Raw genomic sequence first — 71862 nt, 5'->3', positions numbered from 1 at the left:
TGCTGAGAAGAAAAGCACAGAGTAAAAGACCTTAATTAATAAGGCCTAGAGAGATGGCTTAGTGGCTAAGGCACTTGCCTGGGGAGCCTGAGGACCCAGGTTCGATTCCCCAGTACTCACGTAAGCCAGATGCACAAGGTGGTGCGTGCGCCTGGAGTTCGTTTGCAGTGGCTAGAGGCCCTGGGGTGCCCATTCTCTCTCTTATCTTTCAAATAAGTAAGCATATAAATAAATACATATTTTAAAAAGCAGAAATAAATAAGCCACATGAAAAAGTCTGTGGAAATGGAAGGTAGTTGGTGGCAAAGGGTTTAAGAAGGGCTTCCTGAATATTTGAGTATTTGAGCACCAGGTAGAAAGTAAGGTGCTAATGAACTTAAGGCCTTAAGGGAGCCTGAGCACAGCATTGGTGGGTGGAAAATAACCTGCGATCAGCGATCAGCGTGGGTAGTCACTGCCGCAGGGACTTCACAAGAATGCGCAGAAAAGTGACCAGGAGAAAAATCCGAGAGCGAGTCTCATGGAGGCAAGCTCTGGGAGGGCCATAAATGCTGCATGACTAAACAAGCTACTTGAATACTGAGTCACTGGGGAGCAGTCGAAAAACTTTGGTCGTAGCCCAGCCTGGTGTTGGGGGAGCGTAACCTGGACAGTGAAATGAGCAGAGATGAGAAGTAGCGTTAGGGCTGTTGAGAGAGACCAGGGGAGGGTGTGAGACAGGCCCAGATTTTGAACAAGGATGCCTTTGGGCTTGGGAAAAGCTAGACAGAGCCGGGAAGGAAGGTTGGGGAGCTGTGCGGGCCTTATGGGATTGCCTGGGTCGCGGAGTGTGTCAGCTGGCTTTCTGTAGCTTAAAGGGAGGAGAGCCCTTGGCGTATAAGGCCCACAGGGTCAGTCCATGGTCGCTTGGCCCCGTGCGCATGGGCAGAGAACATCGCGGTGGCAGAGGAGGCTGTTCACCTCCTGGCAGAGAGAAGCGGAGAAAAGGGCATACGGGAGTATGATGAGGGTCCTTAGGGACCAGCAGAGCTTGGCTTAGAGAGGCGCAGCCCTTCTTCAACCGAGCTCAGCGGCTGGAAAAGAACCCTGGGTTCCATGGGTCTCGCCGATCGGCTCTACGAACGACTGGCTGGCAGGTGTTCGACCCTGCTTTCCTCCGGGGTCACAATCTTGAGGTCATACTCAACAGTCGTTCCAGATGAGGAATGCCAGGTTGGTAAAAGTAAGCAGAAGGTGTGTATTTCATGCAGGAGGGAGACTATGCCAAGGCACAGAGGCAAGGAGAGGGTTCCCCAAAGAAGGAAGACTTAGCGAGGGAGCAGGATGTAGGGGACATGTGTACAGATAACAGCCAAGGAGGTCGGGCCCTTGGAAGTTTAATTATGGAAACTCTCTTTCTTCAGGACGTACGAATTTTAAGAACTGGGGGGACAGCAGCCGGGGATCCCGTGGGAGAATGAGACTGAGAGTGTAGAATGCTGGAGCTGGTGATACCCATGCTGGGATCAGAGAGCCAGGCTCCGAGGTAGGTGGTGAGGAGGTCGAGGAGCTAGAGGAAGTCAGAGAGGACGGCTGGCTGTAACTTATTAGTGACGCAGCTCAGGTGATAAAAAGCACAAGGTCACTTGGCAGGTAGGTACGGGGAGGGGAGTTAGGTGCTCGGAGGCTGACGTGGCTGTGCTGGCCCCCCCCCAACGTGGTTGGCAGGGCTGGAGTCAACAGAGGAGCAGCGTGGGGTCAGGCACTCACAGGTGAAGGGTGTGGAGGCTGGATGCCAAGGCATGCCCTGCAAGGGTGCTTTCCAAGGACAGTGTGCATGACCAGAGAGGAACCAGGAGTGGGAGAGCCAGGGAAAGGGTGTGCAGGACGGAGGGGCAGACCTCTGAGAAGGGTTAAGAACAGCAGAGAGCCCGAAAGGAGCTGTCAAAGAAAGGACAGCGAGAGTCCAGATCCGAGAAGGCCGCAGCGGGCCGGGGTCAAGTCTGGCTCTTCTGCCTCGCCCCGAGCAGATCTTTGGAGAAGTAAAGGTAGAAGGGCCATGAGAATCTGGTGACTGGAAATTGCTAAGTGGAGGCAGCAAGTCCAACCTATCCTGCAAGAGATGGGTGGGGTGGGGACTGAACGGAAAAGGCGCTTACAGAATGTGACAGCATCGAATAATGAGTTGAGGTTTCCTGTATCTTTGACGATCCTAGCCTTCTCTGCTCTGTGCCCTTGGACTAATTATTTACTTTGTGTCCTTCATGTGAAACCCGTCATAGGGATGTTATGAGGAATAGATGAGCACCCGTCATAGTAAATGCTGTATCAGTAGTAATAAACTTAGATAAGAATATATACGTACATATCTTGTATGTGTTGACAATCAATCATCACGTTTTAGGTACCCTCCCCTTGCTGTTTGGGATAAATTCCGAAGCGTGCACAGTGACGGCCTCAAACAGAGGGGAGTCCTGGGGTGCTGTCACTGACTGACTCCGCATCATGCAGCTAGACATCAATAGCACTGGGAGACAGGCCCCCTTAACCTGATCTGAGGTCAGGTTCTCCCGCGGGACCTCACCACATCTTCGGGCTATGGCAAGAGGAAGCAGGGTGCCGGGATAACCCTTGTCCTTCTGGGATCTACTTGGTGCTCATGGGAACTGCGTTTGAGCCCTGATTCTTTGGGCTTGTCCCCATTGGGGATCAGATGTAGTCTCTTGACCCATCTATGCCCAGGTGCCTGGCCTTGTAGATGTGCTTTGAAGCTTTCCCGGAGACTCAGCATTTGCCTCCAAGGAAAAGCACGCCACACCACATCCCTAGACTCCCCTGTGCTCTGTGACAGAAAGTGAAGTTACTGTGTGACCCAAAGGCTTTGCCCTCCACAGATAGCTGTCAGAGCCACCCCTCTTTTGAAAGGACGTTGTGACAGCTAATTTGGTCACACCATGCTTCCTGGATATTTGGTCAAACACCAGGCTACATGTCCCAAGCAGGTATTTTAAAAATGAGATTAGGGCCGGAGAGCTCAGTGGTTAAGGCACTTGCCGGCAAAGCCTGAGGACCCAGGTTTGACTCCCCAGAATCCACGTAGGCCAGACACACATGGTGACACGTGCATGTAAGGTCACACATGCCCGCAAGATGGTGCACGTGTCTAGAGTTCGATTGCAGTGGCCGGAGGCTCTGGCACACAGATTCTCTCTCTCCCTTCCTTCTTCCCTCTCTCTCTCTCTCAATATAAATAATAAAATTTTTAAAAATTAAAAATGATATTATTATTATTTTTTTTTTTTTTTTTTGGTTTTTCGAGGTAGGGTCTCACTCTGGGCCAGGCTGTCCTGGAATTAACTTTGTCATCTCAGGGTGGCCTTGAACTCATGGCAATCCTCCTACCTCTGCCTCCCGAGTGCTGGGATTAAAGGCGTGCGCCACCACGCCCAGCTAAAAATGATATTATTATGATGAGTGAAAGTGAACTTTTGAGTAAAGCTTTTTTTGCTTGTTTCTGTTTTTCAAGGTAAGGTCTCACTCTAGCTCAGGCTGACCTGGAATTCACTGTGTAGTCTCAGAGTGGCTTTGAACTCAGGCAGTCCTCCTACCTCTGCTTCCCCAGTGCTGAGATTAAAGGTGTGTGCCACCATGCCTGGCACTTAAAGCTTCTCATTCTCCTTGCTGTATGTGGGCAAGTCAGTTGAAGGCTTTAGGAGCAAAAGATTGGCATTCTTTTTTTATAGTTTTATTCTTATTTATTTATTTGAGAGAAAGAGGCAGAGGGAGAGAGAGGAAATCAAACTGAGGTCCTTTGGTCTTTGCAGGCAAACGCCTTAACCGCTAAGCCAACTCTCCAGCCCTTTTTTTTTAAAAAAAAAAATATTTTTATTTTTATTTATTTATTTGAAAGACAGAGGGAAAAGGTTGGCATTCTTAGAGGAAGGAGAGGTATCCTACCTCCATACTCAAGACTGTAACACCACCTCTTGCCCAGGGTCACCATGCTGCCTTGCACTTTTCAGACTCACTGGCCCCCATCATCCCATGAGCTAATTCCTTAATATAAACCTGTGTTCTCCTATACTTCTCCTTCCCTCTTTCTCTGTTGGCTCTGATCTAGAGAGCCTGTCTGATACCGATAACGATAAAGAGCTTGAAATTGTTCAGCAACTGCTAGTACGGGTTGAACATCACTTCTCAGAAAAGCTCGGGACCAGGGTTATTCCAGTTTGGGAATACTTGCACAGACTTCACCCCAGCTGAACATCCCTCACCTGAAACTTGAGTGTGATGGATTTTCCGATGCGGGACGTTCACTTTTACATTACTTTCTCAGGAAGTGACCATCGTGACTGTCCCTCACAAGTCTTATGGGCCAGCTAGTTTTAGACACTTCATAAACATCACCTCATGGGGTCTTCTGGCAGCCCAGAGAGGAAGATCCTATCCCATTTTGCATAAGAAGGCAAAAAGTGGTGAATTAAGAATTTCCAAAGGTAAGTGGCAGATTCCAGCCTCATCAACGTGACTTCCAGTCCAGTCTTCTTAGCCACTCTGCTCTTCCTGTAGTAAGCACCTCTCTGGTGCCCAGGATTGTTCCCCGCTAGACTGTAGGCTCCCTGCAGGCAGAGACTTACTTCACGGAGTTCACATATTGTAAGTGCTTAGTGCTCATAGACTTGAGTGCCTGGCATGCTTGTTACGTTGTTTGTGGCCACCTCCAAGTGGCTGTGCAGTGGGACACCGTGTCCCTTCGATACCGCACTGTGGGGCAGGGAAAGAGGTATTGCAGACTCCAAGTGAGGAAGCACTCAAGCCACGGCGCTAGGGATCTTATCTTCTCCGTCCATGCTCTGGGATAAGCCCACCTGCGTGGACTGATGTCGGCTAACTCATGGCCGTGGGTAGCTCTCTTTCCCGGAGAACACCTGCCCGTACTTCGTGATTTCTACTCCTTCCGCCTAAGTGGTGCTGGTGGCCTCCAAATTCCGTTTTAAGACACTCCCTGTGGCCACCATCATTCCAGAACCTTCTCGTGGCATCTCTTCACACACCTGCACAAGTTTGTCAACCTGTAATTTTACATGCCCTTGCTTTTTAAGTGAAGTGCAGAGAAAATGGTGCAAACCGATGCTGTATGTATGTTTTCTGTACCATTTTCACTCTCAGAATCGATTTCCTTTGCTTCCCATAAATGGGACGCTTGTTTCCCCTTGGAAATAGTAAATTATGATTAAAGATTAACATGTAAGTCCAAGTCAGATAGAAGTCAGTGCTTGGCTTCCATCTGCCTTTTGTTCTTGCCTGGAATTGTGCACGTAGTCAGTGAAGAGCTAAAGAAACTACTGTGATGGTTTTCCCGTGTAAAAAAGCGATGGCAAAAGCCGGTATCACACGCATTTAATCCCAGCGCTCAAGAGGGTGAGGTAGGAGACTTCAGGGCCACCCTGGGGCTGGAGTGGGTTCCAGGTGAGTCTGAGCTAGACTAAGACCTATCTCAAGGGGGAAGATGTCACAGTTAAGCAACTCCTGGACTTCTGTGTTGCATCAAATGCATGGCTCCATGAGTCTGTATATTTATTTATGCACGCTGATACTCCTGCTGCCTTTCGTAATTTCTTTTTCTCCTAAAAAAAAAAACAAAAAAAAAAAAACACAACAAACCTTGGTTAGCTAGAAACTCCCATTATTGGTGTAAGATGCCTTGGATTTCTATCCAAACCAAGGCCTTGCAAAAACTTGCAGTAAATTTCTCATTAACAGCCTGCTCTGCACTTGACGGATCCCTTTGTGTGATTTTAAGAAGCTTCAGAGAAAAGCCAATGTTTGGGGATGGGCCAGTCAAAGTAGTGAGATAGGTAGCAGACAAAACCCAACTTTTACTTTGTTTTTGTTTTTCTTTTGGAGATAGGGAAGTAGTGTTGCACACAGCCAAACAGAAGACGGTCTTATCTTGGAGCCATAGAATTAAAAGATTGAAACAGGAACATTCCTAACCTCAGATGCAGCATTTTGCCTGGTACCCCCTTTTCTCTTGAACCTTTGAATTCATTCTTAGGAGAAAGACAAAGCTCTCCTTCTATCTCCACAAGACGTGAACGTGAGCATTCTGTCTTTCGGAGCATGGCACGCTCACTCGCGTCGGAAGCTGGTCCTCCAGTGGGTCTCCTGGCACACCTCCGCCATGATGGGGAAACCGTGCACGCCACTCTAATTGCAGCTCTTCCGCTCCCTGCCTTGCCAAGCCCAGTGGCTTCTGTTATAACATGTGGCAACTTCTCCCTTGGAGACTAACTCCGTCCAAGTTACCATAATATTTAGGACCAGCTACAAAGACATTTCTTGCCCTAAACCAAATGCCAAGTCTAAATCAATTTCTCCTCCCTGGCCATTCAAATAGGTCCAACTCTTAAAAAAAAAAAATAGACAAGAAACGAACAGGCCTCTTTTTGTTTTAGCCTGTTCAAACAGATAAATAAACAAGGTACATCGTGCCTCGTGTTGCTCCGGGAGCAATCAATCACTTCCTTTAAAAATCACCTCCACTTCTGTGCTCATTGTGAGAATTGCAACTGAGGTGTTTTGAAAGGACAAAAACACATTGCATCTGGCTTCAACCACAGTCTGCTATCTGTAGTTTTGGGGGGAAGAGACGAGATGAAAGTCACTGCCTCACAGCAGGACCCTGGGGGGTCAGATCTGTTTGTTGAGTAGCGTCAGCCTCTGGGGGCGCACGAGTCCAGCAGGCAGGGAATGAATGGCTCTCACCCCAAGCGCCTAGAGGTCATCCACCTGCTAGGCAGTCAACACAAAAGAAGTAGGGTCCCTTTAAGAAGGTGGAAACCTGGCAAACGGAAAGATTCTCGCTAAATACACCGGTTCCGATCTATGGACTTGCCCGTTTGATCCATGCATAGATCCATTTATAACTATGCTGTATTCATCTTTGCTCAAGTAATCCTATTCTATTCAGCGTAAATCTATCTTAGCAGGGCCTATGTTCCTTCATTGCTTCTTGATTATTTTAAAACAAGTTTTTATGGGTGACGTTTCTATTTGAGGTATATGGAAGTTTTGATGTATGTGACACGGTACACTAAAGTTTAAAAGTGGTCATCAGTGAACTTCTATCCAGTTTTAAGAATTTAACAGATTACAGACATGTGGGGAGCCTCTCCATGCCCTCATTTCAGGTCATTTTCCTGCTTCTCTACTGTGCTAACATAATGTAATCACTATTCCTGTTTTGATTATAATGGTCTTCATGGTTTTAAACAGATGTATTTGTAATTTTTTTTAAATTTTATTTATTTATTTGAGAGAGAGAGAGAGGTGCAGATACAGAGAATGGGCACACCAGGGCCTCTAGCCACTGAAACTTCAGACACATGTGCCATATTGTGCATCTGGCTTTTCATCGTCTATGTGGCTGCTTGGTTTGTTCGCAGATCTGTGTGGTCGCCTTGCCTTGTTGGCGTGCATGCAAGGGAAGGAATGGGTAGGAAATGAGCTCCTAGGAGGGAGGAGGAAAGTGCTTCTTGAGCTCTAAAGAACGGTGTGGTGGTGCACGCCTTTAATCCCAGCACTGGGGAGGCAGAGGTAGGAGGATCGACGTGAGTTCGATGCCACCCTGAGACTACATAGTGAATTGCAGGTCAGCCTGGGCTAGAGTGAGACTCTATCTAAAACCCCCCTACCTCTCCTCAAAAAAAATAAAAAAGAAAAAGAAAAAGAATGGTGTGTAAGTTAGGCACTGGAATTAGTATCTCTGAGTTCTGTGAGATGCAGATGAAACCTACTTTACATGGAGTTACTATATTTTATTATAGTACCTTGTTATAACTCTTCCAGTGCTTAATCAGTCTGTGAGAAGTGGGTTCTGTTTACTTGTCCTTTACAGGTGAGGAAACCTTAGCGCATGAGGGACAGACCAGTATTTAAATACATGGGGTCTGCCTCCCAAAGTTGTGGTCCTGGCCTCCTGTGCGGCATCATCCTTAAGATTGACAAGCCTTCCCTACCTTGTGTAGCTTCAAGAGTTTAGACATTTAAAAAAAATTATTTATTTGAGAAAGCGAGAGAGAGAAAGAGGCAGAGAGAGAGAGAGAGAGAGAATGGGTGCGCTAGGGCCTCCAGCCAATGCACATGAATTCCAGACGCATGTGCCACCTTGTGCATCTGGCTTATGTCGGTCCTGGGGAATCGAACCAAGGTCCTTTGGCTTTGCAGGCAAATACCTTCATGGCTAAGCCATCCGTCCAGCCCTAGCCTCTTTTTTTTAAAGCAAGGTGTCACTGTAGCCGAGGTGGACCTGGAGCTTACACTGTAGCCCAAGCTGGCCTTAAATTCACAGGACCCTTCTACCTCAGCCTCCTGGGTGAGTGTTGGGATTAAAGGTATGAGCCACCACACCTGGTTTAATGGTTCAGACATTCTAAAAAAAAAAAATACTTTATTTATTTATTTGAGAGAAAGAAAGACACAGGGAGAGAGAGAGACAATGGGCATGCCAAGGTCTCCAGCCACTGCAAATGAACTCCGGATGCATGTGCCACTTTGGGCGTTTCATGGGTCCTGGGGACTCGAACCAAGGTCCTTTGGCTTTGCAGGCAAACACCTTAACCACTAAGCCATTTTTCTCCAGCCCTTCAAACATTTTAAGGTTACCATTTTAGTGTGTCTACCTTGAACTCAGCTAAGAAAAGTATCCCCCCCAAGGTCAAGGTCCCCAGCAAAGGGGCTCTGTCTCCATGGACGTGGTACTAACTTTACCTCTGAACCTGACCTCTGTTCTGAGTGCATGGTCCGCCTCCAAGTGCCCTCCACGCTCAGTGACAGTGATGGCTGCTGGATTTAAGCTCTTTGCCGCCAGCCACCCAGTGAGTGAGCAGTGGCCAGGGACTGGAATGCTGCCTTTCAAGTGTCACATTTGTTTTGTATTAATAAACTATATATCTCCAGGGGATCTGGCAGAAATTTGAAAGCCCTTCATTTCGCTGCAATAAATACTAAAGGATCGTTTTTATATCAAGGGCGAAGGCAAACACCGGCCAGAGCAAACATGTTTTCCTCTGAGGGCCTCGACACATTCCTGGGTGCTGGGATCAGATCGCGAACCTCAAATTCTGTCTCACACTGGCAATATCCTGAGGGAGGTCAGGACTTCAGCTTGGTCATAAGGCTGCAAGTAGGCCTGGAAATCCTTCACGAATGAGACTGGAATGCGTGAGGAACCATACAGAGTCTGCCCGTAACAGCTTAAGTGTCATCAGGAGGGCGACATTTGGGTTGACATTGTGGTGATTCAGGTATGGACCAGGCAAGGTAGCCCCAGCCTTTTGACTTAGTTTCCCTGTCTCCCTTGCAGTTAACAGTTAACACTTTATGCTGAGTGATGTGCAGCCAGCTCCGTGGGTTTATGGAAGTGGCTCGTTGCCTGAAGGGAATGAACCCGGGGGTGGGGGAAGCGGGGGGAAGGAGGTGATCTGAGTGACCAGCCCCACGAGAACAGAGCAAGAAGCAATGTATTAACCTTGTCATCAGAAGATGGCTGGACAGATTAGACCCTCAGCTAATCACACTGTGATGTGCCAGTGGAGGAACATGATGGAGAGAGGGGTTTCGGCAAAACGGGAGCTGAATTTCCAAGGTTGGCATTTGTGGGCAAATGGGGCAAATGGGGCTGGGCTGCTTTCGAAGGAGAAAGAGAATCCAGAACATAAAAGCATGTCTTAAGCCGCAGTGGTGCCCACAATTCCCAGGGAGAAGTTCATGTCTGACCCTGCATTGGGCAGTCACGGCCAAAACGGACCAGCTTAGGACTGACTGCGCACAGCCCAGTGGGGTCCAACGTTCCTGCTGCTAACCATGCCCCAGTGAGATGCTTTGACGCCAGAGCTAGAACATTCTTCGCTTTAGAGAAATTCTTTGCCCACACTCCTTCTGCAGTTTCACACAAGGCCACAGCCTGACCAAGTGGCCGTCGTAGCGCCCACAACCTTGAGCGCCGACTCAGGCCATAATGAGCTGTTGTGTGGCTCTGCCTCAGGGTGGTGGCTCTCAGTCATGCAGAAACAGCGAAGGATGGTGTCCTCGTGTTTTTTAGGGGACTTGCACTGCGGCAAGAAGCCGGGAGACACGCACGGGAGCCTTGGCTTGTGGACCGGGCCCATCAGTGAATAGGGACAACAGGGAACTTGACCATCTCTGGGATCGTTCCCGTCTCGGGTGACCTTATCTCTGATGCTGAGGGAGATGTCCTGTGACAAGGCATCTGGCTGGTCATTTTGAACCCTGGGGGCTCGTGAGCATCCTTGACTGGTCCTGATTGTCGTATCTGAGGTTGCCCTCCATTGCGCGTGACCCTCCTTATCGCTGACAAATGACTTCGTAGATTTGGAAGTTGTCTTACTGGAAGCTTCTCGTGGGTGGTGAAAATGCAGAGACTTGCTGGAGAACTGCTGCTTTTACGAAAACATACCCAAAGTGAAAGTCTAGGCATGTTCATGAGGCACACTGTGTGACTGAAAATAGAACGACACTGGCTGTTTGTCACAGTGAGCGCAGCACAGACCCGTGCTCATGTGCCGACGTGTGCACAAAATAGAGGCCTGGGCCGGGGGCTCCCCAGTGTCTCTGCCACAAATAGGATTGTTCAGGGGCCCTGGGGTCCCCAGAACAGTTCCAAAAGGCATTTCAAACTGTGCACACAAAAAAAAAATATATATGATGGACTACCAAAGTACTCTCATTTGTAACAAACCCATAAGGCTGTTCCAGTGTTCCTTCCGCTCTCTCCCACCTTCCTTCCTCTCTTGGTTCTTCTCGGCTCTATTTCGCCACCTTCATATTTTGCCTTGGTTGGTCATTTCCTCCTTCTCTCCTTTCATTTCCTCCTCTTGGCATCTACAGTGTTCAGACAAGAAGTCCATTTTTTTTTGTTTTGTTTTGTTTTTTGGTTTTTCGAGGTAGGGTCTCACTGTAGCCCAGGCTGACCTGAAATTCACTATGGAGTAGTCTCAGGGTGGCCTCGAACTCACGGCAATCCTCCCACCTCTGCCTCCTAAGTGCTGGGATTAAAGGCATGCGCCACCACGCCCGGCAGAAGTCCATTTTCCTATGTGAAGCCTGCCTTCATGAAGTTTCCAGATGAGTGGGGAAGCTGGCGCATTTTGGCCCATAGGCAGTTGCAGGTTACAGGATACCAAGAAGGAAAGGCGCATCAGCCAGGGTGCCTAACCAAAACCTGGTGCTGTGTGCCAGGCCTGAGCGGGGGCGGATGTGTGGGCACGGACACTTGGTTTTACAGAGCCATGGAACTCCGAGGCCCTTCTAGAGACTGTTATTACAGATTTGCATGGAGGCAGAAGCAGGTGGATGTGAAGAGAATATATTTTTTTTCCTAGAGCATTTAACAGTCTCTGAAAACCAGGTTCTCACATGTGCATTAAAAGACTCAACCATGCCGTTGGATTTAGGAGAAAGCTTTTTTTAAAAATGTTATTTTATTTTATTTATTTATTTGCAAGCAGAGAGAGAGAGAGAGAGGTAGCAAGGAGACAGAGAGAGAATGGGTGCACAAAGGCCTCTAGCCACTGCACACAAACTCTAGATGCATGTGCCCCCTTGTGCATCTGGCTTATGTGGGTCCTGGGGAATCAAACCTGGGTCCTTTGGCTTCACAGGCAAGCGCCTTAACCGCTAAGCCATCTCTCCAGCCCTTTTTTTTTTTTAATTGACTTTTTTCACAAATCAGTTAGAGCTAGGATATATTTATTCTTCACCATTTTCAGAAGAGGAGTCGCAACAGGGGAAGAGCTCATTTCTGTGGTGTTGACAATAGCTGCTCGCTCCTGAAGAAAACTCATGGAAAAATACCAACTGTGGGCTCACGCTGAATGTGTTCCCCAAACCCCTGAAGAGTGCTGTGAAGGTTAGGTATTGAAATTAGTGACTACCTTTCCCTCTCTCTCTCTCTCTCTCTCTCTCTCTCTCTCTGTTTTTGAGATCCAGATAAGGTAAATTTGCTTTGTCAATTGAAACATAATACACAAATCACTATATTTTATTATAGTACCTTGTTAGCGTTTAGCTAATAACTACAGTTTACTGAATGCCCACTTCACCTGTGTTCCTCTTCAGTGTTTCCTCAGTCTGTGGGAAAAGGTTGTTCTTTACAGATGAGAAAACCTTAGCCCATGATGGCTCATGTGTGCTGTCATCCTTAAAGTGACAGGCCAGACTCATGGCTTCAAGAGTTCACACTCTTGTTTTTTAATTTTTTTTTAAATTTTTTTATTTATTTATTTGAGAGCGATAGACACAGAGAGAAAGACAGATAGAGGGAGAGAGAGAGAATGGGCACGCCAGGGCCTCCAGCCTCTGCAAACGAACTCCATACGCGTGTGCCCCCTTGTGCATCTGGCTAACGTGGGACCTGGGGAACCGAGCCTCGAACCGGGGTCCTTAGGCTTCACAGGCAAGCGTTTAACCGCTAAGCCATCTCTCCAGCCCTTGTTTTTTAATTTTTGTTTTGTTTTGTTTTTTGAGGTAGGGTCTCACGCTAGTCCAGGCTGACCTGGAATTCACTATGTAGTCTCAAGGTGGCTTGGAACTCACAGAATGATCCTCATTCCTCTGCCTCCCAAGTGCTGGGATTAACAGCATGCGCCACCACACCCAGCTTAATTTTAATTTAAAAAAATGGGGGGGGGCAGGGTCTCACTGTAGTTAGTCCAAGCTGACCTGGAACTTAACTCTGTAGCCTGGTATGGCCTTGAACTCAACAGATCTCTTACCTCAGCCTCCTGAGTGAGTGCTTGGATTTGGGCATGAGCTACCACACCCAGCTTAAGAGTTCCGGCATTTAAAGGTCAGAGGGGTTTGGCCCCACTTGGAAGCCCTGTGTGGCAGGCGAGCTAGCCGGGCCTTAGCGCCTGCCCATGCACATTGACGGAGGCTTACAGGAAGCTTTGTGCCATGGCATGTGTAGTTTCCTCTTGTTGAAGGGCTGTGGAGCTTAGATTCTTCCCAGTGCCCCCAGGAAAGCAAGGACAGTGTCTCGGTTAGGTTGAGTGTCCAGGGTCTGAGTTCTCAGAATTTATGTCCGGTGTCCTCACAATAAATCAGCTCCTCATCTTTAGCCCTTCTGGCTAAATGTAGACATTTTTAAGAAAATTACAACAGAAAAAATTTTTTTTAATCTTATTTTGTTTTTATTTATTTATTAGAGAGAATGGTCATGGCAGGGCCTCTAGCCACTGCAAATGAACTCCAGTTGCGTCTGCCACCATGTGTATCTGGCATACGTGGGACCTGGGGAATAGAATCTGGGTCCTTAGGCTTCAAAGGCAAGTGCCTTAACTGCTAAGCCATTTCTCCAGCCCTAAAACAGAAACTTATGAAAGCTGGGCTGGGGAGATGGCTTAGTGGTTGAGGCACTTGTAAAGATGGAGGCCCTGGTGTGCCCATTCTCTCTCTCTCTCTCTCTCTCTCTCTCTCTCTCTCTCTCTCTCTGGAATAAGTAAATAAATAAAATATTTTTTAAAAAAGTAAATTATGACAGCTGAAAAGTGACCTTTATACCTTTTCTCACTAAAGGCAGAACATTAGAGTGCTGTTCATTCAGGTTTGTAAGTGGTTGTGTATTTAAGTCATTTTAAAATCTTTTATTTTAATATTAATAGTGGACTTCACCACCATCATTTAATGAGGCTCTAGGTCTTTGGGAGCAAATGAAATAGTATTTACCTTGTGGCATGAATTAAATGTAGATTTCAGTGATGGTTGACACCTTCTAGGTGCCCAGATGGCATGGGTTTTTGCCTTAGATAAAGAAGTGTATGGGGTTTTAATCACATCTTGTTCTGTTTTTTTTTTTTTTCTACCCTTTAAAATATCGCCTTTCCAGCAGTTGCTTCTTAATGAATGACTGATTGTTTTCTGAAGTTTACACCAGGGATTTGAACATTAAGCAATTCTAAATCGGGAGCGGCGGGGGGTGGGGGGGAACCTGCTGCTCATTTTCTTACCTCTTCCACTTATTTTCATCGTATAAATAAGACATCCTTCCTCTGGACATGTAATGATTTGAGAAATCCCATCATTCTCTTCTTGAAAACTTAAGAGTAATAAATGAGTTCAGAGCACATTTAATTACAGTTCTTAAAAACTATAAAAAGCTCTTAGAATATGGAAATGGGTAGGGCCGCAGTAACTTTTGCTTCTTGACATATAACAGCTATACACAGAATAAATTTTACCTCTTGAGTATGTGAGCTGACCGTTCGAAGAAAACCTGCAATTACAAAGTCATTTTGCTTTCACATTTCCATGTTTTTTTTTTTTCAACGATTGAATACACTTGGACTGTTAACTCAACATTTGTTACTGACCTAGATGAGATCATGGGGAGTCCTGTGGACAGAAACCACCTCGTGGCTAGAGCGCTGTGCGCTGTTTGGGCCTGTAAGTGAGAATCTTGGACCAGAATCTCAACATCTTTACTTCTGAAAAGGTGTCACTGTGCATAGCAGATCGTTCTTGTGGAATAAGAGCGACCTCACTAGAGCGCTTTGGCAGTGCCCAAATGGAAAAGAGCCTGAGACAAAAGGGCCGAGCATATCAGAAGCTTCACTCCTTTTGCAAGAACGGGCGCCTGCATTGCCTCTGGGTAGGTTGCATTCTGTCCATACGCCTCTGACACACGTGCTCTCGTGCGCATGTGCGTTTGCACACATAGTGACTTCCCCTCGAGCCTCTGGTTTTCAGCGTGAGTTGTCCTATGGGACCCGGAGTGCTGTTGATTCAGTCTGCTGCTTGGGTTTGGCGAAACTCCCCAACACAGTCTTCATTATCTTTGAAATAAAGTGGAAACAGGAAAGATCCTCTTCTCAGGCTGCCGATGGCTTAGACGGGCGACTCGCTGTGCATAGTGTCAAGCTCAGCCTGTCAGCATCTTGACTCGTTTGCTCAGACACCTACGGTGGGGTGCTGACATGCGTGTTTACTTGCTCAAACTTTAATTCCAAGATCTCTGAAAGGCTGCTTCTCTCCTCATCCTGAAAAGACCGCCTGCTTTCATGAGCTCCGTGTATCATCCCCACATTGCTCATGTGGCCCCCCCCCCCGTACCTGGGGTCTGCTTTTACATATGGGAGTGCAGCCCTTCAGGGAAAGTGCCCAGTGCCCGGACCATCGACAGAATCTCTGCGGGCATCCCCTGGGAAGTCTGCTCTGTCAGAAATCTGCCTGGAGGCTGTCTTTCTTTTTAGGCTATTCAGCCTGTTCCAGCAGCCCCCAGAAGGTATCCAAATGAGACTAAAATAGTCCTGCCACCCTGACAGAGTGAAGCCCTTTGGTTTGTGCCTTGCCCATTTGTCCCTCCAGTGGTTCCTAGCTTGTTGTGATGTCAAGGCTGCCATTCAAAGTAGGAAAGGAAACCGTGGCCTCTCTTTGCCTCGGTGGCCTGGACAAACTGTTGTTTCTAAGGCATCCAAAAACGCGCTCCACCTGCGAGAGCTGTGTACTCCATGCCTGGGTGACCTGGTTAAATGGAGGTAACCAAACGCTGGCCGCTGAATGGTCCCCAAAACAAGCACCCCACCCTGAGCCCTTAAGCACAGGCTCTACCGCCCCTGAGCACCAGATGGCGGCTGCTTGTGCACCCAACTTCTGTGCAGTCTTCCTTCATTTTCGGTGGGCGTGATTAAGTCACTTCAGCATCGTTTTCCTGCCTTCGGTCAGTGCTGCGATAGCCTTTTTGGAAAACCAGTGCTGTGTTCAACAGTCTTTTGGGATCATCGTCAAAAGCGCCTAACTGGCAACCACATTTTCCTGTCATCACACCTCTCTCCCCTCAGCCCCCAACCTCAGATTTCCGAATTCTACAAAGGCCTTTGTGGATGTTGGCGTGTTCATTCTTTATTGCAAAGAATATTGCAAAGAATATTGCAAAGAATATCTGAAAAGGTATGAGAGCTACAATATGTAGGTGGCAGCTCTGGGTGTTTCTTAGGAAGAGCGGCACCTGTGCTTTTGGGAGAGAGAGTCATCTCAGAGGGTCACAGGACTGCGTGTTTAGGAGCAAGTACCATCTCTGTGGCGAATCGCACTCCTTTGCAAGGCTAAAAGCTCACCAGCAGTGTTGTGTTGCCTCACTTACGGCATGCTTCCCAGAGTTTCTTCCTGTCATGGGAGAGACACACAACTTTATGTTCTTAGAATTTTGGAAGTGAAAATTATAGTCCCTAGAAAAAGCGAGCGTATAACAAAAACACTTTATATTCCAGAGTCATCTGAATCAAGGCAGCATGCATTTGAGGTTTTGGCATTACAAATCCCATTAAATCTTCCGTAGAATAGCCCTGTTCTAAACCTTAGGTGGAAGGACCTTTGTAGGAAATAAAACCACTTTATCTGGTATGTATACACACACATGCATTTTACGTTAGAAAGAAACTTGATACAATGGTACTTTCTTTTTCTTTTTTGAAACAAAGTCTGGATATGTATATAAAAACCATTCTGCCTTCAAATTCACATTAATCCTCTTGCTTCCACCTTCTAAATGCTGAGATTATAGGTGTGAGCTAATACACTTGGCTTAGTGGGGACATTGTTAAATTTTGTTTTGTTTTGAGATAGAGTCTTCTTATGTTTCTGGTGCTGGCCTGGAATTCACTCTGTAGCCCAGGCTAGCCTCATACTCATGGTGGTCCTCCTGCCTCAGCCTTCCAAGTGTTGGGATTATAGATAGGCCTGCACCACCATGCCTGGGTGGTGAGGCCATAAAATGGACTCTTCCAAACGAAAATTCTGGCTAATCCCTGACTCTTCTACTAGGAAATGGAGATCTCTCAATGACTGAATAAAGACAGAAGGGACACAGTGAACTGAATAAAATCATGATGTGGACTGAGGGTTTACTAGGTGAGGTCCAGTTTGACTCCATAGGCAGGCTTCCCAAGAGGCCTACCACCTTACAGGTGCCCTGTAAGCATGGTGTTGGGCATAGTGAGCCTGGCTTCACCCAGGGGCCTGTGGCACAGGTGAGCCTAGGGATGTGGAAATGACAAGGAAACCAGGACATGAACCCACTTACACACTAGAGTTGGCTGTGATTCACCTATAAGTTCTTTTTTTATTTATTTAAATTATTTATTTATTTATTTGAGAGCGACAGACACAGAGAGAAAGACAGATAGGGGGAGAGAGAGAGAATGGGCGCGCCAGGGCTTCCAGCCTCTGCAAACGAACTCCAGACGCATGCGCCCCCTTGTGCATCTGGCTAACGTGGGACCTGGGGAACCGAGCCTCAAACCGGGGTCCTTAGGCTTCACAGGCAAGCGCTTAACCGCTAAGCCATCTCTCCAGCCCACACCTATAAGTTCTTTTCTCCTTCCTTTTTCTGTTACTACCATTTTAGGAGGACCTTGCTACCTGAGGGTTTCTGATAGTACAAAACTACCACTGTGTTTTTAGAGAACTGGCTTAACATTGAACCAAGTTCTAGAAAGTAAAAAGTTAAAGCTTTGTTGGTTTTATATCATATAAGAGTTGTGATATGAGGCAATATTTCTTTCTTTTAAAAATACTTTAGTGGGCTGGAGAGATGGCTTAGCGGTTAAGCGCTTGCCTGTGAAGCCTAAGGACCCTGGTTCGAGGCTCAGTTCCCCAGGTCCCACGTTAGCCAGATGCACAAGGGGGCGCAAGCGTCTGGAGTTCATTTGCAGAGGCTGGAAGCCCTGGCGCGCCCATTCTCTCTCTCTTCCTCTATCTGTCTTTCTGTGTCTGTCGCTCTCAAATAAATTAATTAATTAATTAAAAAATACTTTAGTATCAAAATTAAAGAGACTATGTTTATTGCTGCTCAATTTATAATAGCTGGGAAATGGAACCAGCCTAGATGTCCCTCAACTGATGAATGGATAATGAAGATGTGGCACATTTATACAATGGAGTTCTACTCTGCGGTAAAGAAAAAGGAAGTTATGAAATTTGCAGAAAAATGGATGGATCTGGAAAGGATTATACTAAGTGAGGTAACACAGGCCCAGAAAGCCAAGCGCCACATGTTCTCCCTCATATGTGGATCCTAGCTACAGATGATTGGGCTTCTGCGTGAGAATGAAAATACTTGGTAGCAGAGGCCAGTAAGTTAAAAAGGAGATACAACGGGAAGAGAAAGGAAGGGAGGAGGGTACTTAATAGGTTGGTATTGTATATATGTAAGTACAATGATTGAGATGGGGAGGTAATATGATGGAGAATGGAATTTCAAAGGGGAAAGTAGGGGGGAGAGAGAGGGTTTTACCAGGGGATACTTTTTATAATTATGGAAAATGTTAATAAAAATTGAGAAAAAAAGAAATAAAATAAAAATACTTTATTTATTTGAGAGACAGAGAGAGAGAGGAGACAGTGGGTGCACCAGGGTCTTCAGTCACTGCAAATGGACTCCATATGTGTGTGCCACTTTGTGCGTCTGGCTTACATGGGTCCTGGGGGATCCAACCTTGGTCCTTAGGCTTGCAGGCAAGTTAATCACTAAGCAATCTCTCCAGCCTATGATGCAGTATTTCTTAGAACAGAGACTAACATTAACTTTTGAGGCAGAATCCTGGAAAGGGTGATTTTTGTAGAAGTGCTTGAATTTTCTCAAGGCACTTTCAGTTCTTTAAGGCACAAAGCATCTTTTTGAAAAGTTCCAGGGGCTGGAGAGATGATTCAGTAAGTAAATAATTTCTTGCTATGCAAGCACAAGGACCTGACTTGAGCACCCTAGCACGCATGAAAAAGCCAGATGTGGAGGTTTGTGCCTGTGACCTCAGGGCTGGGAAGGTAGGAACAAGGAATCCCTGGGGTCTGTTGGCTAGCCGGTCTAGTGAACGGGCTGAGCTCTAGGTTTAGTGAGAGAGCGTGTCTCAAAAAAAAAAAAAAAAAAGGCAGCGAGCATTTGAGAAAGACACCCAACATTGACGTTTAGCTTCCACACATGTGCTCAAGTATGTGTCCATTCATACACATGCAAGCAACACTCTAAATGTGTGCACATCTACATGCACACATACATTCACACACACACATGTACACACACCAAGTTCTCATGTAATCATCTTCGTTGACTTTCTTTCTCGTCCTTCGACTTCACTGTTCGAATTCTCTTGATCCTGTTTGATGATGACTGTGTGACTCGAGCAGATCGTGGTGGTTCGGATGTACAGTGTTCCCCAGAGCCTCGTATGTTTGTGATTAAACCTCATCTGGGGAGGCCTTTGGGACATGGAGCCTTGCCAGAGGCGGTGTGTGGCTGGGCACAGGCCTTCGGGGTATTAGAAACCAGTTCCACTTGCCAGTCAGCTCACTCTCCTTCCTGCTGCTGTGGAGATGTGATGTCCAGCTATCTGCTCCTTCCATGCTTTCCCCACCACGATGGAACTGCCTCTCAGAAATGTAAGCCCGGGGCTGGAGAGATGGCTCAGCAGTTAAGGCGCTTGCCTGAAAAGCTTGAGGACCCAAGTTCAATTCCCTAGGACCCACGTTAGCCAGATGCACAAGGGGGTGCACGCGTCTGGAGTTTGTTGGCAGTGGCTGGAGGCCCTGGTGCACCCATTCTCTCTCTCTCTCTCTCTCCCTCTTTCTGTCAAATAAATAGATAAATAAAATGTGGGTTTTTTTTTTTTTTTTGATTTTTCGAGGTAGGGTCTCACTCTGGTCCAGGCTGACCTGGAATTAACTCTGTAGTCTCAGGGTGGCCTTGAACTCACGGCAATCCTCCTACCTCTGCCTCCCGAGTGCTGGGATTAAAGGCGTGCGCCACCACGCCCGGTGAGTTTTTTTTTTTTAATGTAAGACAGAAATAAATCCTTTCCTCCCATAAGCTGCTTCTGGTCAGGCGTTTTGTCCCAGCAATGAGAAGGTAGCTGCTATATAGGTCTTAATGTCGTTTTTTTTTTTTTTTTTTTTTTTTTTTTAGGCAAGCCCAACAGAGTAGCCTTTTATATGAGAGAGAGAGAGAGGGAGAGAATTGGTGCACCGTGGCCTCCAGCCACTGTGATTGAACCCTAGTCACCTGCACCACATTAGGCGCATGTGCAATCTTGCATATGCATCACCTTGTGTGTCTAGCTTACATGGGATCTGGGGAGTCGAACATGGGTCCATAGGCTTCACAGGCAAGTGCCCTAACCGCTAAGCCACGTCTCCAGCCCATCGTTCTTTGTCAACTGTCTGAAGGTTTCTGGTTTCATGTTACGAGTAAACTACATTATGTTGGTGCTGCATTCTGCCATCTCAACCAAGCAAGACGTAAGCGGGAACAGATGCTGATGGTTGAGGACTACATATGAAGAGCCTACCATGCTTTTCAGCATTGTTCCGTCGTGGTGACCTTTGCTTCCTAATTCAAACTGACAGCTCCAGGAGTTGATAACCATGACTGCAATCATGAGGGTTTCCTGCCCCCAAATCTGTGTTGCCTTTAAGAGGCTCAGTGGCCTGCACACTCAGTCACATATAGATTTGCGTGTCATTTCTGACATTTCAAAGCTACTATAACCCTCAGCATGTTACTTGCAGAACCTCAGATTGTAGATCAGTGTTGTCGTGGCAGCAACCTTGCATCATGGTCCTAAGGATTGGTGGCTACACAGGGAAGACAGCTCAGAACATCATCTTCACTAGGGCTGTGTGCTTTCGAGTGGTACCTTACATTTTAGATGAAGCTTTCACCGTTACTTTAAAAAAAATTCATTTTTCTTTACTTATTAGAGACAGAGAAAGGGAGAGAAAGGGATACAGAGAGTAAGAATAGGCGTGCCAGGGCCTCTAGCCACTGCAAACGAACTCCAGATGTGTGCGCCACCATGTGCATCTGACTTACGTGGGACCTGGAGAATCGAACCTGGGCCCTTCGGCTTTGCAGGCATGCACCATAACCGCTAAGCCATCTCTCCAGCCCTCGCCATTGCCTTTTAAAAATGATTTTCAAGTAGTGTAGTGACCCACAGAGGCTAAATTTCAGGAGATCATCTTTGGTGACTACATTGTGGATTAGCTAATGTGCTTTGGCAGACATCTTCCTCGTGCAGTAGATGCCAATGGAAACTCAGTAACTTTTTGGGGGCCATATGGTTTGTTTCCAGGGGTACCACGCCTTTGCTCCCATCTTCTTACTGCCCCCCGTGCCTTCTACCCCATCATTGTGAGGCCACTGTGTCTGTCTGGGAACAAACTTGACAAAAATCAGAGGTGGATTTTGGAAGTGGGAGCGGACTTGTTAATGACTGGCCCAGCGCGTTGGACGTGAAGGTGGGCACAGAGGTCCAGCTCTCTCACGCTTGGCTGGACGGCTGTGCAGTTAAGTTAGAATTGTGATGATGGCGTTTGGCACCTTCACTGTCGCTGGACCCCTCCGTCTTTGCCCACCCATACATAGTCAAGATTAGGGTGAACTTTGAAATTTATTTCGTAGAAAGAAAAGTAGGACATTATTGCCATATGATATGTCTTAACATTTAACTTATTCTGAGATATATTCACACCGCTGTACGTGTTTGCCATTGTAGAAAATTTAATCAACCCTGTGGAATGAGACCATCTCCTGAAATTCAGCATTTACAATATCATAAAAACCCATATAGCTTAAAAAGAAATTGATTTTGTATTCAGAGTTCACGTTAACTATCTTTTAAATTCATGTTGATTTAATTTTTGAAAATACTTAAGGAAAATTGAGGATTGTAAAAGGTATTATTCCTGTGGTTTAAAGGTTTAAAATGCCAACAACCCATTACCAATTATTTAAACTTTTTTTTTAATGGCCACTTAACAGCTTTTCTCTGCTTAAGCCGAGATATACCTTTAAATGCTTTTGTTACCCGGATGTTTAATATTTTAGTTTTTTCCCAAAAGGAAAATTTGTATACAAATATTTTCTATGATTTAATAAAAACATATGGCATTCAAAAAAAAAAAGAATTATGATGGTTTTGTTGTTTCCTGATGAGCTCATAGGCATGGATTGCTCTAGCCTGATAGAAATAGGCCAGTGATGAGGAATGAATGGTAGAAAAGGCCAGTGCTGGGCTGGAGAGATGGCTTAGCGGTTAAGCGCTTGCCTGTGAAGCTTAAGGACCCCGGTTCGAGGCTCGGTTCCCCAGGTCCCACGTTAGCCAGATGCACAAGGGGGCGCACGCGTCTGGAGTTCGTTTGCAGAGGCTGGAAGCCCTGGCACGCCCATTCTCTCTCTCTCCCTCTATCTGTCTTTCTCTCTGTGTCTGTCGCTCTCAAATAAATAAATTTTTAAAAATCTAAAAAAAAAAAAAAAAAGAAAAGGCCAGTGCTGAAGAAATAACTTTGAGAGACTTAGGCCAAAGAAGGAGAATTGAAGTGTAGTTGTTCTATAAGTAAAAGGAGTGTGTGGTTTTAAACATATTTTATTTACTTATTTATTTGAGAGAGAGAAAGAAGGAGAAAGAGAGAGAGGGAGAGCGAATTGCCCCTCCCCCCCAGGACCTCCAGCCACTACAGATGGAACTCCAGATGCATGCGCCCCCTTGTGCATCTGGCTTTATGTGGGTACTATAGAATCAAACTGTGATCCTTTGGCTTTGCAGGCAAATGCCTTAGCCACTAAGCCATCTCTCCAGCCCGAGTGTGTGTGTTTTAAAGTGGAGTTGGTGGCATCTTATCAATTCATACCTGAGCCACGGGATGACATTCTGCCCACTTGACTCCCAAGCTCTTACGCCTTCGTCAGAAGAAAGAGCGGATCCCTAGACTCCTGTGTGGATGCTTTGTTGAATGGGTCCTGCTGTGGTACTAAGAGACACACTTGACGGGGCTCTGTTTTGTAAACAAATCTGTTCACGCTTGTTTTCTTATATCCATGGATTTGTACGCTGGCTCTGTGTTTCCCACCGACAGAAAGCCTGGGAATTTAGAAGTGCATTTTCTCTTAGACACAGACCGACTGAGGGACATGCACACATGCCTTTAAAATGTACACATCTTAACCTTTGGAAGTTGTTGGGTCTTCATGATTTTACCCTTGGACCACAAACCCCGAAAGTATATTGCAGTCCTATCTACCCAGTCCTCTGAAAGTGGCATCCTTAAAGCCTCCATAAAAGCATGAATGGGGCTCGGGAGAAAGGGAAAAGCTCATTTTGCCCTTAAAGATCATTCTTTGGGCCATAAGTGGGATTAGTCACCTATGGTGATCGACACGATACAGCGTTACCCAACAGTGAGTGATTCATCACTCACTGTGAACTCCAAGCATCTGTGTATAGTCACTTCCTATCTATAGTTTTTGTACAGTTCATTTAATACTCTAGCCAGGCTCAAGTTTTTATGACAGGAAGTATATGAATGGTTATAGATAGAAGTAAATAATACTTGATTTTATGATTATGGTACAAGGAGTAACTTTTCTTGCCAAATAAATCTTTGGAGGGGGGAGGGGAAGCGAACTGCCTTATAAATGTAACGTACATAATTTTCCAGAATCTGGCATATAATTGTTATGCTGTCTTAAATGAAACTAATACAGAAATGGTTTATTTCCTTTCCTGACTTTTCTCGTTAATAAATGCCTTTGGTTTAGGAAGACATTTCCAAGTATTTTGCTTATGACCCAGCATGACACAGGATAATTTATAAAACTGGGAGAAGGGTGTTAGAGATAAAACATAGGATATAGAACACTTCAAGTGAACACATTGATACCAGACTATGCCTGTATCAGGCTATAGTCCCACCAACAATTCCAAGTGAAAATGATAAGGCCAGACATGAGTGTAGAGTATATAACAGTGAAAGACTTAAAAATCCTAAATAAGAAGCCACCTCAACTTGGCCTGGTTGCGCACACCTGTAATTCCAGCACTCGAGAGGCAGAGGTAGGAGGATCGCTGTGAGTTCGAGGCCACCCTGAGACTACATAGTGAATTCCAGGTCAGCCTGGGCTAGAGTAAGACCCTACCTCAAAAAAAAGAGGGGAGGCTAGAGGGATGGCTTAGTGGTTAAGGTGTTTGCCTGCAAAGCCAAAGGACCCAGGTTTGATTCCCCAGAACCCACGTTAGCCAGATGCACAAGGGGGGCATGTATCTGGAGTTCATTTGCAGTGCCTGGCATGCCCGTTCTCTGTCTGTCTGTCTGTCTGTCTGTCTGTCTGTCTCTCTCTCTCAAATAAATAAGTAAATAATATTTTTGTTCTTTTTTTTATATTTGAGGGTGACAGACAGAGAAAGAGACACAGAGAGAGAGAGATTGGGCCTGCCAGGGCTTTCAGCCACTGCTAATGAACTCCAGACGCGTGCACCCCCTTGTGCATCTGGCTAACATGGATCCTGGGGAATCGAGCCTCGAGCTTCACAGGCAAGCGCTTAACCACTAAGCCATCTCTCCAGCCCAATAAATAATATTGTTTAAAAGCCACTTTTTGTTTGAAGATTGAACGGCCACTGACACCAAGAAGGGACCCAAGCTGCTACCGCAGGCAGATTTGTTCTTGTCACTTAGCAGGCGGGGCACATGGAAAAGACCATGGGATGGCCCTTCAGAGAGGGCTTATCTGAGCACATTCAAAAGGAAAGCACTCAGTAGCACTTCAGTTACATTCATTATAGTCAGAACTTTTTTTTTTTTAATTTTTATTTATTTATTTAAGAGCGACAGACACAGAGAGAAAGACAGATAGAGGGAGAGAGAGAGAATGGGCGCGCCAGGGCTTCCAGCCTCTGCAAACGAACTCCAGACGCGTGCGCCCCCTTGTGCATCTGGCTAACGTGGGACCTGGGGAACCAAGCCTCGAACAGGGGTCCTTAGGCTTTACAGGCAAGCGCTTAACCGCTACGCCATCTCTCCAGCCCAGAACTTTTTTTTTGAGGCAGGGTCTCACTCGAGCCCAAGCTGACCTGAAACTCACTCTGGGGCCCAATCTAGCATTGAACTCAAGGTGATTTTCCTCTCTCAGCCTCCTGAGGGCCAGGATTGTAGGCATGAGCCACCACTCCTGGTATATACAGAACATATAACTGAGTATTTGTTTCTTCTTGAATAAGAAATAAGCAGGGGGGAAAAAACACAATTCTTATCACCGCGAACCCTACAAAGCTTATAGTGGGATAAAAACACTATAACTCACTCCCATTGCTAAGCATTCATAGTCCACCCACAGCCCGTGCATGAATGGCCGCCTCAAGCACTAAGAGACTGGTTTTGGTTCCCGATACATTGCAAACTTACCTCTGTGGGCCTGTGACGCATCAGCACGGGGCACAGCAGGGTGCCAGAGCTGCGGGAGTTTACAAAGTGCGTGAAGCTGTTTTCCTTGGACAAACTAATGTGTTCATTTTAGAGTTGTTACGACGTAGTTGTCAGGGATTTTCTCTCAAGTATACAGAAGATGAATGAATTGGTGGGTGGCATGTTTGAAACCAACCTGCATAGCTTTTGGCTGCTCATGGCTTTAAAGGCAGTTCTCTTAAGTGCACGTTTACTTGGTCTTTACTCTTGTAGTCCACCGTGGTGTGTCTGGAGGCATGTGGATGGCAGCTTCACAGTCCAGTGTCTAGGTCAAGTTCCACCGACTTTGAATGCCAATTTCACTGTTTGGGGTTACCTTAGACAAGCCCTTAAGCTCCCTACTCATCCTTAATTTGAAAATTCCATTTGCACACATAGTTTCTATACTCTTCTTTTTTAAAATGCCAGTTGAGAGCTGGAGAGATGGCTTAGCGGTTAAGCACTTACCTGTGAAGCCTAAGGACCCCGGTTCGAGGCTCAATTCCCCAGGACCCACGTTAGCCAGGTGCACAAGGGGGCGCACGCGTCTGGAGTTTGCTTGCAGTGGCTGGAGATGCTGGCGCGCCCATTCATTCTCTCTCTCTATCTCCCCCCTCCCTCCCTCCCTCTCTCCCTCTTTCTGTCTGTCTCTCTCAAATAAATAAAAATAAAAATACCAGTTGGGGAGCACTTTTCTAGCAAGTAAGGTTGTGGGTTCAAACCTTAGTGCTACCAAAAAAAAAAAATCTGCTTGTAAAGATTATAAGAACAACATTTCATTAAAAGTGAAAGATTCTTTCCAGAATATAGAATACTATCACCCTCATGTATTTTTCAGTTTATCTTAAGTATCCAGGACTAGGAACCAAAGGAGGCCAGTGTCAAAGGGGCTATGAAAGGGGCTGTGAAGCAAATGCAGGTGTTCAGTAGCTTTCATCCTCAGCTTCCCTTCAGTGGGGGAGTGGGGTTCCCTTCTGCCTTCAGGAGCTCCTGCCTCCCCAGCACAGGGACAAAAAAGGACAAGCAAGCTCTTAAGCATCTACCCTTTTAGCAACATGTCCCCTCGTCACCAGAAAAGGAGCCCCATCAACAGTCTTTACCATGAAATAAAAGCAATTTTTCTGATCCACTTTATCCACTTGTCAAGAAATCCCATGCTTTTTCTATGACCTAAATCAACAAATTTGGCTGAAATGGAGAGAACTACAAAATGTCGTATTTTTCGTGGCCATTTCAAAGGACGCCTCAGTGTTGGATGCCACGTGGGCGGCTCTATTAATGTGCCCATGTCTTTAAATAAGCAGTTTTCTGTCCCGTCTCAGACAAGTCTGAAAACATGCTTTCTTCTCACACACCCAGGGGACAGCAATAGAGGCTGTGTTTGAGGTTGACAGGGGAAGACGATTTCCATGTTTGAAATTTGGAGGACAAACAGCAGCCTTCTCTATCCTGCAAGGGTTAATGTCCTAACCAGCTTCCGATTTTGTTCACTTGAATCTTAAAAATTACTTTTCTGGTCACGCGCTTGGAAGGCCTAAGCATTTGTGAAATGTCTCCCCCCCCCCCCAATACACACCCATTGCTATTCTCCCCGGCTGTCTTAATTACACAGGGGTTGAGAAACCAAATTAAAACTAGGCGTGGCTGGGTAAACACTGATCACGTGGCAAGCTTTTAGCTCTGCTGGCTGGGGTGGCTTCTCCTCCCTCAGTAGCTTTCCTTCTCAGCTTTTTTTTTTTTTTTTTTGAAAGGAAATATCATAAGGTCTTTTGGAAATGCTCACAGGAAGTGGGTCTCCATATGCTGGTTACTCACCAGCCATGGAAGTGCTGACAACCACCGGCCACCGCCCCCAGATTTATGTGAAAGTGGCCCCCAGAGCGGATGGGGCCAGGAGGCAGGGTGCAGATCCCGAGAGGGGTCTGTGTACTGAGTGACTTACTGGAGGAAGCCGGTCATGGCATGTGTCATCTCGAGAGAGGGCGATTCAGGGAGCTGTGGTGGGGTCAGCCCCGCACATGGTGGCTGTGGCTGAGGGTTTCTGGGCACCTTCTCAGAGAGTGCCAGCCGGCTCCTAAAAATGAGTGCTCCCTCCCACCCCCAACCATGATTCTTGTGCAGTGAATCACTTCCAGCCACAGTTTTTTGGAATGAGCATTGTGAAATCCCTCGTTTATAATGGCAGGTTTTCAGTTGGTGGTTTGATCAGACAGTTTCTCAAGATCAAAACGAGACCTGGTCCTTTAAAAAGAAAAGTAAAGTCCTCTCGAGACAGAAAGCAAAAGTCTGCCACTGAGGAGCTGTCAGGGCCGGTCTCTGCGCCTCCATGCGGAGCTGGGTGACCCTAGATTTGCCTGCATGGGTGAGTTCTTGGAATGACTGACCGATCACCAGTAGCTGGTGGTTTCCTATGCAGAATGTGGCTGGCTTCCTACAAGAAACGCTCTCCTCGGTGAGTAGGTGTTAGTTTCTGAAAACTATTGCTGAGACCTGCTTATCATCTCGAGTCAGGGATCTGAAGGGCTTTGCTAGCAAGCTTTCTACACTTCTATTTTATGTAACCGGGTGGATGGGACCACCGGACCGCAGGAGACCCCGAGGGGTTTTTAAGAATGTGTTGAAGAATCACTGAATTTTTTTGTTTCTTTGAATACTGCCTCTTTGGAAGAGGAAAGGGTATTTTTGAGAAGGAAGTGATTTCCGGGGACTTTTAGAGGTGTACTTAATTTTTCTCTTTTTACATTTACTTTAAGCACCAGTCCTTTTCTTTTGGGTAACAGGAATAAAGACGATGTGGTCTCGACAGAGAAAAAGTTTTTGCTAACTCTTTAAGGAAACTTCATCCACTGCAAAAAAAAAAAAAAAAAAGTTATGCTAACTCTTTAAGTAAGGAAATATCATCCACGTTGCTCTCTTGACTGCTTTCATCCCAGAGAAGGAAGAGGAGGAAAGAGAAAGACCAGCTACCTGGAAGTGCCCAATGCTAGGTTTCCCCTAGTGAACTCTTAGACTATTTGGGAGCACTTTACTCAGGGGCAAAAGGAGCCCAGTTACTGGAAACAGGGAGTGTAGTTGCAGGAATTGTTCCCTCGGAGTGGATAAGTTGCTTGACCTACTGACTCATTTCATAGGAATTAAGAAAACAGCCTAATGTGGTTTTTATTGTTAGTGCTAGAGAATTCCAACCCGTGAGCCTGCAGTTAAGATGGGCTGGAGTAAGGTAGCGTTGGCATTTGGTGTTTTTGCCGGCCTGCTCTCCTAATGGAATTCAATCCTCTGCTTCCAGGACAAGATCAGCTTGTGCTTAGGGATCCTTTGGGTGGCCGTTCAACCGTGAGTACGTATGACAGCAGCTTCTGGTGTTCACTAACAATTCGTGCGTCTAAACTCCTAAACGGCATTTTTGTCTGAGGAAAAAGCCTTTTAAAGGGCTTTTATTTTCCTGTTAACACTTGTAATACAATTTATACTTAACCTGTGGAAAATCCTTAGGGTGTGATAATATAAACATAACATATAGTTAAGAATCCAGTTTTATTGTGATTTTTGCAGCATGTTGATGTAGAGATGATTGGGATTGTGATATATTCGATGATTTGTGTGTGTGTGTGTGCTATATTAAGCACAAGTAAGGAAGATACCAGCATATTCTACCAAAAATAAACATACTGGCCATTGATGAAAGGCATGTGTTTTGGGCTAGTAACATAATACTTAGGTGCAGGGAAACTTGGGGTTCATGGTGCTTTGGCTTTCCAGCAGTGTTATCAAATAACCTTCAGAGGAAGACAAAGTATATAGAACTTATGTAGAAGCAAAAACTATGAAAAGATAGCCTGGCTGTTATGCAGATTATTACCTTTGTATGTCACACATGTTAGAACCTCTTCCCCTAATCACATCCGCAAGTTATTTTCTTTTGTAAAGAAATTATTTATTTGAGAAAGTGAGAGAGAAAGAGGCAGAGAGAGAGAGAGAATGGTGCACCAGGGCCTCCATCCACTGCAAACAAACTCTAGACGCATGTGCTACCTTGTGCATCTGGATTACGTGAGTCCTGGGGAATCAAACCGAGTTCCTTTGCTTTGTTGGCAGACGCCTTAACCACTAAGCCATCTGTCCAGCCCCACAAGTCATTTTCTTAATGCAAGGGTTATTGATGTGTGTTCTTCTGTCTGGAGGTAGCTGAGTGGATGATAGTTTATCATACTGGTGTTCATTCAGTACATTGAGTTATGTCATAACGCCGTAGAGTTGGAGTTACTAACCTGTTCTGGGCACTAGACTCCCTCAGGATTCTGGGAAGCCACGAAACATTTGCTTGCATCTTGGAGATTACCATAGACCCATTGAAGCGTTTCTGCGTGCCCCAGGTGCAGGGGACTGGGTTCTTACCCTGGCTTAGCTGTTGTTAGGTTTCTCAGAGCGTTCCTGTTAAAAGGGAGAAATATCCAGGACCTAAGTCATTCCCTGTTGTGGCTGGGCGGGCGTGCAAAGCCAGAGAAAAGGACACTGGGTGGAGAAATAAATGACGCATCATCAAGAGACTGGTTGATAGCATCAGAAGCTGCAGATGGGTTACTCAGAATTCCAGATGTATACAAATACATAAAGTAACTGAAAAATCAGAGAGAAAATGGCTCTCTTTGCCTTTCCATTGGATATACTACCAAATGAGGTAGGGGAATGCAAGTCATCCAGTCTTCAGTAATACAACTTTCTACACTGGGAGAAATTGGTGGGGATAGGCATAAGAGAAGATTGAGTACAAAAGAAACCCCACTTGAAAAAATAACCATAGCCCCGACTAACTGTTAGCTAACTTGAAATCAATGCTGTGAGGCCATTGTGGAAACAAAAATAAGACATGATTTTTGAAGGTATTAAAAGGAACTTGACGTAGAGGAGTAAGAAAAAGAAACTCAAGACTTTACGTTAGACTCATTGTATTCAGTTTGAGTCACACTTGAAAATGAGATGTTGGGCAATGGTGAAGTGCGTATGTACACTCAGCAGAAGTTACACACCTTTCTAGGAAAAGATGAAGGGAAGGAAGGGTTTAATCTGAACAAGATTGGAGGGGATGGGGAGAGGGCTTAGCGGTTAAGGTGCTTGCCTGGGAAGCCTGAGGACCCAGGTTTGATTTTCCCAGAACCCATGTCAGCCAGATGCACATGGTGGCCCAAGAGGCCCTGGCCAATGTCATATTCTCTCTCTCTCTCTCTCTCTCTCCCCCTCATCCCTCTTTCTCTAACAAATAAAAAAACAAAAAGAGGAGAGGATTTGTTGCTGAAGGTTTGTACACAGGAACCACTGATTTTTTTTTTTCTTGTATCCTTGGGTTTCCCTCACTGTCTGCCTTGAGTCGTTTTAGCTCTGTGGATAGCTGTTGGATTTCGGAATGTTAGTGATAGTCATATCAGGTCAATACATCCAGATAAAACCAGAGAGCTGTTGTCATAACACAGGAATATAATGAATACATTTGCTAGCTGATGAATAGATAAAAACAGACTACCTGGTTGCCAGGGTGATAAAATAGTCGAACAGCTAACTGAAGGAAGTGACGAGAAATCTTCTCAAGGTGACGGTATGTAGGTATTTTGGGTGGTGGGAACATTTGTTAATTCCAATGACAAATACCAAGGGCCTGTTCTGATCAAGTGAGGATCACAGTGGGCAACCACCTCTGTGGGGAAGTAAAGCAGTAGATTGTGGGGAGGCTTGTGGCACTACCCCACATGGCCTCCCCAAAGGGCAGCCCTCGAGGTTAGCTAGGCGACGGAGGCAGTGGTGAGTGGTTCTGCGGACAGATGGTGTGGCTAGTGCTGGGATCCCCAGGCTGCAATGAACAGGTGGGTCTTTGTGGTGGGGTGCTTTGTGGCTGGGGAGAGAGACCGGCCAGGTGAGGCAAGGTAAAGAGACCAGATGGAAAGTTCCAGTCATGATCCAGTGATGATCCGTGATGAGCGCACCAGAGATAACAGATCCCAGAGAGCAGAGCTGAGGCCTTTGGGAAAAGAAAGGGCAAATCAGAACGTGGGCTTCACTTTCCGTCTGGTGTCATCTGCCGTGGGTGTGGACCTCGGAGTTGATAGATGTCACTCTTCCCATTTTTTCTTGGGTGGTTGGTTGCCATAGGGTCTGGCTTTGTAAGTCCTCACTGGCCGTGCATTTCCTGTGGACCAGACAGGCCATCCTAGACCTCAACAGCCTCCTCAGTGCTGGGATTACAAGTGGGCCTTACCCCATCTAGCCTTGGTATAATATTTTTAATTTTATTCTAAATGGTTTGTAATAAAATTTATTTTAAATATATGTATACATACAATGTTTTGATATAAATAGACATACTTACTAGTGAAACCAGTTTATATACCCGTCTCACCTGGTTAACCTTTCATGTGTTAAAAGTATCTAAAAACTATTCTCTTGAAAAATTACAGGTATATAATGCAATATTAACTATTACCCTTACACTATTCTTTCAGTTAATTTATCTCATTATTGAGTTTTTTTATTTTTTTTATTTTGAGGTAGGGTCTCACTCTAGCTCAGGCTAACCTGGAATTCACTATGTAGTCTCAGGGTGGCCTCGAACTCATGGCGATCCTCCTACTTCTGCCTTCTGAGTGCTGGGATTAGAGGCGTGCGCCCACACCCAGCTTCTCATTGAAATTTTATATGCTTTGACCCATATCCTCACATCTTCAACCACTGATCCCCAAAGTTTGTTGATGTTAATGTTAATCTTTTTGTTAATGTTTGCATTTCTTTCCAGTAGCTTGCTATTCAGAGTTTACAGAAGGGGCATCATTCTGTACAGGCACTTTGATGTAACCCACTTTTGAGAGAGAAAAAAAGAGGCAGATAGACAGATAGAGAGAGAACAGGCGCTCTAGGGCCTCCAGCCATTGCAAACGAACTGCAAACACATGTGCCACTTTGTGCTTCTGGCTTACCTGGGTACTAGGAAATCAAACCTGGGTCCTTAAGCTTCACAGGCAAGTGCTTTGACTGCTAAGCCATCTCTCCACCACAGTAACCCACTTTAAAAAAATTATTTTTTGTGAATTTTTATTTATTTGAGAGTGACAGAAAGAGAAAGAGACAGAGAAAGAGAATGGGCACGCCAGGGCCTCCAGCCACTGCAAATGAATTCCAGACATGTGCGCCCCCATGTGCGTCTGGCTAACATGGGTTCTGGGGAATCGAGCCTCAAACCAGGGAGTAACCCACTTTTTAAAGAAGCATTTTCTCCATGGGCTTAAAAATGCCTTAACAACATTTTAATGGTGCATCTCATGTTCTCTTTTAAGTTTAATGATTTATATTTCCATAATTATCCTTTTAAATACAATGAATTTTAGAAAGTTGTTTCATGGTTTCCTTTAGATACATTGTTTAAAAAGAATGTCTCGCAAGAGCTGAACTTTTTGTTTTATTTTGTTTCTGACAGGGTCTCATGTATTCCATACTGACCTTAAACTCAGTATGAAACCAAGGATAATCTTGCACTTTTTTGTTTGTTTGTTTCGAGGTAGGGTCTTACTGTAGCCCAGGCTGACCTGGAATTCATGATATAGTCTCAGGGTGGCCTCAAACTCACAGCAATCCTCCTACCTCTGCCTCCCGAGTGCTGGGATTAAAGGCGTGTGCCACCATGCCCAGCTCTAATCTTGAACTTTTGATCCTCCTGCCTTCACGCCCCCCACTCCCCCCCCCACTCCCAGGCCTAGGATTCCAGATATTGTGCCACAGTACTGATTTTAAACTTCAGTATTTTTTTAATTTATTTATTTATTTATTTGAGAGTGACAGACACAGAGAGAAAGACAGAGGGAGAGAGAGAGAGAATGGGTGCGCCCGGGCTTCCAGCCTCTGCAAATGAACTCCAGACGCGTGCGCCCCCTTGTGCATCTGGCTAACGTGGGACCTGGGGAACCGAGCCTCGAACTGGGGTCCTTAGGCTTCACAGGCAAGCGCTTAACCGCTAAGCCATCTCTCCAGCCTTCAGTATTTTTGCTAACTTGATTTCTTGAAAGTTTGCACCAAACTGTACACATTTTTCCTAATATTTTATTTTTATTTATTTGTTTGAGAGGGGGAGAGACAATGGACATGCCAGGGCCTCCAGCCACTGCAAACAAACTCCAGATGCATGCGCCACCTTGTGCATCTGGCTCACATGGGTCCTGGGGAATCAAATCTGCGTCCTTTGGCTTTGCAGGCAAGTGCCTTAACTACTAAGCCATCTTTACAGCCCATGTACACATTTTTCAAGCAAGAAATGAAGTGACTATCTTACAATCTCTTTTATCTGAACTATTAATGTTTTTTAGTAATCTTTATACGAAAGTGTTACATTATTACTGGCTCATTTATTCAACAGGTATTTAATGGATGGCCATCCTATGTCAGGAAAGCAACATCTTAAAATTTCTGCTAGAAAATTGAACTTTGTTCATGTGGTTACAACTTCATCTTTTTCTTCTGTAAATGTCTGTCCACTCTTTATCAACTTTCTTATCAGAGTGGGGCTATTCCTACAATATATTTATAAAATTGTGTATGTATAGGAGCTTCTTGGGGCAAATGATCTTCCCAACTTCTTTGACTTTTCATTTTCCTTGTCACTTTTTGAGAGCTAAAACCTTTATACTTTTATAGCTTTTTTCTCCCATGACTCAAGCCCATTACCCTAGATTTGGGATTTTCTTCTTACTCAAAAGTTAGACAATATTCATTTAAATTTTTAAGAAGTAATTTCATTTTTTTACATAAAATTTGCCAAGTTAAGAGGTAGAAAACAGACAACCAGATGGGTCTTTTTGGTAGTGAATCCCCCAGTATTGTGTATTGAGTCATTGGGCTTTCCCAGGTGGTTTTGTGTGTGTGTGTGTGTGTGTGTGTGTGTGTGTGTGTGTGTGTGTGTAGCTTTATTTTGTGTTCCACACCTTTTCCTGTTAGCCACAGGAGGGTCATAAACTGTTTGGGATATTACTGTTTGAGTGTGGGGTGCAGTTACAGAATTTTTTTTCAACGAAAACTGTCAAGCATGCAGAAAAATTGAAAGAATTTTACAGTAAGCCCTACCTATAAACTAACTGGATCCCATAATTAGTATTTTCTAACTAAATTTGCCATTTGGTTACAAGCCTTTTGAATCATTATTCAAATTACAAAGTGGAACATCAAAGAAATTTCCCTTCCATCTTTTTCAGGTGTATGTATATGTGGCATGCATGCATTTTATACATATCCACGTGTGTGTGGGGCAAACATGTGCATACAGGTGCACATTTACAAACACGTATGCATGTGACATGTGGAAGCCAGAGACAAAGGTCAGGTATCTCCCACAAAACCTCTGCACTTCATTTTATTTATTTATTTATTTATTTATTTTTGTCTGTTTGTTTTTCAAGGTAGAGTCTCACTGTAGCCCAGGCTGACCTGGAATTCACTCTGTAGTCTCAGGGCGGCCTGGAACTCACGGCGATCCTCCTACCTCTGCCTCCCAAGTGCTGGGATTAAAGGCGTGTGCCACCATGCCTGGCTTCCACTTACTTTATTTACTGAAGCGGAGTTCCTCACTGAACCCAGAGCTCACCAATTCAGCTAGTCTAGTCTACCTAGATACATCACCTAAGGCATCCTCCTATCTCTGCCTCCCAAGTGCGGGGCTTGCAGGTACTTGATACCGCACTTGGCATTTACATGAGTTCTGGTTGTCCAAACTCAGCTAATCCAAGAGCTTTTCCAACTGAGCCATCTCCCCACACCCATTTTTTTTTAAATGTTAATTAGTGGCCTTGGCTTCCAGGAAACCTTTAGGAATTTTGTATTGTCCACTCTTTTTTTTTTAATTTTTTTTTTAAATTTTTTTTGTTTATTTTTATTTATTTATTTGAGAGCAACAGACAGAAAGAGGCAGAGAAAGAGAGAGAGAGAGAGAATGAATGGGCGCGCCAGGGCTTCCAGCCACTGCAAACGAACTCCAGATGTCTGCGCCCCCTTGTGCATCTGGCTAATGTGGGTCCTGGGGAAATGAGCCTTGAACCGGGATCCTTAGGCTTCACAGGCAAGCGCTTAACTGCTAAGCCATCTCTCCAGCCCGTATTGTCCACTCTTACTGTACTAATATATACATATCTATCAAGGGAAACAAAAATTTTAAACAGACTTTTTTTTTATCTATCTAATGGCCTGACTTCTGAGGGCTAAGGTTAGTACTCATAAGGTTTATTTATTCTCCAAGCATAATTCCCTGTTAGGAGTACGATCCGCTAACATAGCAGTTGGTTTTCCTTTGCCTGGCAGACATTTAAGGAAGGGCTAACAGGGGCTGGAGAGATGGCTTAGCTGTTAAGGCACTTGCCTGCAAAGCCAAAGGACCCAGGTTCGATTCCCCAGTTCCCACATAAGCCAGATGTAGAAGGTGGTGCATGCATCTGGACTTCATTTGCGGTGGCCTAATGCCCTGGCACACCCATTCTCTCTCTCCCTCTTCCTCTCTCTGCTTCTTCCTCTCCCTCGCAAATAAATAAATAACAATAGAATATTTTAAAAATAAGAAAGGGATGACAGGCCATAGTCGATACTGAAACACTGCTATACAGTCGAGTGTCTGCTGGCTTGAAGGAGGACTTGTGTCACAGTCAAGCCACTTTCCTGAGTGATTTCATCATTCTGTGCCAGGGAGCCCTTTGCAAGAAGGTTGTTTCACCGGGAGAGCCTGTCACCACAGACGGGTCCTCCTCGAGTCTATCTTTAAGTGTCCCTGGTTTTCAGGGAGCAGCACGTCCCACCGACTGTAGAACAAGGAGCTCCAGCCTAGAGCCTAACTAACAACCAAGGTTCCCAAGAGTTTCTTGAGGCTTGATAGGGTCACAGCCCAGAGATAAGCTTCCTACTGTGCCCGACAGTTGACTGACCCCCTGCTTCTGCCTGTAGCACGCCATAAGCCGAATGGAAGTGCTCACAACCTGCCTTCAGAGCTTCGCCCTGGGTCACCACAAGAAATGAACTGTAGTTTATGGCTATATTTTTGTTTCTCCCCATCCGATCCTGTTTCCTACCTGTAAAGTAAGTTGGTTTTATTAGATGACATAGACGATTCTTTTCTTTATCCCAGATCTGATCAATGTCCACCTTTTTCTCAGAAACCTGGGACAGTGGGGATGTTTGCGTATCACTGACTGGCATGATGCGGTTCACCAGACTCAGACCCAGGGTAGGAACTTGAAAGCCATTCAGCATGGCTCTGGGCAATGGAATGGGAAGAGGATCTGGTGTGAGGTCAGCAAGTGGAATAGATGGCATGTGTCAGATCATACGGGGGCAGGAATCTTTGGTGGTTGTCGTTCTTGTGAGACAGGGTCTCACTCTGTAGCCTAGGCTGGCCTTGAACTCATGGTGTTCCACTTAGCTCTGCCTCCCATGCCAGAATTCCAAGCACGAGCCACCAGGCCTGGCCCTGGGTAGCGATCGGGGTGGCTGCTAGTCCCTCACTGACCACCTCCCTGCTTTGATCCCCGGGGAAACTCACTCCACGACCCGTCTGATGTCATCTTCTTTCTAAATTTTTGCTTCCCAGAGGTGCTGTTGCATTTTAAGACCTAGCCAACAAATTCTTTGAAATCGAAGCATGACTTTGCTAGGGGAAAAAAAAATTTTTAAGACAGCCCAAATTAAGATTCTAACTAGATCAACATTCAGATGAGGAAATCTATTTAAGTAAATGGTTTCAGGGAAAAAAAAAAAAAAGAATTTTTCTCCATGAAGTTCGCTCCTTCCTTGTGTGCTTCAAGTAAAGAAATGCTAGCTCATTGCTCCCCCAAACCCACCATGTCAGATGGCAGTGCTCTCCAGCTTGCCCCGTCATCCACCTCTGTTGGGCATCAGGCCCGGAGGTCCCCACCACATGCAAGGCAGCACACAACTTGACAGAGACAGATAATCCAAGGATGGCACTATTTGCCTTTTATTAAATTGGCCAGGAGTGAAGGAGGGCAGATGGCAAAGCGCTCCTCTAACATATTATTTTCCCCAATTGTTAAAAATGTAAAGATTGAGCCAGGCATGGTGGCGCACGCCTTTAATCCCAGCACTCGGGAGGCAGAGGTAGGAGGATCGCCGTGAGTTCCAGGCCACCCTGAGACTCCATAGTGAATTCCAGGTCAGCCTGAGCCAGAGTGAGACCCTACCTCGAAAAACCAAAAAAAAAAAGGTAAAGATTGATGGAAGACTTCCTCCCCTCCACCACCACTCATTGCCATGGTACGAATCACTTATGAGTCATCCTCTAAAGCCACGGCGAGTTTTAACAGTCAGCCCCCCAAACTAGATCCACTGGAAATGAGACTGTGAGAGCCTAAGTGCTGTGGAGTGGATACAAAGCTACCTACCACAGGGAATCCTGAGGAAGGTGTCATTAGGAATGCTGAGTCATAGCCCTGTGGAACTTCTAACCTCCGGAGTATTAACATGCCAAAAATGTAAAGAGCTTCATGGGGAGTTTAGATGAAGGCATGAAGTTGGATAGAGGCCTGGGCCGTGTGGTTACATAACAGGTTAATAAGGCAAACTTTGGCAGCCAACCGTGGTGGGCTTATGCCTGTACAACCGCAGCACTTGAGGAGCTAAAGCAGAAGGGTTGTGAGTTCAGGGCCAGCCTGGGCTATGTTGTGAGTTTGAGGCCCGTGTGGGCCTAGACCCTGTTTCAAAGAAAAAGAAATAAGTAAACCACAGCAGCAAAACATAGACTATAAATTATTGGAAGTACAGCCTTGACTTTTAAGCTCGGTGAAGTATTCTATGGTTTTTTTTCCCCCTCTGGGATAATAACAAGAGGCCACTACCCTGTGTTTTGGACATGCCATTTTGATGTACTCATTTAACTGCAGAGTGTTCTCATGTGAAACCGAAATGTCACCACCATGTGATGAACCGCCAATTCACTGGCACGTGCTAATCACGACTGGCCTGCCACCCCAGGTCACCGTGGTTACATTTCCTGTCGCCTCAGTGTTCTAGGCTTACATTTAGCGGGAAGAACATTTTTTGGTGTGTGTTCATGTCTTTTATTCCTCATTCTTGTAGATTACATTCAGCACAGATACAAGAAGTTGGTAGCAACAGCATGTTTCAAAAGTGCCATGGGTTGGACCTGATTAATAAAAAAAAAAAATTTTTTTTTTTGAAAAAAAAAAGTGCCATGGGTTAGGCACTGTGATCAGTACTTCACATTGTTTCTTTTAGTTCATAAGTTCCTGTGGAACTACAATGCCCATTTGAGAGAGAGAGAACGAACGAGCATGCTAAGGGTGAGAGAAGTTAATCATTTCCTTGAAGATTACCCAGCCAACAAAAGCAGGAGCCAGGATTCACATCACAGCAGCCTAGCTGCTACGCCCAAGCTTTGAATTTGTAGCCTTCTCCGTTTTATGACTCAATATTTTAGGATTTTATCCTTTGGGAACATTCAGTTTGATATAGTCACATATTTTTAGATTATTAGAGAAGAATGGTCGCATCCACCGCAGCTGGGCACTTTGATGCCACACCTTGTTCTCAGTCACCCTGTGACACGTAAATTAGTCGTGTGCCCCTGTGGGTCCAGGGAATGGGCAGGGATCGTAAGAAAGCCTGTTGAATGGAGCGCATACCCCAACCACCAAGGGAAAGAACTTGCTGTGTCCTGGGATGGAGTCTCCTTGTATCATAGAAACGAATGGAAGGTCATTCATGTTGCTGTCTTCCAGGAAGTTCAGGCCCAGGAATTTTAGTGCAATGTCAGGACTCTGTTGTCTTGGGATATGGTTGGGTCCTATTAAGCAGGCTCTTCTGAGATCTGTCCAGATGGATGAGGCTGCATTTTACTGCATGTGTACCTTGAATCCCTTCTCTGGTCCTGACCAGTCACTGCTGCCCCTCCAAAGCACCTCTTAGTAGATTTCCCGCCCCGTGGTGCCTACCTACCCCTTGGTGCACCCAACAGGTTATGTTCCGATTTTCTGAATTTTTGACTTAGGTGGCCCCTAAAATCCAGGAATTGCACACAGCACACAGTAGACACTCAGCCGTTAAAATGAGCAAAATGACATGCCTGTTGTCACTGGAAAGTGATGCATGTCGTGTCTAGTGGCCAAGCATCGGAGACGTGCTTCCATATGCCACTTCAGTTGCGTCTCACGGCAACTCTGAGAAGTAGATTTCTTTACCTCCGACCCCTTGACAAGAAAACATCTTTGCTGCATGCTGTCACATGGTTAGAAGGTGACAAAGCCAGGACCTGAGTTTGATTCTTTTGACCTCCGATCCTGCGCTCTGGGTGTGCTGTGTAGCTCCTCGGCAAGCCCGTAGAACTGCCATCAGAACTTTGAACAGCTGCGATGTGTCTTTCTGGTCCTCTTCACTTGGACTTGGAGAAATTGACTGATTTCCACTTTTTTTTCCCCGCTTTCCTTTCTCCCTTGCCGCCGGTCGGCATGCTTTCGCCTCTTACTTTATGCCGGCGTGGGATGGAACCATCCCGAGCTGCAGGGTGTCCACGGTGAGCCTCTGTGGGTTTATAGCAAGTTGACCTGTTTCCCTTTCTCCCCTGTGGGTAGAGAGCTTTTCAGAGGAGTGGAGACCCATGGGGCTTTGGGAAGAGTGCTTGAACAAATTGAATGTCAGGATCGTGGCTGTGTCGGGAAGCGAGAAGGGCGCGGGGTGGGAGGCGCGCGCGCCTGGGAAAGGAGAAAGCGAGCAGGAGAATGTGCGTGGGCGGCCGGTGCGGTTGGCACGAAAGAGGCCGCCAGGAGGTTGCTGGCTGGGACAGGCTGTGTAATTAAACAGTTGAACAGGTCTTATTAACAGAGCAGGGTGGTGTTCGCCACAGGCCTGCAGGGGAGCGGGACGGAAAGCCAGTGAGCTGGAAGTGGCTTTGGACACATGGAGCTGGAAATGAATTCTCACAAGCAGGTACCCTAAAGAACACTGCATGCCTAAAGGTAGAAAAGCAGCCCGCCGTAATATACAGCTTTGCTTGGTCCTAGGTAATACTTATAAGGGAGGCATGTCCTTTTATTTTAAAGTTTTTATTTATTTGAGAGCGACAGACAAAGAGAAAGAGGCAGAGGGAGGGAGAGAGAATGGGCGCGCCAGGGCCTCCAGCCACTGCAAGCGAACTCCAGACGCGTGCGCCCCCTTGTGCCTCTGGCTAACGTGGGTCCTGGGGAATCGAGCCTCCAACCGGGGTCCTCAGGCTTCACAGGCAAACGCTTAACCGCTAAGCCGTCTCTCCAGCCCAAGGGAGGAATTTCTAATCTTGCCATTACAATAGAACATGGGGCCTGGTTATTAGTACTTTCAGTGATGGGCATATGGGCTTGAACTTGACCTTTCATAGTTGGATCTCTGCAGTGAGAGGTCCCATCTGCATTTATTAGGGTTCTGTTGTCGGGGGGGGGGGGACAAGGAAAGGGGGAGAGAGAAGCTTTTAGAAGTTCCTTCTCTCGGGGATGAGGAGATGGCTCAGTGGGTAAGAGCGCTTGCCGTGTAACCAGGTGGTTCTGAGAGTTTGACCCTCAGCAACCATGTAAAAAGCCGGGTGTGGTGCCCAAGCCTGTAACCCCAGCACGGGAGGGGAGTAGAAGATCTCTGGAGCCTTAACCAAAGTAGAAGAAAGCGTAAGGCAGGGAGAGCTCCTGGTTCACTGAGAGACTGCCTCACAGAAATACAGTAAGAAGAGCCTTAAAGGGGGGCATCTGACAGAGCATGCACCTCAAAAATTATAAATAAGAAACCCCTTTTTCTGGAACGCTTGAAGATTAGAGCAACTCAGGAAGGTCGAGGCAGGCAGGCCCGCCACCACTGCTCTGCCTTCATGGGGTACCTGCTGCACACCAGACCCTGTTGAGCACGGAGCAGATGCTGAAAGGGATGGGCAATAAACATGGTCTCTGTCATCCTGGAACCTAAGTATAAACACACGGGAGCAACGGTTCAGCCAGAAGTCTGCTGTGAGGAGAAGGCACGCCAGTGGAAGGGAGGAGTCTCGGGGAGGTGATTTCTGCTCTGACAGCTAGGAGATGAGACGGAATGTGGGGTGAGGGAGGTTAGAGGGCTAGGGCTTCAGGGGGCCACGAATAAGTCCACTTCCACGTCCTTAGAGAGTGGGGACCAGTTCAACCTTTGAGACTCTAGATGAAGGCCACACAAAAAGGCTGCCTCCATTTCCAAAGCCTCATGGAATCTCTCTGCATACGCCCCTGGGAAGTTTCCAGGCTCTAGGGGAGCCCCACCCCAAGCCACTGCCAGCCACTTCCTGCTCCCATAACTGACTTGTCCCTTGTTGAGGGGAATAAACAAAGACAGGGAAAGCACATGATGCGGAATGGAGCCAGCCTCACTGTAGGTGCTTGGAAGCACGGCAGACGTGCCCAAGCGGCGACAGAGATCCCGCTCGCTGCCTTGAGAGGTGCAGACAGTCTGGGTGACGGCGTGGCCGGATGCAGACGCAAACAGTTGCTAACTTGGAAAACTCACAGTGCTGGGTCCCAGCCTTCTGGGACAGGCACTGAGTCAAGGGACACTGTCCTCAGGGTGTCATCGGGTCCCAGACTGAAATTACAACCTTGGCGCCTTTTTTTTTTACCCTTTTTCTACAAGGTAGCTTCATTGAATGTCTGCTGTCCCAGTGCCCCTTTGGGGGCCAGACCTCCCCGCCCAGCGTCTCAGTGACTCTTTTACCGCCAAGTCTTCCATCTCTGGTTGTACCCTTGGGAACATTCTCCTCCACCAGGGAAGAAGTGAACTTCAACCTTGGAGAAGGGTTGGGGTGGGGAGTAGAAGGAAGGGAGGCCAGAGTGTTGTGTCAACACTGGTTCTGAGCGTCTAATCTTTTACTACCTGTAGGGACAGGTGGGTGCAGAGCGGCTTGCTGGCAGCGAAGGCCAAAGTTTTTCAAGGTCATGGTTGTGCAATATCTTTGAAGCCGCAGGAGGAGGTGAGAGCAGCTTGTTCACAAAGCGAGTTATGCCGAACTTTCCCTTTGCCGGATCTTATCCGCTTGACTTTCCTAAATTTCTCTGCCAGCGCATAGCTGGGTCTCGGGTTAGTTAGTATCGGCAATCCGTAATGAAAACAAGCATTTAAAAAAAATATATATCTATGTGATAGAGTGAGGGAGCAAGGGAGAGAGCTGGTGCGCCAGGGCCTCCAACTACTGCAGTTGAACTCCAGACGCGTGCGCCTCCTTGTGCGTGTGTGCGACCTTGCACGCTTGCATTATCTTGTGTGTCTGGCTTACGTGGGACCTGGAAAGTCAAACGTGGAGTTCTTGGGCTTCGCAGGCAAGCGTCTTAATCACTAAGCCATCTCTCCGGCCCCCAGAACAAGCATTATTTTAAAGGACTCTCTGAATTTTTCCTGAGGTGCCAGTCTGAAGTATTTACCTTCAGTAGCTGCTTTTGAACAATACCCTTGTATTAAAGTCTGAGGAGAAAAATGAGAATGTTGCTTCATTACTCGGTCGAGAAGTGGCAGTGTGCAGCCATTCAACAGGTGGTAATGGTGAGGCCATGCAGGGCTTGCCTCTGGGATGGCAGATAACAAGACAAAGCAAAGAAGTGAAGGATAATTTTGAGCATAACAGGACTGCTATGAAACATCGCTTCCTCCCACGCCCCTGTGCTCCCAAGGGAAGGACTCAGCAGCGGCACTCTGACTATATGATAGTTTCGGATCTGTGGGAAGAGTGTCGCGTTGCTTATGTGATAGAAGTAGCTTTCAAACTCCCCTCTGTGGGCGTGGCCCTCAGCGTCCCTTTGGTCAAATGTGTGTTGTGACCACAGAGCCGACAGGGTGACTGTGGTGTCTTACCAGGACCCAGGGCCCGCTCCTTTGCCCAGAGCTGTGTTTACCTGGGACCCCAGGACTGGAGGACATTGCTTCATTTCGGTTAGTCCGGCTGCCTTCCTACCACTGAAGCAATTCAGATCTGCTTCAAGGCTCTCACATCGAAACAAAACATGGCTGCTACGGTACTTTTGGGGGCGTTAGCTTGAACGAATAGCGGTGTTAACTAAAACCTTCAGTAGGGCTTTCAATCAGGTACGACTTCAGCAAATTAGAAATGCAAGGAGAACCCTCCGTGGGATCTGGGGGCCATGTCTCTAGAATCACTTGTGAAGATGAAACGGCTCTTGTATGTGACAAAACCCACATACGGGATGTTACACTTTTCATCCGTGTGGTGGCTGGCCAGGATGCTGTGAAGGAGTGCTGGAGTGACCCTCAACCCCCAAATGTGGGGGATCCTGGGCAGGCCACCACTTCATCAGCAGCACATGGGCTCCGAAGTCAGGTGGTGGCACCTGACTCCCCAGCTCGCCCACTTCCAAGTTATGTGACTTTGGGCGCATCAGACTTAATGCAGCGTCTTTTCAGCTGTTACTCCGTGACGGGGAAATGGCCGTGGCTGCTCCTAATAGGGGCGCTGTGGGATTGGAACTTCTTCATTGCACATGCGTGTCGGTGACTTGCCTCTCCAAGGCTGGATCAGACCCCTGCCACGCCCCCCATTCCAGATGAGGGACTCTGCCACCCTTTCTTCCCCCTCAAGGCTGCTTTGCCTCTGGAGAAGTCAGAGCCAGGCACACTCAGCCAGGCACACTCGGGTAGGCACTTCTCACTGGGTCTCTTCATGCCCGGCCCATATGGGTTCAGGTGACTTTGAGCCGGTGAGGGTCAGGAATGCTGCTAGTACTTATGTTCTTTACCCAAGACCCGCTGACTTCCTGTTGCTTGTCCGTGCAAGGGTTTCCAGTGGGAGGAAAGTGTCTGTGAGGCAAGCTTAAAGAGTTGATGCCTCCTGTGGCATATCCGTGGAATTGATGTGGCTCTGCCCAGTGTGGTGGAGAGCCCCGTTCCCTCAAACCCTCATTTTCCGCCACAAGGACTGTGTGCTGCTGCCACCTCGTGGCAAGAACTGGCATTGCATGTGCAACTTGCTCCAGTCTCCGTGTGAAACATACTAATTTTAAAGAGCTTTTAACAAGGGCCTTTGTCCACGATCCTCTTGCTACACTGGTCCTTCCTGCTGTGGAGTTCAGCGCTTCTTCTTTGGTCAGAGGCTATATGAGTCTGCACTAAATAGATGTATGTAATGTTTCCTTGATCCCAGATTCACTGCCCATAGCTCTTCTCTTCTCTGGCCTGATCTTTCCAAAAGACAGATCTTCCTCCTACTTAACACCCTTTCTAAGACCCAGACTCAGCTCCCAGGGGACCTGGGTCTGCTGCCAAAGACGGCGTGTGCGCACCTATCCAGTCTTCGCCTTGAATGCAGATGGTTGCTCATCTGACAGGGTCGCCCCAGGTGTTACCCCATTACCAGCTTCGCTCTTACCATGCCGGGTTCACTTCCCTCAGCATGTCTCAGTTCCTTTTTTGGAAGAAAAAAAAGAAAACTGGGAAGCTGAATGGGTTCAAGGAAGAAAGGGAGGAAGGGAGCAGGAAAGCATTTAATAACTGCATTATAATTAGATATGTTTTTTCTTCCTCCCCTACAAGCTTAATGAGAGTCTTGTCTTTTGTCGCTGGGTCCCTTTGTATCAAGAGTGTGCCTGGCACGTGACTGCTGCTCACTGGTTATTAGAAGAAATAAAGGGAAGAGAATGAAAGCCGGTGCAGTGGTCCTCTTTGGGTTGATGGAGCTCAGGAAAGAGCTAGAGGAAGTTCACAGGGCTGAAGGCGCAGGCTAGAAGCAGGGTGGATGGCCGTATCTCTGCAATGAGCAACGCCCCACGGACTTCCACCCAGTGCCTCATGGAAACTTGCAGTCAGCGCACGGTGTTTTTGCAGGCCCGTCTTCACGTGGATCTAGTCGCTCACTGTTTTCTTACCAAAACTCTCCTGTGATGCTGTAGTTCAGAGTGACCAGACCTGTGTCCGTACCTGTCTGCGTGTATTGTAAGTCCTTTTCCTATTTTAGGACTCTTGTAAACATCTGCGAATGAATCACTGGTCAGACATGCAGTGTGGCCAGTTCTGAACAGTTCTGAACATGGTTTGCTGAGCTTCTGTGAGTTCTCCACCAGAAAAAGGGGGGCAGTATGGTGGCATGCCTGCTGGAGCTGAGAGACCCACTGGGGAGGAGGCAGAGAACAGAAGCCGTTTAGGGGCGTGACAGTGGGGATGAGAATGCCGCAAGGCAATTCGTGATGGCCAAGTCAATGACTCAAGAATGCAGGGGTGCACTGGAGAGGTGGCTGAGTGGTTAAGCACTTGCTTGTGAAGCCTAAGGGTTCCAGGCTCAATTCCTCAGGACCCACGTAAGCCAGATGCACAAGGTGGCACATGTATCTGGAGTTTATTTGCAGTGGCTAGAGGCCCTGGTGTTCCCATTTTCTTTCTCCCTCTTTCTCAAATAAGTAAATAAATCTTTTTAAAAATGGGGGGCTGGAGAGATGGCTTAGTGATTAAGCGCTTGCCTGTGAAGCCTAAGGACCCCGGTTCAAGGCTCGATTCCCCCAGGACCCACATAAGCCAGAAGCACAAGGTGGCGCATGTGTCTGGAGTTCATTTGCAGTGGCTGGAGGCCCTGGTGCACCCATTCTCTCCCTCCCTACCCCCCTCCTCTCTCTCTCTTTCTCCTGCTCTCAGTAGTGATTAAACACATGATTCCAACTGAGAAGACCCCTTTGAAACAGGAACCATGCTGCAGTCTGTCCCCTTCTCACACGGGTGCCACATTTTACAAGTGCTTGGGCCTATACAGCAAAAGCTCTTTATGATGAGGCTTCTCGGGATTTTCCCAGGCTTCACCAGATTTCTACACTCCTCACTCCAAGCTGCAAAGAAACTAAAGAGAATGATGTGGGGGTTTTGCACAGGTGAGTCCCAAGATAGCAGCTCCCCCCAGCCCCCCTTCTCCAACCTGTTCTTTAACACTTCCTGTAAATTGGTAGCCCAGAGGTCCCCAGTGAAACCCCTCTGGTGGTTTGAGCAGGAGTCGTCGCTTCCTCCCAGAGCCTCACTTGCCCTTGCTCTCCTTGCCCCAGCTCACTGTGGCTGGCCTTTCTGTGACAGTGACTGTGACCTGCCACCGCAAGGGGTGGAGTCTTTTTTCCTTTAGAGTCCTAGCACCTGTCACAATGTCTGACATGCAGTACGGTGTTCAGAGCATTGGTTGAAAGCCCTTAACACGTACAAGGCCAGGGACCCTCAGGTTGAGTTGAAATCATTAAGGCTTAATTCCATTGAGCCCAGAAGAGGTGACATGTAAAAATGAGTTTAGGCAGTATTCGTAGAAAAAGTGAGAATTACTAGAACTGGACAGCAAAAGTTTTGTACATTTAAAAGATCAAACAATAAAAAGACTCCCAAGCAGAAGAGCTCTGCGTCACAGTGAGTGCCAACAGCTCAGCCATTCTCTCGGAACACGCTGGAATGAGGGAGAAGCCATGGTGTGGACCACAGACTATCTGATTATCTCTCTTGTGGCAGAGCGGTTATCTAAAGGAGGAGAGTGCCCTGGGTTGGCTGCACTTGCCTGTGGATAGGACCCACGTGTGACCTGACGTCTTGGAGTTAATGCCACTAAGGCTTATCAACGTGGCGTCTTACAGAGAAGGTTGTCTGCTTTCTGTTTTAAAAATATATTTCTACTTATTTATTTATTTGAGGGAGAGAAAGAGGCAGAGAGAGAGAGAGGGAGAATGGACACACCAGGACTTCCAGCCACTGCAGTCGAACTCCAGATGCATGCGCCCCCTGTGCGTCTGGCCTACGTGGGTCCTGGGGAATTGAACCTAGGTCTTTGGGCTTTGCAGGCAAGTGCCTTAACCGCTAAGCCATCTCTCCCGCCCGTGTTGTCTGTTTTCTTGTTGGCCGGTGGTTGGTTGGTTTTGTTTGTTCGAGATAGGGTCTCATGGTAGCTCAGGTGAACCTCGAACTTGCTATGTAGCTGAGCCTGGGCTTGAACTCCTCATCCTCCTTCCTCTACCTCTCAGTTGACTGGGATTATCAGTTGTGCCATCATACCAAGCTCTGGGGTCATCATTTGCAAGGCACAGGTTGTCCTGTGGCAACATTGACTTTGGTTTCTCCCTTGGGGTCTTGTGGCTTGTTGGGGGTACACCAAGCCACTTAGGTGCAGGTGAAAAGAATGGGCTCTTTCCCTTTTGAAATAGAGATTTTTTTTTTTTTTTTCCTTCTGGTGCTGCCTGTGGTCTGGCTCAGAACTGTTCCGTGATCCTCCGGATTCCTCTGCCCTCGTGACAGTGTGACCCGGAAGGTGGCAACAGCCTGGCGGCAGGTGGTCCTGCAGAGCTGAGTCACTGCCCTGGGAACGGTGCCCTGGGGAGGCCATCCCAGGCAAACTGGGACAGAGCAGAAGTGCGGGGAATCTCTCCGCTCGGCCTTGTGGGTCAGTGAGGGCTCTTTCAGTGTGACAGACAGATGTGCACAGAAGTTACCCCACAGTCCCAGCTGTGGCCCATGGTCATTTTATTTCATACACCAAAATGACCCACTTAAAGCGTAAGTGAGGATATTTTAAAAGGATGTTTTATTTGGACCTGTGATCAAGAGAACCTAAGGAGAAATGTGACGTGAAGAGAGGGAGACCTAAGCCATTGATATTTTAAGAAATGCAAAAATGAGGTTCGGGTGTTTTAAAAAAATTATCCAGAGACACTCTGGTGGGTGCTTTAAAAAATTAAGATGTTTTTAATTTCCAGGGAAGAGAAAAATGCAGTTTATTACTTTTGAAAGGAACACTTTTTTTTTTTTTTTCCTTCTTCAAATCAAACTTATTTGCCACACCAGTGAACAGAGATGACCTCAGTGTAAACCTAACACGTTAGCCGTCACATCTCTCTCTGCCTGGGAAGCGAGACTTTCTGAGGCAAAAGAAGAACGGGCAAGACCGACCACCCAGTCATTCCGGCTGACAAGGGCTTCCCAGAAACACACAAACACAGAGTTCTCCACATTTTCATGACTGAATAATGACTCTTCGGAAATATTAGCAACGTAGTCCCAATGAAGCCATAAAAATGTCTGGTGACAGTAAGTTGACTAAATGTAAATGTTACATGTGATTAACTGTGTTGTCACCACTGGGAGCTGTCACGGTGGGAGAAAATAGCACAAGGGTCCTTATTTTTTCAAGTATGGAATCTTTGTGGGTTTTTTTTTTTTTTTTGAACTTCTGGGTTTAGTTTTTTGACCACGCATACCAAGGAGTCGAAGGAGTCGAAGTTACTCCTAAAGGGAAGCCCATCTTTTCCATCAGCAGCTGTTCTTGATCCCTGTGTGTTGGTATCTATCGGGGCCATCCTGGGCCCCACCAGGGCTTTGAGCGTTCCACTGCGCATTATGTCATAGGCTGTCATCCAGAGGCTGGTGGTTCCTCCTGGATGTTCCTGTTTACTCTGCAGGAATCCTGCATGTATGAAAAATAAGAATGACTGTGAGGTTTTCTTGCCTCTCTCCCCTCCCTCTTACTATCCCTCCCTCTTCCTAGGATTCTTTCCTCACTCCCTCTTTTCTCCTCTCCCTCTCTCCTTTCCCCCTCCAATGTTGGACATGGAATCCGGTCACTCACATTATGCCCCCTGCCCCTCCTAGTATTTTTTTCAATATTTTTATTTATTTATTTGCAAGCAGAGTGAGAGAGAGAGAGAGAGAGAAGAGAGACAGAGAGAATGGGCACGCCAGGGCCTCTACCCACTGCAAATAAACTCCAGATGCATTCACTACCTTGTGTATCTGGCTTTACGTTGGGTACTTGGGAATCGAACCCACGCCCTTAGACTTTACAGGAAAGCACCTTAAATACTGAGCAACCAAAGCAAGTGGAAGCCCCGGATGGTGGGGGTCAGTCAGTTGGTTCCTGAGCGCGTTCTCGGGGTGGCTGGATTGGGGCCTGCACACTGAGAGACACAGAAGACCCATCTATAGAAAGATGGCAGTTTCATCCTTCACTTTGTAACCTGGAGGAGAACCTACCAGCCTTTGGACAGAGGTTACACATAAGCCCACCTCGGTGACCATTACCACCACCGATCACTGAGCATTGACTTAAACGGCCCCCCCCACCTTTGAGACCAGCGGGGTGGCTGTCCCAGCGTGATGGCGGAACGGCCTTGGGAACTCTCAGGCGCTGTGGAGTTAACCAGTCACGGCTCCAGTAGGCACGGGTTTGTTTATCTTTGCCTTTCTGAAGTCAGAGCCAACATTCTTAGTGGTTTCAAATGTTCCTCTTCCGGCAGGGCGACTTTCCACACCCGGGCCGCTGACTGAAACCACGTTAGGTGAGGCCCGAGCAGCAGGCGGCCCGGCCCCGCACGTCGGCGTCAGCGGCGCGCTCTCAGCCATGGGCTTTACTGGCCGCGCGGCCTGAGCTCGTGGCCCGCACGGAGGCCGCCTCGGGAGAGGCTGGGGGCCCCGGGAGAGCGCCTCCCCCCCGGGCGGGCCTCTGGGTCTGGCTCCCCATCCAAACCGCAGCGGTGGTCCCTGGGCCTCACCACCTTGCCCTTTGCTGGAAGCGGCAGCCCGTCCTTTCAGGAACCTTCCTAAAGGTGTTTAGGCCAGAAAGGAGGGCCTCGCTTGTTGTAGGAGGAAGCAAGCGGGCGTCGTGAACCGCAGGCAGCTTTTGCAAACCCTATAAAACGCTTTGTCTCGGTGGGTTGCGAGCCTGTTAGGTCTGGCACGGAAGCAGGAGTCAGGATGTTTCTGTCTGCCTGCCAGCCAGGGTGAGAGACTGAGCTTACCTTTGTGGGTTTTCTTTTTTGTTTTTTTTTTTTTTTTTTTCTTTCTCCCTTTGGAGGAGAATTATGCTACGGTAGTTCTTAATGAAACAAATGCCGAGCCTTACCACAGGAGAAACAATTGAGCAATGTTCTCAGAACATGTTGTACCGTGAGGCCCTGGTGAGCGTAATGCTTAGGAGATCCTCTGGACGCTCGAGAGCGCCTCTGGGGAATAAAGCAGAGGTGGGAAATGGCAGAAAGACCCGGATGCAGGAGCTGGAGCAGTGGATGAGGAGGGTTAGGGAGAGCAGTTTAACCCCTTCCTGAGCAGAAAGACGGCCTGCACGAGGGAAGGGCTCACCTCTTCATAAACCAGGGCAGGACCAGCCACCCCCACCACCGTGCCAACACAGTTTGTCACAAGGGCAAACACAGGAGCCACCAGACCAGGCCTGGGCCCATGAGGGCCAGAAAAGCACTCGGCGCTCATGGTACATGGGCACTCATGGTACATGGGCACTCATGGTTCACTGGCCAGCAGCTTCCTTCGTGCCCACGGAAGATGCCCGGATGCTGGCTATTATCTGTAAAAAGGACAGTAACCTGAACCAAGAGATGCAATAATTTGTCTATGGAGAAATAGCAAGTCACAGACCCGGGATTTGTCCTCAGCTCTCTGGGCCTGAGCAGCCCTCCTGTGTGGTAAATCCTAGGCCAGCTCTTCCCAGGCAGCACTTAGACACCTGTTAATCATCGCTTTGTTCTTCAACGGCCTGATTATTACAGAGCTTTTTTTTTTTTTTTCTCTTAAGAACATAAACCAAGTATGTCAGAAGGATTAAGTAAGAATCTCCCACTGGTCTTTAGAGGAGTAATTGGTCCTTGGTCCTTGGTAACATTGCATTTTTTTTCCCACCTGTGGAAACAGTGCAGACAGGAGGCCATTGTGTTCGGCATCTAGCATCTGAATTATAGAGATTTCTAAGGTGGGTTATTTATTTACTTGTTTTTTTAGAAAGAGCTGCTGGGCTGAAAAGATGGCTGAGCAGTTGAAGCACTTGCCTATGAAGCCCAGAGGCAGGTTCAAGTCCCCAGTACCCATATAAGCCAGATGCCCAGGGTGCGGCACATATATCTGTAGTTTGTTTACAGTGGCTAGAGGCCCTGGTATATCCATTCTCTCCTCTCTTCTCTCTCTCTCTCCATCTCTCTCTCTCTCACACACACACACACACATTAATTAATAAATAAAAAGACTGTGCTTTAAAAAAAAAAAAAGAGCTGCTGATGGGGCTGGAGCAGTGGCTCAGTCAGTAAAGCTCTTGCCATCCAAGCATGAGGGCTGGAGTTGAAATGTCCAGCACCCATGTGCACGTCAGGCATTGCTGTGGCCATATGTCATTCTAGGACTCAGGAGGCAGAGCCAGACGAGAGGCTGTCTGGAGGAAGATGGCCAGGCAGACTTAGCCAGGTTGGTAAGTTCTGGTTTCAGTGAGAGAAAGATCCTGTCTCAGAATGACAGAGAGTGACTGAGAAAGAAAACCAAACTGACATCTGCCTCTGACCTACACACGCACACACACACACACACATACATGCACCACATGTGCATGAACGCACACACGCACACATCATATATGCCAAAAGAGATGAACAGAAGAGAGAAGAGCTATGGTGAGTGAGTCACCAGCTTTTTTTTCTCAATTTTTATTAACATTTTCCATGATTATAAAAAATATCCCATGGTAATACCCCCCCCACACTTTCCCCTTTGAAATTCCATTCTCCATCATATCCCTTCCCCATCTCAGTCAGTCTCTCTCTTATTTTGATGTCATGATCTTTTCCTCCTCTTATGATGGTCTTGTGTAGGTAGTGTCAGGCACTGGGTGGTCATGGATATCCAGGCCATTAATTGAAAAACCAATATATATACGGTAGATGTTTCCAGTTTATACCATGGATAAAAATTTTCCTGATAAAATCACCCAGTAAGCCAGAAACATGGAGGAGAAAAAGCAGAATGTGTCCATCGTCTCTTCTTAGGGTTCATCCTCTGTCAGGAAGCTCATCACTGTGTCTCCCCCCTGGACCGGGGTTCTTCCAGTCACACGGTTGGCATCTCCTGCAGCAGGAACGGTTTCAGGCTGGAGGCTTTGCCTGCCCTCCTCTCCTGCTCTGTCAAGCCAACTGCCCTGTGCACTTGTGCTTACCGGGAACATTGTTTTGTGGCTCCACTCTCCATTGGAGGGTTCATCTCCCGTGTGAACGTGACTGAAGGTCTGGGACATAGCCCTCTTTAGCGTTCTAAAGGAGCCAGGGATGGGAAGGGGACTCATGTGGTGCCACAGGCCACGTGCAGGGAATCATCTCCATTTCCAGCCAAAACCTAACTCCAGACACATGGGCGCCGGTACACCCTGCTTATCAAGGTGATCCCGAGAAATGCGCCCCAGACCAGACGCTTTGGGACAGATACTCAAAGGAACTGGCCCTTAACTTCTGTAGAAAGCAAGAACAGCAAGCGCCCAGGAAGCTTGGCCTGGTCCTGCGGTTTGTCCCCGCCCGTGGTCGCCCATCCGAGTGTTTATCCCGTTGTCCTGGTGTTTGCCTCGCTGGCTTGCAAGTTCCAGGGGAACCAGCACCATGCCCAAAATGAACCCGGGTTTCTCCCAGGTTAGCTCCCTGACATCTGCTCCTCCCGCTCCCCGGGAAATTCCTGTTTTCTTTTCATCTCCTGCCCTCCCTGCCCCCAGCTTTCACCCTGAGGTCGCATGCCTCTCACACACATTCTAACACCCTGTCATCAATCCCTTTGGTCTGGACTTCCAAAGTAACTCTTCCCCCGCTCCATGTCCTTGTCACCCACCCCTCCCCTTTTACACCTTTGACCGTTGACCATCCTCTCACTGAAGCCCTTCTTCCCACCTACCCAGGCTGCCCCTAGAGACCCCTGCTCAAAACCTTGTCCTCTGGGAGCCCAGGCCCGTCTAGTCTGGAACGATGATTGTGCCCGCCACCACTGTGACTCACCGCAGCACGTTTTGGGCTCTGGCCGGTAACCGTCTCTTGCACATAGCTCACAAGGTCAGGGTCAGGCATAGACACATCCCCTGCTCGGGTACTTGTCTAGCAGCCTACAGGAGAATAATGAACCAATGCCCACTGGTTGATTGTAAAAGGTCTGTGGTTACCTGTCACATTGAGAAGTGGCCTGCAGGCCTCGCTAGACTGCTGTTGGCTAATCCGTCCACGAAAAAATGCGGCACGTCCCTCCCCTGAATGAGGGCCGGCGCCTCATGGGTTCATCTCTGTTGCACCCCGTGTTTCTGTGGTACATGTTTGTCGTTTACTTACACTGGGCTCATCTCTCAGGTTGGTTCTTGGGGCCTTTGTGCTTCATACATGGCTCCTGAGAGGCGAAGCCTACTGAATGGGTGGAGTCCTTTGTTCTGACATCCCATGGCCTCTACAGATGCTCCCAGACTGCCCACAGCCTCTCTTTACTAATGCCTAGCCCTGTTTTGCTTTCTTGTACTAATTTGAGCATATTCATGGGATGGGTAGCCCTTGTAGACATTTTATCCAAAATGTTAGGTGTACCATCCACTTAGAAAAGGGAGGAGCATTTGTTGAAAGCCTTCTGTTTACTATGTGGTGTATTTTTTCAGTGGTTGGATTTTTCTTGTTTTGTTTTGGTTTGGATTGTTTCAAGGTACGATCTCACTCTAGCCCAGGCTGACCTGGGAATTTACTGTGCATTCTCAGGGTGGCCTCAAACTCACAGAGATCTTCCTACCTCTGCTTCCTGAGGGCTGGGATTAAAGATGTGTGCCACTACGCCTGGCTTTAAATTTTTTTTCGAGGTAGTGTCTCACTCTAGCTCAGGCAGACCTGGAATTCACTCTGTAGTCTCAGGGTGGCCTTGAACTCACAGCGATCCTCCTACCTCTGCTGGGATTAAAGGTGTGTGACATCACACCCAGCTTCATTGTTTTTGACACTAGGGTCTCACCGTGGAGCCCAGCTGATCCTGCCTCAACCTTCCAAGTGCTGATGTTACCAGCCTAGCTTTATATGAGGAATTGAGCCTGGGCTGACAGGCTTTGCAAGCAAGGGCCTTGTTAAAGTGGTTACACTGAGCCATTTTCCCATCCCCTTTGCTGGAGATGGAGTCTCACGGATTCAGCTAGGCTAGCTAGCCAGCAAACCCTAGGGATCCTTCGTCTCTGCCTCCCCAGCACAGGGATGATAAGTACACACCACCAAATCTGGCTTTTACATTCTTCTTAGCCTATTTTTTTTTTAAGCTGTTTTTTTTTAAGTCAGCGTTGAAGGTAAATTTCAGCTCTTTATGACCATTTCTGACACTCACCAAGATCCTCATGGATTTTAATCCCAACACAAAATCTTCTCAGCGTATCCAGTCACGTTGGGAAGGCATCCTGCATGAGCTGCTTGTATCATTTTCACGATAACGAATGGAACTGGAGGTCATCAAGTTCACCAAAACAAGCCAGATTCACAAGCACAAACTAGTATATGTTTCCTCTCACGTGTGAAATACAGATTTGTGCATGTGAGTGTAAGGGAAGTACTTGGTGATGGAAGGAAGTGGGACCGTAAGGGCACGGTGGCGGTGGGAACGCAGTACACGGCACGCATGCGTTCTGAAAACGCTGCGCTGGAGCTGTCGTTTTGTGCAGTCAGCCTCAGTTCAAGTTCCATCCGTGGCACTGAATCCGTTGACTGGGAAATCACAGTGGGTGGACACATGCATTTTCTCTATTAGATTGCTTAGACACTCTGCCTCTGGTTGGGATGTGAGCCCGTTGTAATATGCCCTCTCCTTGGGACTACTGGGAAGGCCCTCCTGGTTGAATTACTACCTTGGACGGTCAGTTTTCTCTTGGCTTCTTGTATTGTGATGTTGTGAAAGGCTACCTTCCAGCTTCAAAGTTAAAGACTATGTAGGAGAGAGTATAACGTGCCTTCAGTTCAGATCAGGTGCTCAGCCTGATCGCCAGGAAGATGGTACTTGGAGATGATGGGCGCTCCCTCTGCAGTCCTCGGAGGTGAAAACAGAGTCGGCCTTGACAATAGAACCCTCCTCCTCCTCCACGATGCTTCACTGTGCTCCTGCTGTGATGTGATTTACAGGTTTACACCATGCTCCATCTCCCGAGACATCCTCTGCAGGGCAGCACCTCACATCATCTCCCATTCAGAGAAAACACCAGCCCAGGAGGCACGCAGGAACTTTCTCAATTTATGCGTCTTAAGTAAGAAGGAGACTCGTTGCAGTTCTTGTTTTTCGGAGGTGTGTGGGCATGGGGCTAACAGGGCAAAGAGCCCTTCTGCTTCTCCCTAGGGTGTGTCCTGAAGGTCCTGGTGCCATCAAAATGCCAGGTGCTGCTTTTCTCAACAGACCTCTCCCCAGGATTTCTGTTCTTGGGAAGTACCTGCCAACACAGTGCTGTGTAAGGAGAGACTTGTGCTCAGTAATCACTCTTTAAAGGGCTTTGTTCCTGGGGGAGCCCTTGGTAATTTTTTGTTTTAAGTGACCATCTGTGTTTGATGTCTACCCTTAAGCCCCTCCCTCCCCAGCTCACCATCAGGACAAGGGTTCATGAACCCTGCTTAAGATCAACAGCATCCCTGTGAAGGTTCTGAACGGGAAGGAAGGAAGAAGATAATTACAGGTGCGCGGTTCAGTCCATTCAGACGGAGGTGCCGTTCCATAGGCCCATCGGCGTCTTTTCTGGCGTGTCTGTGTGGGTGGCAAGGAGGCCCTTGCCTTTGCGAGCTGTGGCAGATCTCAGCCATGCCCCTCTCCGTTAGGTGCTGAACAAGTCATGCGGTGTTTGTTATCACAGCTCCCATTTACTGAGGGTTGACATTGCTGCTTGTGTTATTTTAGCACTAGTAGATAAGACTATTACCACTTGACAGACAAGGAGACTGAGGCACAAGGAGTTCACTTACCGAAAGCTTGTGCAGGGAGCTGATGGCAGAGCTTGGTATCCTGATTCCAGAAGTCTCTCTGCACACTGCCTCATAGCTGTGGAAGGCTTTGAGGATTAAACTGCCAAGCTAGAGTCTAGAGGCAGGGCCGGGCCAGTCATGGTGGTCTTTTCATTTGAGCTTTTTAAAAACACATACTGTATTTTTATTTATTTACTTATTAGAGAGAATAAACGGGTACACCAGGGGCTCTAGCCACTGCAGACACACTCCAGACATGTGCGCCACCATGGGCTAGCTTATGTGGGTTCTGGGGAATTGAACCTGAGTCCTCAGGCTTTGCAGGCAAGCCCCTTGAGCACTAAGCCATCTCTCCAGCCCCTTCCTTGAGCTTTTTTTTTTTTTTTTTTTTTTTTTTTTAGAGTAATGAATATACAAGGTTATGGAGAAGCCGGAACGTGGCTAGGGTCCCATGACAAGTGAGATATGTGACTGAGGGTCCTGGGCTTTGGACCATTCAGTATGAGCCAAATCTCAGTGACGTGCAGCTTTTCTCTTTGCGGTGGTGGCTGACTGGATCTTGTAGTGACCTTCACATGGCTTGGGCAAAGTACCAGATCAAAAGCAGCTGATGGGAGGAAATAAAAGTCTCCAGGGGACATTTCATGTTGGCAGGGGAAGGGCGGCCCTAGAACAGGGGCTGGACATCACCTGTGTTATAGCAGGTGGACAGCAGCAGCAGGAGGGTGAGTCAAGCTCTGGCAAAGGGGGAACTGGCAATACCACCCCAAAGCCCACCTCACAACACACCTCTTCCAGCCAGGCTCTACCTTCCAAATTGCCGCCAGCTGAGGGACCAAGCTCTCAAAGCACATGAGTTCATGGCACACACCACAGTGCTGCTTCTGCTAAACGGGGCCAGTGCTGGCTTTACTGTTTTACTCATGTTCTTACTGGAGAAACCCTGAATTTGGAACCCATGGATGTCCCCTGTGGCCATGGGAAGACGAGCCAATTTTAGTATACATTAAAGGCACCCGGAAGCAACGAGTATTGACTTGACGCTCGGGCTCAGGTCAGGATCTGAGCTCTCAAGGGCGAATGTCAAGAGCCTGCCTGTGGGGGTGCACCTCACAGCTTGTGGGGCAGAGCTGTAATTACCTCGGGGCGCCCTTCCATCCACTTCTCACTCCCTTTGACCTTCACCCAGAGAGAACAATCTAGAAGACTGACCCATCTGATCAAACACATACCACTCATGCAGTGCTCTCAGGATCATGGCCGTTTCCATATACCATGTTACGTAGGAGGCTAGCAGCCGTTGCAGGGCGACTTGGGATCTCTCTCTAGCTCAGGAAACTCGCACTTAGCTAAACAAGTCTGTAAGCAGCAAAACCAGATCCCGTGTGATCTATTCAGCTCCGCCTTGTGAGCCAGCATTGGCCAAGGGCACGTGGGCCTGCAGAGCATGACTGCAGAGCATCATCGTTGTCGTGACGTCGTCGTCATAGCGACACGAGCGTCTGTGGTCAGGCCCACACATTCATGTCAGGCCTGTGGTGTCCCAGTGTCCCTGACATTTTGAAACTCTGTTCTTCAAGAAGTGTCAGTACTGGATAGTGTCCTTCTTATGAAATCCGCAAGCCCTGAGGGAGGTTCTCTTAATCCAGTTTGCTCACACAAGAACAGACTGGCCCCTCGCATCAATGGGAGCCATGCACGTCCAGCGTGGGGCCTTATCACCCAGGAGTCTCCCGCTGCGGGTGACTGACTCACACCCAGGCCCGACTTCACTATCAGATTTGGAAGAGGTGCACAGAAAGGCAGGGTGTTGAGTAACAGCGTGAAGCGTGCAGGCCAGGTTGTAACATGGAGACACACGTTTTCATAGCTGGTGGGCTGAGAGACACTGGAGAGGATTCTGTTCTTGCAAGGTCATTATTTTAATGCTGGAAGTTGAGAGTCTGACCGCTCAAAGTGTGTCTCTCTGTATGGAGGAAAGAGTTGAAGTTTCTTCTGTATTTTTTATCTTTTAAATTATTATTTTTACTTTAGAGAGAGTGAAAATTGGCATGCCAGGGCCTCAGCCACTGCAGTCGAACTGCAGATGCTTGCGCCATCTAGTGGGCATGTGCGGCCTTGCATGCTTGTGTCACCTTGTGCATTTGGGTAACTGGGATCTGGAGAGTTGAACATGGGTCCTGAGGTGCACAGACAGGCGCCTTAACCACTAAGCCATCTTTCCAGCCTACTTCTATTTTTTTTTTTCTCTTAAGTGTTTTAAGTGTTGCTGGCTAAAACTCAAAGCAATCCTGTGTTACAGAAATGCATGCCTACTGTATCAAGCCTAAAAATAGAGAGTAGTCAAGTTGATGGTCGGAAATGAGAGAAAACATGCCGACTGTGTAAAGTTGTTCACTCTAGTAAGTTTGCTTTTACAGTTCAGTGGCACTGCAAGATGGCCCAGTCCACACCACTGTCTGTCACTCCGTCTGTACTTGTCCTGGAAAGAGATCGAATGAGCCTCTGTCCATTCATGAGCTGGCTTGTTCACCCCCTGTTAGCCAGTCACAGATTTTTTTTTTATGAGGTAGGGTCTCGCTCTAGCCAAGGCTGATCTGGAACTCACTCTGGTCCCAGGATGGCCTCAAATTCACAAAGATCTTCCTAACTGCGTTCCCCAGTGCTGGGATTAAAAGCATGTGCCACCACACTTGGCCCACACAGATTTTCTTTGTGAGCTGAGAAACCAGTCTCCTCAAATCAGATCTGTTTTTAGGGAACTGGACTCGTTTATTGCGAGAGCAGGGGGTCTAAAAGGTGTGTGTGTGTGTGTGTGTGTGTGTGTGTGTGTGTGTATAAAATAACCTTATAGCCATTTACCAACTCATTACCCAGGCTTTCCCTAGCACCTTGAAAAATGCAGGAAAGCATAAGAAATGACCAATCCCAACGCTTCTGCTTTGCTGGAAATACTTGTCAAACTGGACTAGAATGAGGAGACATAGATAAAAGAAATATCCTACACATTATTCTTCTGAATTTTGACATACTTAAAGATATATAGAAAATGCTTAGTAGCAGAGGCCAGTAAGTTAAGAAGGAGATATAAAGGGAAGAGAAAGGAAGGGAGGAGGATACTTAATAGGTTGGTATTGTATATATGTAAGTACAATGATTGAGATGGGGAGGTAATATGATGGAGAATGGAATTTCAAAGGGGAAAGTTGGGAGGAGGGAGAGAGGGTATTACCATGGGATATTTTTTTATAATCATGGAAAATGTTAATAAAAATTAAAAAAAGAAAAAAGAAAAAATTTAAAAATTTTAAAAAAGATATATAGAAAATGTACCTTTTTGCCCCTGTAAAGGGCATAGTTGTTTTTTTAATTTTTTTATTATTTTTATTTATTTATTTGAGAGTGACAGAGAGAGAAAGAGGCAGATAGAGAGAGAGAGAGAATGGGTGTGCCAGGGCCTCCAGCCACTGCAGACAAACTCCAGATGTGTATGCCCCCTTGTGCATCTGGCTAACGTGGGTCCTGGGGAATCGAGCCTCAAACTGGGGCCCTTATGCTTCACAGGCAAGCACTTAACCACTAAGCCATCTCTCCAGCCCAAGGGCATAGTTTTATAGAGTGCTTGTGAATACATGACACAGAGTTGTGCTCTTCAGAACGAAGAGGTTTCCTTATAACTAAAACACTAATACCCTGCCTCAAAACTCAGTCAAGGTGGAAGGCGAGGGCCACACTGGAGGTTGTCCTTTGACCTCCGCATGCACACTGTGGCTGGCACCCCGCTCGCCCAAACACATACACTCACAATTTAAAAAGCTAATGAAATCGTCGTTTGAGAACGATCTGTCCTAACCCTTTCTCTGGTGTCTGTAATGTAAGGTACTGTCCAGTGAAAGTATTTTGGTGCCCATCACCTCATAAAGCACCTGCATTTTCTCTGCAGCCTATGAATTCTTCCGACCTTGGTGACATGACTGGCTATTGCTAGTCCGCATTCTTTCCTGACGCACAGCCATGGAGAGATGGGCCCCGCATCCGTGGGCATAGGCTATAAGTGCTCTGCCAGGAGAAAGGGTGTTTGTGTTGGGATCACCTGACAAAGATGCCAGGCCCACAAGAAGCAGGAATGTTAATCAGCCCCACACCGCACCCTGTGGCCGGCTGCGCTACGCCCACTGAAATCACCACCACTGGGACAGTGTCATGGGAAGGTGGCCCAGCCCTCCCAGCGAGCCCGTAAAGCAAGGATGGAGGAGGAGGAAAGTGAAAGGGAGAACACCAGAGTTCACTAAACTTCTGTGAGTCCAGAGGACAGGCTGGGCGAATGGAGCAGCTGGCATTAGAAGCTGCTCTGCACAGGTGATAGCACCATGTTATTAAAAACGGAGGGGCTAGGGCTGGAGAGATGGCTTAGCGGTTAAACGTTTGCCTGTGAAGCCTAAGGACCCCGGTTCGAGGCTCGGTTCCCCAGGTCCCACGTTAGCCAGATGCACAAGGGGGCGCACGCGTCTGGAGTTCGTTGGCAGAGGCTGGAAGCCCTGGCGCGCCCATTCTCTCTGTCTCCTTCTATCTGTCTTTCTCTCTGTGTCTGTTGCTCTCAAATAAAATAAATAAAAAATTTTAAAAAATAAATAAATAAATAAATGGAGGGGCTAGGGCTGGAGAGATGGCTTAACGGTTAGGCACCGCCTGTGCAGCCTAAGGACTCCGGTTCGAGACTCGATTCCCCAGGACCCACGTAAGCCAGATGCACAAGGGGGGCGCACGTGTCTGGAGTTCGTTTGCAGTGGCTGGAGGCCCTGGCGCGTCCACTCTCTCTCTATCTGCCTCTTTCTCTTTCTGTCTGTTGCTCTCAAATAAATAAATAAAAATGAACAAAACAAAAAGTCCCCATAGTTTAAAAAAAAAAATGGAGGGGTAAGAGAAAGAGACCAGAGTTCTAGTCGACCTTGATGAGGTCCAGGTTTAAAAAAGTAAAAAAACAAAGCTGTAAAAGACATGCGTTTGAAACAGTGGGAGAAGTTGCAGAGAGAGACTGGTACAGTCCTAAGGAGCATAATATAATTACATAGAAATCCCTTTTAAAATAGTTTATGAAGTCGGTTGTTTTAAAAGCATGCTCAGGCACTTAGGAGCAAATCAGATCATTTTCAGTTTGCTTTTAAATAATCCAGCCAAAAATATATGTCACATACAGGTAATAATACAGAATGCATGTAGTTTTAGCTAGCATGGCTAAAGCAAGGATGTGACAAATATGTACAGTTGTTAAATTTAAAAGGTATGAATTCAAGAATTCATTTTATTATCATTGAAAGTTAACATATATCTGAAATTACCCCCCACAGGTTTTTTGTTTTGAAAGATCATGCATCCTGTTCGCTAGATGATCCTTGGGACACCAAAGGAAATGGTCATAAGGCACGTGAGGAACTCGTGGGAAGATGACGAGAAATGTGACCAAAAATAATTTTATCAAGAACTAAGGTCCAAAGCCCTACCTTTGGGGAGAGAATAGAAAGATAACAAAAATGTCAAACTCACAGATGCAATCTGAGGGTCTCCGTTCTGGGAAAAGGGTGGGGATCTCATTGGCTCCCAAGTGCCGCTTGATCTCTGTCCTCCTTGGATCCCCCAAATCACAGTAAGCCTTTGAATCAAAGAAAACTTACTGCAAGCAAAAGTACTGGTTTTAGAAAATGATTTTCTTCGACTTGTGGTTACCCTTCGTCTCTGGCCCTTGACATCAGGGAGAGCTGAGTTCTCCTGCCCAGCTTGTCTTCTCTTTCTTTTTTGTTTTTATATGAGAGAGCGAGAACAAGAAGGAGAGAGAATTGGCATGCCAGGGCTTTCAGCCACTGTAACCGAACTCCAGACACATGTATTACTTCGTGCATCTGGCTTATGTGGGATCTGAAGAGTCGAAAATGGTCCTTAGGCTTTGCAGGCAAGTTCCTTAATTTCTAAGCCATCTCTCCAGCCCTGTTTTTCTTTCTTTCCTTTTTTTTTTTTTTGATTTTTGTTTTTTGTTTTATTTTTCAAGGAAGGGTCTTGCTCTAGCCTGGGCTGACCTGGAATTCACTCGTTAGTCTCAGGGTGGCCTCGAATTCACGGCGATCAAACTCGTAATCCTCCTGCTTCAGCACCCTAAGTGCAGGGACTGCGGGTTCACACTACCACAACCTGCTGCCTTTTTTCTTTTCTTTCCTTTGAAAATTTTCTTTTATTTATTTATTTATTTATTTATTTATTTATTTATTTATTTATTTATTCATTTAACAGAGAAAGAGGGGGAGAGAGAGAATGGACATGCCAGGGCCTCCAGCCACTGCAAATGAACTCCAGACACGTGTGCTCCCTTGTGTATCTGGCTAACGTGGGTCCTGGGGAAATCAAGCCTTGAACCGGGATCCTTTGGCTTTGCAGGCAAACAGACGCCTTAACCACTAAGCCATCCCTCCAGCCCCAGCTGGCCTTTCTTTACTCAAAGGATGTTCCTCAGCTTTCCACCAAGAAATAATGGGCCCATATGCTCTATTACCTGCCAATGATAAAACAACCTTGTCTGATTAACTCAAGAACAGAGAGGCACAGGTGTGCCACCCGCTGCCCTCCACCAGAGTGGGCGATAGCAAGGCATTGAGTGCGTGTTGTGCTCACACCATGTCCAGGCCACCAGCAAGTCACTCACCGCCAGGTGCCAACTTTACTTTCTAGGTCACTTGAGTGTTGGAAGCGCATGAAGAGAAAACAGATCACAAAGCTTCTTCAGGAAGCTGGTTTCATATGGTGGTTTAGATTTAAATAGTGATTGTCTAGCACCATTTGAAATCAGTGTTCTTGGGGGAGGCCTAGCTTCGCTACCAGCCTCCAGAGAAGCGAGTGGGACAGTCCCAGGCATTGAGAAGTGAAAAGTAGCCGGCCACAAGAACGTGACTGGTATCACAACTGGCCTCTTCCTTGTCCTGCCAACACTGACATCATATATGGCACGTTAATGCTATGAGCTGCGTCGCCGTTAGAATTTCATGCCTGTTTGTGTAATAAACCTGCCAGAGCACTTGCTCGGTAAAGCAGTCTCCATCGTGACTGGATCAGAGGATAAGTGTATGACCAGTTTAAGGTTTGAGCCTTTCCAAGCCTCGGACTTCTTGTGACCCCTTAAAGGATGACTGATTTCTTTTGGTGTTCAGAGTCAATATAATTTTCTAGCACCATCTGAAATCGGTTATAATGATTGGGGACGAGCACCATGCAGCTGACTGACGTGAGGGAACTTTCCGGTGACCTTTGGGCCACAGGTAACAACTAAGAAAGCGGAAATAGTAAGCTAAATTTTCTTTGTTTTGAAATTGAGTTTCGTTGCCCTGAACTCCGTGTGTTGTGATAATAACAGATGGTTAACTATTTGTGTATTGTTGGTGGTTATGTTTTAGAGAAATACCACAGACTTGGTGGAGATTTTTGGTTTGGTGACACCTATGGGAAACCGAGGACTGTCTGAAATGATTTGAAAAGAGCAGAGAGGGCAGAAGTTCCACTTTAAGAAACTCCTGTCAGCTCACCTGAGGACAGTCTCCTCGCCTGCCTGGCCAGGGACCATGCCATGATTAGTCACCCAGATTCAAGCAGGCTGGAAGTTCACTCTAGCAGAGCATATAAGCACAAATGGCTGGGACAACTGGTTTACCCAGGTCTAGGCCCAAACCAAGTTAACTGGTTTAAAATGCCATGGAAAGAAAGCAGGAGTTTCTACTTGACCTGCATCGTCTCCTCTTACAAGGGGGACGTGCGTGGCTTGATTGCAAACAGCGCTGAGTTGTCCAGGGGCACCAGGGTTAAATGGTACAAGAAGGAGCTGTCTCGGCCCCTCTACCTCCCAGATCGTAAACACTGCCTCTGCCACATGATGTCACCTCCAGTTCCCACATGGCCTCCTGTAAAAACTAAAGGGGCACCTAGTGGCCTTCAGCCTTGTCCTGTTCTCACCGGCTTGAAAAAGCCACACACACTGTCAACCCAGATGTAATATCTACCCTGCTTGGCAAAGCTGTCCTTTCTCAGGCCCACTTCCTGCTGTATGACCCTCCTGCCGAAAAGCTCTCTGGGACAATTCTTACCTCTAGGCTAAGACACGGAATCTGTACTCAAGACATTCTGCCCCTCACAAATCCCCTAACTGCTAAGCCATCCCTCCAGCCCAAATTCTTTCTTTTTTTTTTAATGAGAGAGCAGGAGAGAAAGGAGAGAGAGAGAGAGAGTGGGAGGAAGGGAGAGAATTGGTGCACCAGGGCCTCCAGCCACTGCATTCAAACTCCAGAGGTGTGTGCCACCCCGTGCACATGTGTAACCTTGCACACTGACATCACGTTGTGCGTCTGGCTTACATGGGATCTGGAAAGTCGAACATGGGTCCCTTAGGCTTCACCAGCAAGTGCCTTAACTGCTAAGCCATCTCTTCAGCCCATGACCAGAATTTTTGTTGTTATTGTTGTTTTTGTTGTTGTTGTTGTTTTCCAAGGTAGGATCTCACTCTAGCCCAGGCTGACCTGGGATTCACTATGGAGTCTCAGGGTGGCCTCGAAATCATGGTGATCCTCCTACCAAGTGCCTCCCGAGTGCTGGGATTAAAGGCGTGCGCCACCACGCCAGGCTACCAGAATTTTTGATTGCCACATTTTCAGTAGTTCCTAAATAATTGACCCCACTCTACTAAACCGTTCTCACTGGTATTCTCCCCAAAGCCAATTCTTCCCACACTGCCCGTGGCTGAATCTGCACACCTCAGGGTCCTCCTCTCTCTCCCTGAGTTGAGCCTTGGAATGGCCAGATGTTCTCTTCGCAAAACACATCTGTAACCTTATTCCTTCTCTCTTGCCTTCCCAGGAACTCTTACCGCAACCAGGTGCCCAGCCTGCCATCACCACCCTCACCTGTCCACCCCCATTCAGCACCTGTTCTCAGTGGCTTGCTGTTGGAACACTACCGGTCCTTTTGCTCCAAGCCTGTGTGTTGTCTCTTCCTCCCCAGAATGCGCTTCCCTCCTCCTCCTCAGCCTGGGGCCTCCACTCTCCTGGCTTGCGCGTTACCACTGAGTACCACATGCCAGTGGCTTTCTACTCTCTGCTCCCTGAGAGCAGAATAAGCTTTTATGCTGCCATGCCAAGCTTTGGCTATAGGTTTTTCATTTCTTTATTTTCTTTGTACTTTTTAAAAAATATTTTTTTTTATTTATTTGAGAGAGGGAAAGAGGCAGAGTGAGAGAGAAAGAGAGAAAAAATGGGCGCACCAGGGCTTCCAGCCATTGCATATGAACTCCAGATGCATGTGTCACCTTGTGCATCTGGCTTAAGTGGGTCCTGAGGGATTGAACCACGGTCCTTTGGCTTTGCAGGCAAACACCTTAACCACTAAGCCATCTCTCCAGTGCCTTCTTTGTACTTTTTTTAAGTTTGTTTTTGTGCACGTGTGTGTATGTTGTTCATACATGTGTATATGCTTTTGCAGTGCCCCTACACTCACCTACAGGGGGGCCTGGCTTGCCTGTGGTGGCTAGGGTGGAATGCTGGGTGTTCCGCTCCATTGCTGTTCTGGTCTGGTCTTGTTTCTGAGCTGGAATCTCTCTTTACTGTGTGTGGAACTTGCTGAGCTCTGCTCGGCTGCAGGACTGAAGTTATAAGTACGTGTGGCCACACCCAGCTGTTTTATGTGGGATCTGGAAATCTGAACTTGAAGTAGTCCTCTCTGGTCGTCATGCTTGCACAGAAAATACACCTCTTGAATCATCTCTCCAGCTTCCTGTGTACTTCTTTCTATTATTTATTTGTGTGTGCATGTGTGGATGCGTGTGGGTGGGGGTGTGCATTCTTGTGCCACTGGTGCGCGTGCAGAGGCCAGAGGATAACCTGGGATGTTCCTCCTCTCCATCCGTCCACCGTCTTCTGAGACAGAGTCTCTCTTGCCAGTGCTGCTTGTGAGAATCTGGGTTCTGTCTGTCTCTGCCCCCCCTACCACCATTGCTGTAGAAATGTTGGGTTGTACCCCTTAGCATCTGGCTTTATACAGAGGCTGAGAATTGCACTTGGGTTGACAGACTTACTAGCAAGTACCTGTAACCTCTGAGCACCAGCCCCCTGGCTAAGGGGTTTTGGAGGGCAAGGGGTGTGCTTTAGTAGAGAGAGCTCAAAATCCGGTATCCTGCCATCCTCTCAGGGAATCCCATTTCCACATCTCTAAAACAAGTTGATCCTATTGGAGTCCCTTTTGAAGACCAACGAAAACTATGGCCTCTATCACAGTGTTAATTAAAAATTCCCAGCTGGGAATGGTGGCGCACACCTTTAATCCCAGCACTCGGGAGGCAGAGGTAGGAGGATCGCCGTGAGTTCGAGGCCACCCTGAGACTCCATAGTGAATTCCAGGTCTGCCTGGGCTAGAGTGAGACCCTACCTCAAACAACCAACAACAAAATATTCCCTACCCAGGCTCATCTTTTGAGTGGCTGGTCCCCAGCTTGTGGCAGGAACTTGAAGGCGCTTGGAGCTGTTGAGGAGGTGGGACCTTTGAAGATTCTGCCCAACCCTGGTTCCACCAGCCTATGCTCCCCGCTCGTTGCTCTGGGCCGTTTCCACGGCCACCGCTGGAGCTGCAGCTGCCGTGTCCCTTGCCTTCTCGACTATGGCAGAAAACACGAGTCATTCTAAACCTTTCCTCCCTTGAACTGCTTCTATTGGGCGTTTTGTCACAGCAGCAAGGAACTAATACAGCCCCTGTTGCTTGGTGGGTGGGAGGCAGTACACACACATAAACATCTTAACTCGAATATTTCAGAAGTGTCCCACATACAAACCCTCCCACAAGCCTTGCGTGGGCATTAATCTTCCAGCTCAGAATGCCTGGCCCAGATAATCTCTGAGGTTATCTTTACATCAGACATCCATGCGATTCTCAAACATAAAGCTTAAATCTGATAGGTTCAAAAGAAGATGACATTGCAAGCCAGTCTTAACAAAGGCCGGGAGTGGTGGCGCACGCCTTTAATCCCGGCACTCGGGAGGCAGAGGTAAGAGGATCGCCATGAGTTCGAGGCCACCCTGAGACTCCATAGTGAATTCCAGGTCATCCTGGGCTAGAGTGAGACCCTACCTCAAAAAAAAAAAAATAAATAAATAAATAAATAAAAATAAAAAGATAACAAAACACTATTCATGAACAAAAAAAAAAAAAAAAAAAAACAAGAACCCAGGCATTAGCATACATTCAGTCCATTGATGTTGTGGGCTTAAAAAACTTCGGGTGACTGATGGGCTTTTTTCAGAAGGCCGACTGCATGACTAGCGAAGGAGAGTGGTTAGGATCAAAGAGATCCTCTCATTCGCTTGACCATGAGGGACCCTGTAGAGTCAGGACAGAAACCTCAGCGGAGACCTGGTCAGCAGGCGTCCAGCTCAGTCCTGGGTATGTTGGCAGTGTCCTCCCTCACAGAGGTGAGTGATGATGGCAACACAAGCGAAGCCGAGCCCTCCCGTAGGCCATGGCATCTCTGGCGCCCTCCAAGTGGCCCTCCGTGACGTCTGATCTTTCCAGCCCGTCTGGGCTAAAGGGGCAACGCTATATCAGGGATTCTGTGTATGTTCTGTGTTGGGCATGGGAGCAAATTGACTTCGCTGGGGCTGCGGCAAGTATTTGATAAATAGACCATCTTCTCTATTGCAGATAAAGCCTAAGAAAGAAGAGAACACTTGTTTTCCCTTTGCCCGATTCAGGACGAACCCTTAGGGGAAGAGTTTCTACTAATAAGCTGCTAAGAAATTGGAGGATCGTTACAGTAAGTCTTTAATCTAGACCCGACGTGAGATACCTGAAGGTAACTTTTAGATATTTCATTTTTTTTTAAAAAATTTTCTATTCTTTTGGATTTTCAATATTTTGAGGTAGGGTCTCACTCTAGCTCAGTCTAACCTAGAATTCACTATGTAGACTCAGGGTGGTCTTGAACTCACGACAATCCTCCTACCTCCTCCTCTCAAGTGCTGGGATTAAAAGCTTGTGCTACCATACCTAGTTTTAGTTTAATCTTCTTTATTGTTTTTCTTTAAATTTTTTTGTTCATTTTTTTTTTTTTTTAAGAATGACAGAGAGATACACACACAGAGAGAGAGGGAGAGGGAGGGAGAGAATGGGCACGCCAGAGCCTCCAGCCACTGCAAACAAACTCCAGATGTGTGCGCCCCCTTGTGCATCTGGCTAACATTGGTCCTGGGGAGTTGAACCTCAAACCAGGATCCTTAGGCTTCACGGGAAAGTGCTTAACCACTAAGCCATCTCTCCAGCCTGTTTTTTTTTTTTTGTTTTTTTTTTTTTCATTTTTCAGCGTAGGGTCTTGCTCTAGCCCAGGCTGATCTGTAATTAATCTCAGCCTGGCCTACAACTCACAGCCATCCACCTACCTCAGCCATCCAAGTGCTGGGATTAAAGGCATGTGCCACCATGCCCAGCTTATATAATATTTTTTAAATGTGCCTGTACTTTTCTGCAACCCATCACCTAGTCTAGTTAATGGAGTTTCCCACTTGCAGTGTCATGCTGGTACCAAATCTTGCTGACTTTGTAATGTGTTGGATTTCAGATTGGGGAAGCTTGGTGTGTATGGTTTTTTGCCGAGCTGAAGCAGCTAAGTAAAAACACTGAGTGTCGGAGTCAGCAGTTCAAGCCACAACTCCACCAGCCGACCACCTCTTTGCAGAGAGCCTGGGAGGTGGATTTTTAGCAGGACTGCACAGAAACATACACAGGGCTTGAGGAGCATTGAGGAAGAACATTGTGGCATCCTCTCTGGTCTTTTCCTGCAGGACATAATGACCGTCCATTGCAGCGAACCTTGGCCATTCCCAAGAGCAGAGTTCGAACCTCACAGGCGTGTGTGTTATGATGTCAGTGGTGCTGGCGGCCCTGATGTTGAATCCTTGTGACCTGCTTGTATGGAAACTCCATAGCCCTCTGCATGCCATCTCTTGAAGGGCCAAGGAGGAAGTTTTAGCCAACTGTTGGGAAACCACCCTGTTTTGAAGAGGCTTTTTCCATTCGGGTAGCCTTAGCACCCAGTGGCCAGCCCTGCTCTCCATGGAAACAATGGATGGGTGCTTTTGCAGAGGGTGTCCTGGCACGGCCCTGGTATGTGGGTGCGGCCAGGGAGCCTTGGGCCAAACTGTGCAGACTTGCTGTCTCAGGGTTGGCACTGTCTAAAGCCAGAGTAGATGCGAGAGGCAGCAAGCACAGAGCTCTTCCTCTTAGAGGGCAGAGGGGCCGCAGGTGGACGAGGAGCTTGTCCATGAGGCACAGGGGAAGTCCGAGAGAAGACTGATGGATGGTGGCCTTCTGCTGTGTGCCTCCGTTCTGCCTCCATGAAAATGAAGTCCACGACACGATGGGCCGCTACCAACCTGTACCAGCCCTGAACATGTTGGCCACCAGCCGCCATGGGTTGGGCAGAAGATGGTGCAGGCCTGGCAGAGAATGAGTCATCAATACTGTGCCAAAGGCTTGATGTGACAGGAGGTGACAGGACAAAGGCATCAGACTATGCCAGTTGGGTGCCAGCCTTCTTAGCTGTCAGAACTGGTCTTGAGGGAAAAATAAATAAAAAGGACCGCCCCGGGGTATGCTTTTAAAGAAGGCGTTTTCACTCTGAGCAAGTGGCTGCCTCTCCCTGAAGGTTTCCTTCCTGTGACTGGACAGGCCAGAGGACAAGGGCAAAAAGTAGGCAAGGGAACAGCACATGGGCATGCTGCAGATGGTAAGGCTGGTACGTAGACCCTTGTTCCGACTCTGCCTCGCTGACTTGCTGCACGTCTGAAAACAAACAAAACCAGTACAGAGTTGAGGGGGACATCGTCGGAGAATGTCATGATCCGGTGCTTCAGTAACAGAGCAATTGACACATAACGAGAGTCTTAGGGCAACTTATCTCTAAATGACCTTGGACTGGCCTTGGCCCGGGTCCTAGCGTCACTCACACTGACTGGGCACGAGGAAAACTAATTTCCCTTCTAGAAGGCAAGGTCGGGAACAGCAGCTCATTGATAGGTCTGCAAAATGAAGGCAGCGTTGTCTATAAATAAAAGACTTAACTGAGGCTGGAGAGGTGGCTTAGTGGTTAAGGTGCTTGCCTACAAACCCAAAGGACCCAGGTTCAATTCCCCAGGACCCATGTAAGCCAGATGCACACAGTGGCACATTCATCTGGAGTTCATTCCCAGTACCCATTCTCTCCCTCTCCCTCTCCCTCCCTCCCTCCCTCTCTCTCTCTCTCTCTCTCTCTCCCCCCCCCCTGCCTCTTTCAAATAAATAAAATAATTTAAAAAATAAAAAGTCTTCTTGGGCTGGAGGGATGGCTTTGCAGTTAAGCCACTTGCCTGCAAAACCAAAAGACCTTGGTTCAATTCCCCAGGACCCATGTAAGCCAGATGAAATAGGGGGCATGTGTATCTGGAGAATTCATTTGGCTGGAAGCCCTGCCCGCCCATTCTCTGTCTCTCTCTCTCTTTCTCTCTGCCTCTTTCCTTCTCTCAAATAAATAAATAAATATAGAATATTTTTAAAAAGACTTCTGGACACATGTATTGGACATTTTAATCTGAAGAGGCTAGACTGGGCTCCAGGGCCCTCGCACTGATTTCTGAGCTCATACCTGTTCCGCATCAGAGTTCCCCAGTGCCCAGATATGGCAAGTCTGCAAAGCTGCTAGTGTCCAGGACCAGGACCGGTTACCATCTCTTTGCCTTGTGTGATAGATGCCAAGCTCACAGCCAGCCAGCCCCTCTCTACTAGAAGCCCCGCAGTAATGTGGCCAAATGGAGACCACCCGAGTATCTACAGTGTGCCAGGCCCCATCTAGGCACTAAGAGACACTTGCTCTGCAACATTCCCAAAACCCTGCCCCACAGGCTACCCTGGTGAAAGCGATGACGCAGTTGCCAATGTTCTACTTTCCTACATGGAAAACCCATGCTGTGGGGTGAGAGGTGAGGCTCAGTTGGCAGAGTGCTCGCCTGGCATGCACACAGGCCTGGGTTCAACCCCTAGCACCGCATAAACCAGGGGTTTATGTAATCTCGGCCTTCAGGAAGTAGAAGCAAGTGGATCAGCAGTTCAAAGCCGGTCTCCAATCTGGGATACGTGAGACTCTGTTTCAATAAAACAAAACAAAACAAAAACCCACACAGACAAACTTTATGTCTCAGAAAGAGATCCCAGGAAGCGGGGCGGTGGCGGGGGTGGGGTGGGGCGGTTAATCCCAATGGCTAATCAGATGAAAGACCCTCTGGTCCTGTTCTTCCAGGCCAGCCAGAAGAGCCCGTGGCATAGCAGGGCATGGCGGGCCCCTCCTAACCATAATGCCTACGTGTCCCTTTGTTCACCCCTCCCCCGCACACTAATCTCTGCTGTGTTTGTGCCCAGTGGTGGAGATGGCGCTGCAGTTTGTGTCCATGGAGCAGATTAACCACATTCTGCCCCAACCTGCCTGTGATTGCGTGCTGTGTGCCCGCTCACTGGTTGGCAGTCCTTGGAGAAAAAAAAAAAAACACATTCCACCAGGTTCCTGGTAGCCAAAGCCCTGAGAGTCATGACCAAGATCTTGTAGTAAAGGGGAATTCATTTCTTTTTTAAAAATTATATTTTATTTTTACTTATTTATTTGATAGAGAAAGAGGGAGAGAGAGAGAAAATGCACACCAGAGCCTCCAGCCACTGCAAACAAACTCCATATGAGTGTGCCCCCTTGTGCGTCTGGCTAACGTGGATCCTGGGGAATCAAAGCTGGGTCCTTTGGCTTTGCAGGCAAATGCCTCCACCTCTG

The sequence above is a fragment of the Jaculus jaculus genome, chromosome 10, assembly GCF_020740685.1.
Source record: "Jaculus jaculus isolate mJacJac1 chromosome 10, mJacJac1.mat.Y.cur, whole genome shotgun sequence".
Classification (NCBI taxonomy): domain Eukaryota; kingdom Metazoa; phylum Chordata; class Mammalia; order Rodentia; family Dipodidae; genus Jaculus; species Jaculus jaculus.
The sequence above is the reverse complement of the archived record's forward strand: the minus strand, read 5'-3'. Positions refer to the sequence as shown.